The 72089-nt window shown below is 42.5% G+C and overlaps 3 protein-coding genes and 1 pseudogene across 3 annotated transcripts; 2 read left to right on the top strand and 2 right to left on the bottom strand.

Annotated features, from left to right (window-relative positions):
- Window positions 1-5262: 5262 nt before the first annotated feature.
- Window positions 5263-6076, bottom strand: LOC136484805 (dirigent protein 21-like). Its single transcript, XM_066481760.1, has one exon. It carries the CDS (start codon window positions 6008-6010, stop codon window positions 5453-5455), a length of 558 nt encoding a protein of 185 aa, XP_066337857.1. The 5' UTR covers window positions 6011-6076; the 3' UTR covers window positions 5263-5452.
- Window positions 6077-39562: 33486 nt separating this feature from the next.
- LOC136485546 (dirigent protein 22-like) lies at window positions 39563-40093 on the top strand. The gene has a single exon (XM_066482402.1). It carries the CDS (start codon window positions 39563-39565, stop codon window positions 40091-40093), a length of 531 nt encoding a protein of 176 aa, XP_066338499.1.
- A 5888-nt stretch (window positions 40094-45981) lies between these two features.
- LOC136488776 (dirigent protein 1-like) lies at window positions 45982-47147 on the bottom strand (annotated as a pseudogene).
- A 9078-nt stretch (window positions 47148-56225) lies between these two features.
- LOC136488775 (uncharacterized) lies at window positions 56226-66744 on the top strand (the record flags this gene model as incomplete). The annotated part of the gene is made up of 3 exons (XM_066485596.1): window positions 56226-57220; window positions 59697-61141; window positions 66719-66744. Coding segments are annotated over exons 1-3 (2466 nt in total), but the record flags the coding sequence as incomplete, so codon positions are not given.
- Window positions 66745-72089: the final 5345 nt, after the last annotated feature.

The raw sequence follows: 72089 nt of genomic DNA, 5'->3' as shown, positions 1-72089 counted from the left end.
CGTACATCTGCTCCCCATGCCTCCATAGCCTCTCCATTTCTTGCATCAAAGGCTCGAGGAACACGTCTATATCAATGCCTAGTTGTTTAGGGCCAGAAATAAGAATAGTGAGGAGAAAGTATTTTCTTCTGACGCAACCATGTTGGGATGTTGTACATGGTCAAGATCACTGGCCATGTGCTGTGGTCGCTCATCCTCTCATTGAAGGGATTCATTCTATTGGTGCTCAAGCCAAACCGTACATTCCTTGGGTCATCGCTGAATTCTTTGTGCTTCTCATCAAACCTTTGCCACTGACTACAATCAGTCGGGTGTGCAATCTTATCATCATCCACCTTGCGCTCATCATCCCACCATGTCATGAGTGCGGCTTCTTTAGGGTTTAGGAAGATACGTTTCAAGCGGTCGGTCACTGGCAGGTACCACATTATCAAGGTAGGAATTCTTCTCTGCTTTGCATCGTTGCCTAATGGAGTGTCCTCTGGGGGCTGAGATTCTTGTACCACTTTTTTTGTACCCTTCTTATTCCTCTTTTTCCCCGTGGAGGGTTCGTCCCCACCGTAAAGGTCATTGTTCTTGTACCGGCTGGCCCCACACCGGGGACATTTATCCAGTGACTTGAATGTTTTGCCACAAAAAAGTATACAATGGTTGGGGCATGTATGGATTTTTTCAACCCCCATTGTCAATGGACTTATGACCTTCTTCGCTTGGTATGTGTTTGCGGGAACTGAGTTTGGTTGTGGCAGCCCCCATGACAGGAGATGCAATAGATCATTGAAACTACAGTCTGACCAGCCGTACTTAGCCTTTAGGATGAGCAGCTCAAGCACAAAACATAGCAATGTCCAATATGTCAGACAACCCTTTTCAACACCATACACAGTCTCCTTCGATGCTTTTGTCACCATTTCCAAATTTTCTAGACCTTTCGGGCTATTTAGTAAAATCTCTGGTCCAAGGGCTCGAATCATGTCCTCCAAATCATCTTCATCCCCGACACGTGCTCCACCATCATTATTGGCACCACCTTTGTCGTTACCATCCCAACCACCAGCATCACCACCTTGTTCATTACCAAACTTGAAATCCATTCGTGCATCAAGCTCTGCTGAATATTGGGACAGGGATTCTATGGTTTCGTCGTCGTATTCCTCCTCATCCTCATCGTATTCCTCCTCATCCTCGTCGTTAACAATAACCGTTTCACCATGATGAATCCACACTGTGTAGTCCTCAACAAATCCTCGCATAATCAAATGTGATCTGATGATAGTCACATCTGTCCATGTCATACGGTTCTTGTAATCTTTACATGGGTAAATAATTGTATCCTTATTCTCTTTCAATGTCGTTGCATGCTTCTTTGCGGCTACAATAAATTTATCCACCTCTTCATGAAAACCTGCCTTGAACCTTAACGAACCATACATCCAAGAGTTCCTGTACTCCATCTTTTACAACAACAACAAAACAAACATTATAGAACTACTTATTCAGATATATATAAAAATGAATCAAAGTAATAATTACTTGAGAATAATTGTATATACTTTAGATATATATGAATATAAATCTAATATAATTACATGAAGCATACAAACACACCATGGTAGAGTAAAATTAATTAATGGCCCATTTATCCATAAATAATTAAAATACATATTTATTGATTACAATAAACAATTTCAAAAACAACAATTAGCAATAATTATACTTTACCGAATATCTTTCATACAAACCCTAGCCCAATTTCATCAAACATAAATTTACAAAAACAAAATTAATAAAAAAACCAAACCCTAGATCTAGATCCACATGCACATGAAACATCCATAAAACTAACTAATTGTTCACTAAAATCAAGAAACATGGAACAAATAAGGGTATGATCTTGTTCCCCTCCCTAATTTACAATAGTATATTTAAAACTTGGGTCTAATTTGCTTCATAAGTAGCTCAAGCACCATAGAAGAGAGAGAAAAACAAAACTCTAATTACTCACTAACCAACCATTAAAACTTCAAAAAAAAGTATGGAATAGCATTTTCTTACCTTCTACAACCTCTCCACCAAAGGATTTGAGACCAAAACCTTCCCCCTTAGTAGAGCAATTTTTGGGAGGTGCCCAAGGCCTACCTACTTTTCTTTCACGGGTTGGAGTGAGTGACCCGAGGAGGAAGAAGGTGCTGCAGTTTGGTTTATATGTGGGTCATTTGTAGGGGCGGCTGGTGATTGAGCCGCCCCTACAAATAGGAGCTATATATACGGGGGCATTTGTAGGGGCGGCTCAATCACCAGCCGCCCCTACAAATAGCAACTCCAGGGGCGGATGGTGATTGAGCCGCCCCTACAAATCAAACCCTATTTGTAGGGGCGACTCGTATCACCAGCCGCCCTTGTTGTTACATTTGTAGAGACGGCTGGTGACTGGGCACCTGAGTACGCCACTGTAGGGGCGGCTCCATCACCAGCCGCCCCTAAAAAAAATCGAACCGTTGCTAAAAATCATTTTTCATGTGTTACTTGTATTAGGCAACAAACTGTTATAACTTGAGAGTGAATTTTTTTTGTTTTAAAAAAATAATAATTAGATATAGATTTGGGATTAATCTAGACTATGCATGTGATCATAATTTACATCTTTCTCTTTTATTTATTTGTATAAATTTATATGGAATTTCGCATAGCTAAATCTGGTGCCTGATATTTGGACATGTAGAATATGTTTACGTCATATATTTGCAAACTATAAAAACTTATTTGACTACTAAAGGACTTTACTTTATCTCGCACTCCATTTAAAAATCAAGAATTTAATTACGATACTAATTGTAACCTTAAAACAAAACAACTTTCGTCTAGTACAATTGAAGATAGAATTTATCCATTATCTAAGACTCAAAGGAATGAATAGTTGCGGACCAAGTTACCATTGAAGAAGATGAATTGATACTTTGATAACAGATCGCTTCTTTTAGATCTCCTCTGTTCTTCTCGTCCTCTCGACCACCACGTCTAGCAGATGCGTTCCACCTCATTCTCTTGTTTGTGAAGGGTCACCAATGATGCACTGCAGCCACGTGCGATTAGACGCAAACACACTTTTTGGCAAGTCAACGTGGATGGCAATGCATGGAGTGTCCTGTGCAACATGATTCCTGCAGTCTCCCGGAGGATGAGGCATTGGCAGGGGCCAATGGCGATGTTCCTCGAGGCTAGGTAGAGTCATAGCCTGTCGACCAGTTATTAGCCGGTGATTATGAGCATATGGCTGCAGGTGGAATCTTGATGTCGTGGTAGCTTGCCGCCGCTAGCTTCCTCCTATAAACATCCTGGCTCCAGTGCTCTAGTCAACGAATTCTCAAAAGGGACTGTTCATTGGCTTCTCGTCGTCGTCAATTTTTTTCCGCCGGAATCGAGTTCTCCTACCCGACGATGATTTAGTTTATGAACTCCATTCTTTGCATATATTGGAGTATATGTGGATCATGTTTCTTCTGCATATATTGGCGAATATGTGGATCACGTTTCTTTGTTTAGATTTATTTGGCAGACGGAAGGAAATCTATTTGATTTCTGATTGGGGATATACGAAGCTTAAAAGCTCGGGGTCACGTAGTATATGTTAATATATTTTAGTCCAATACTGTTTTTATGTAACATCTGTAGGATGGATCGGACTTTAGCGCCTAGACCATGTACGTATCTTTATATTTTATTCACATATTCAGGGACGACACCCACCTAGTTTGGATTAATGAGATACCTAGGACGCGATCCAATACGTATTGGAATTAGACTCTTTATCGATCATCGCCCGACGCGATATATTCAAACTCCTATAAGCACAGGTCATATAAGTCCAGGCAAATAAACTCTCCATTTTCTGTTAGTTAGGGGACGATGGACAAAAAAAATGGCTAGAAATTTTATCTCTTTATTATTATATACTAGCAGACATGTCCGTGCGTTGCAACGGGAGGTGCAACTTATTACGTAGTTTATCTATATGATTTGTATATAGCTCGAAAATTTATCCAACAAACATGTGGTGCTCTAACTTGTAAATATGAGCATCGGACGCGTTGACAATTATCCATTGATCAGCTATGCGCATTTCAATTTATTTTGAGATCAAATTGTGAATAGTGTTTGAGACTGCGTCATATATTTAAAATTTGTCTTTGCACCCAACTCTATTGCTACAGGTTAATAATACATTTTTTAATTCTTAACTCTATCATTTTTTTCTAACCGAGAAGATGAATTTTACTCTTCATTGGATTTTTTATTAAATATGTTGCGACTTGATCGTTTAATATGAATTCGTTCAACAATAAATACATGATACAATTTGTCAGAAGTTATTTCCCTTCATTATACTCTTTGGACTATATATGATCGATTATGAATTATGACACAGTTCTCATTGCCTCTTGCATCATTTGTGTAACATTTACAATATCTTTCTCCAAGTACATTTATTTAACTTCCTTGTATGCTTACCTTGATATCTATATATTTCCATGACGTTTCGTAAAGAATTATGCTTGTATCAAGCGAGCTCTAGAGGGCCGGGTGACAGTGTGTTTTTCTTTTTTAAAAACCTATTGCTATATTATATAAGATATATAAGATGATCTTAATTTGATCGGTGTCGAGTATTCGCAAATGAATCAGTGTCTTATTAGGACACCTTTCCTAGTATGAAGGTGTTGTTTAATTTTTTTTTAATATTTAAATATCTTTGTTTAATAGAATACGTATCCGAGTTGTATTCGATTTATACCAGGGAGTTAATTAAAAATGTAAATATCCTTTATATTCAATAGAACGCGTATCAAAGAAAAGAAAGGTAGAGTCCGAGAATACCTGGAATGTGTGGCTGTGTGCTGACCGGTATACATGCATGCGGTGATTAAGAAGAGAGTCCTGAAGGAATTAATAAACGTTAAAACTGTAGCGGTATAGTTGTTTAATTATTTGGCAATATGCATGTACACGTGATTGCCTAAGTAGAAAAGGGCATCTTCTTGTTTAGGAGAAAATAAGACGTATTATGTTCGGACAACCGTTAGACGTGTAGGGGTCGTGGAGTCCGTTTAGGATTGTATGTATGCATATCCGTTTTTCTGTCGTGTTGACGCGAGATTGAGTCTTACGTGAGATTGAGTCACGGACGGTTACATCTTACACGTAAGATCATGTAAGATCCCGTATGACGGAGGGCTCATGGTGGAAAAAAAATCAAGGCGAAAATTTTACCTCTTTATTTTATATATATATATTAGAAAGAAAGAAGAAAAAAGAAGAGATAGATTATTAACGTATTATGGATGTACGTAGTACGGGTCTGTTGGGTTCAGTGCCCCAGGCAAAGTTGTTTGGTCAGGCCAGGTAGAAATCTAGACCATCAATCGCTGCAAACGTCGCGACCCAAACAGGCCTGCTACACGCTCAGGCTCAGGTACATGTCAATCTTGAGCACGGCGTTGCCGTCGGTGGCGTTCAAGGTGTGGGTCCTGAACTCGCCATACCCGGTGACGCCGCGCAACGTGCTGGTGCCGCCGACGACGGGCAGCTCCCTGACGTCGACCTTGTCAAGGATGAGGTCCCTGCCCAGCACCGCGACCGTGCTGCCATTGTGAGGCCCCGCCGTGAGCACCATGTTGACGCAGAGCAGCGGCGCCAGCTCCGTCTGCGACGCGAACACGTAGGACCCCTGCGCGCGTCCCAGGGCGCGGGACGCCGCGTCGGGCCCTTCCGTCAACAGGTCGTCGATGACGAACATGTCCCCGAACCGGAGGTTCGGGGCCGTCGGCAGCGGCGTCACGCCCCTGGCCACGCGTACCGCCGTCGCCGGAGACCCCGGATATGGCGTCACGAGGTCGTGCATGTAGAACCGGAGGTGCGTGCTCGTCGGAGCGCTTCCGCCGACGACGACGCCGGCGAGCAACAGAGAGATGAGTAGTGCTAGCTGGAGCAGCATGCCGTTGCCGTGCTTCATGTTGGCCGCGCGCCTTGGCACGAGGGAGGGAGGAGCTGATCGATGAGCACAGCACAGCAGGGATGTGAGAACTCAGTCCTGAACTAAGTATTATTCTCTTTGGTTGAGCAGAATTTATAGACCAACCTGCAGTACAAGCACAAAACGGAGGTTGACCATGACTGTCCCTTGTATTGTTGTGGAGCTGCTCTAGAAGCGCGCTAGTCTAGAAAGTAAATAGTAGGGGCACATGCTAGTATTAGCTTCTGCCCTTCCTTTCCTCGGTCTCCTTTCAGTCATCTTGAACCTAGAGCTCTCTCTAGAAGCTCTCTCTCGTGCCATTGTTCATACTTCTCTCATGAGTCATGAGTATAAGGCCCCGTTTAGTTCCAACCCAAAAACCAAAAATTTTCAAGATTTCCTGTCACATCGAATCTTGCGGCACATGCATGGAGTATTAAATGTAGACGAAAAAAAAAACTAATTACACAGTTCATCAAGAAATCGCGAGACGAATCTTTTAAGCCTAAATAGTCCATAATTAGATAATTTTTGCCAAATAACAACGAAAGTGCTACAGTAGCCAAAAGCTAAAAAAATTCGGAACTAAACGCGCCCTAAGTGTTCGGGCATGTATGTCAGTACCTACGTTATATTATGATTTAGAAGAAAAAAATACCCTCTGCTATGAATAAGGTCGAGATTCGTGGATTTTGTGCGATTTGGGCTTTTGAAAGGTACCATAATGACAAATTTTGGAAAAAGATGGTCTTAGAGCTCACAAGTCAGTCAACCACTACAGGTCTCCTCTTTGGCTCTTTAGCTTTTGACTAGCAAAATTACCCGTGCGTTGCAACGAGAGTATTTTTAAAAATATTATAGTATTTATGGGCCCACACTAAAAAAATAACATCAGAAAATACATCATCAAAATGCAATATAATATAAAACATCAAATTATTATGTCGTATGCTACAGAAAAATAAATTTTCATCCGATGAATTAAAATAGTATCAGTACCGATCTGAGCAAGCTTACTCCGGCGTTAGTTCGACGGCCGATGACACCGCAGTTCCTCCATCACAGCCCTGCCTCCCTCTTCTTTCGGCCAGCCTCCGACCACTGCCCCTCCCCTCCCCTCCCCTCCCGCCACGCCGCAACCTTCAGCGGCCTAGAAGCCAGTCCGCACTACTAGAGAACAGACTTTAGAACGATGTCCCAATTTAACATTAGCCTCGGCATTTTTTTTTTGCCCCTGGGACTAAAGGACCCTTTAGTCCCGGTTGGTAATACCAACCGGGACTAAAGGTCCCTGCCCAACGGTCGTCCGCGGGGCAGGGATCTTTAGTCCCGGCTGGTATTACCAACCGGGACTAAAGCTTTTAGTCCCGGTTTGGGTGATGCCCCGGGAATAAAGATTAATCTTTAGTCCCGGTTTGGACCCCTAACCGGGACTAATTATCCCGGCCTATAATTCAGCTCGTTTCTTCCTCCCCGAGCCCGAGCCATTCCATTCAAACTCACTGTCTCTGTTCTTCAGCTTGCTATTGTTGTTGCTCTCTCCCCCTCCATTGGTGTTGCTCTTCGATTTTGGAGGTAACAAACTTAATCTTCTTATGTTTTATCAATAGCTTATCTTATTTTGCGATGTAGATGCATGTGTAACTTTATATGTTAGACTTTATTATGATTTTATATGTCATTTTTAGCTCAAAATGACATGATGATTTACATATATGTTTGGATAAACAAAAATTAAATTAGTTCATCAAAATCACGCCTCGCTCGTCCTCGCTGGAGCACGCGCCATCCTCGTCCCCGGTGGCTTACGTGATCTTAGAATTAATTTTTCCATGAAATGAAAAACTTAGAAAATTGTTAGAAAATTGTAGAAAATCCGTACTAGTTGAACTTACGGACCGTGTTCAGCTCGGCAAGCATGTTCTCTGCCGAGCGGTAACGGACGTCAAGGAGGAGCTTTGATTCTACGAGGGAGAGCGGCAACGGTCGTGGAAGACCGTGTTCCCTTTCTCGTAGAATCGGAGCTCTTCCTTGGCTAAGTACGGTGCCGTCCGGTGGAGAAATGCTCGCCGAGATGATCACGTAAGCAAGGTCAACTAGTACGGATGGTTATTTATTGAAACATGTTTTTGAGCTATAATTTGATGGATATTTGATAACTTCAGACCTACAAATGTCATATACAAATGTTACTATCCTCGGCAACCTAAACGCCCACGAGCTCGCCGATATCGAGCAGGTCACTTAGAATTATTTTTTCCATGAAATGAAATACTTAGAAATCATGCATTTTATTTTTTAGAATTAAATTTTCCATGAAATGAAAACTTAGAAAATAGTTAGAAAATTATAGAAAATCCGTACTAGTTGAACTTGCGGACCGTGTTCAGGTCGGCAAGCATGTTCTCTGCCGAGCGGTAACGGACGTCAAGGAGGAGCTTTGATTCTACGAGGGAGAGCGGCAACAGTCGTGGAAGACCGTGTTCCCTTTCTCGTAGAATCGGAGCTCTTCCTTGGCCAAGTACGGTGCCGTCCGGTGGAGAAATGCTCGCCGAGTTGATCACGTAAGCAAGGTCAACTAGTACGGATGGTTATTTATTGAAACATGTTTTTGAGCTATAATTTAATGGATATTTGATAACTTCAGACCTATAAATGTCATCAACAAATGTTACTATCCTCGGCAACCTAAACGTCCGTGAGCTCGCCGATATCGAGCAGGTCACATAGAATTATTTTTTCCATGAAATGAACTACTTAGAAATCATGTCTTTTTTTTAGAATTAAATTTTCCATGAAATAAAAAACTTAGTAAATAGTTAAAAAATTATAGAAAATCCGTACTAGTTGAACTTGCGGACCGTGTTCAGCTCGGCCAACATGTTCTCTACCGAGCGGTAACGGACGTCAAGGAGAAGCGGGGTCATGATGGAAGAAGGTGAAGGAGAAGATTTAGACATTGATGACATTATTGCTCAGTATGGTGCCTTTGATGATACTACAATGGGGGGAGATAAAGAAGTGGTAGCGGTAGAAGATGATCTCGGTGATGCTCTTGGCGATGCCATTCGTGATGCACAACAAGAATGGGAAAGTAAAAAAGAGAAAGTTAAGTTCGAGCGCATGCTTGAGGATCATAGGAAGTTGCTATACCCGACGGCCGAAGATGGGCAAAAAAAGCTGGGTACAACACTGGAATTGCTACAGTGGAAGGCAAAGAATGGTGTATCCGACAAGGCATTTGAAAATTTATTGAACCTCATAAAGAAGATGCTTCCGAAGCCAAATGAATTGCCCACCACTATGTACGAAGCAAAAAAGGTTGTCTGCCCTTTGGGATTAAAAATCCAGAAGATACATGCATGTCCTAATGACTGCATCCTCTACCATGGCAATGAATACGAGAATTTGGATGAATGCCCGGTATGTAAAGCATCGCGGTATAAGATCAGGCACGATGATCCTGGTGACGTCGAGGGTGAACAACATCCTAGAAAGAAAATCCCTGCCAAGGTTATGTGGTATGCTCCTATAATACCACGCTTAAAACGTTTGTTCAGAAATAAAGACCATGCAAAGTTGTTGCGGTGGTATAAAGAAGACCGTAAGGTAGACAATATGCTGAGACACCCAGCTGATGGGTCCCAGTGGAGAGTGATAGACAGGGAATTTCCAGAGTTTGCAAATGAGGCTAGAAACTTAAGGTTTGCCTTAAGTACAGATGGTATGAATCCTTTTGGAGAGCAGAGCACTAGTCATAGCACTTGGCCAGTTACTCTATGTATCTACAACCTTCCTCTATGGTTATGCATGAAGCGGAAGTTCATTATGATGCCGATCCTCATCCAAGGTCCAAGGCAACCTGGCAACGATATTGATGTCTATCTGAAGCCATTAGTTGAAGAACTTCTAGTTTTATGGAATAAACCAGGTGTACGTGTCTAGGATGAGTACAAACAAGAACACTTTGACCTACGAGCAATGTTGTTCGTAACAATCAATGATTGGCCTGCTTTAAGTAATCTTTCAGGTCAGACAAACAAAGGATATAATGCATGCACACATTGTTTTGATGACCTTGACAGTATATATTTGAAAAGATGTCGAAAGGTCATGTACCTTGGCCATCGTTGATTCCTTCCTTTGAATCACCAAGTAAGAAAGAAAGGGAAGCATTTTAAAGGTAAGCCAGACCACCGGAAGAAGCCTCATAACCGAACCGGGGAAGATGTACTCGCAATGGTCAAGGATGTGAAAGTAGTATTTGAAAAAGGGACAAGGCAGTGAATCTGTTCCCAAAGATGCTAAGGGACACGCACCCATGTGGAAGAAGAAGTCCATCTTTTGGGAGCTACCCTATTGGCAAGTCTTAGAGGTCCGCAACGCAATCGACATGATGCACCTGACAAAGAATCTTTGTGTGAACCTGTTAGGATTCATGGGTGTGTACGGGAAGCCAAAGGATTCACTTGAAGCACGCCAAGACTTGCAGGGCATGAAAGAACGAGACAACCTTCATCCAGAGAAGACAGATGATGAACGTCATTACTTAAGTCCTGCTAGCTACACGCTTAGCAAAGAAGAGAGGGACAGCATGTTCGAATGTCTAAGCAGCATCAAGGTCCCATCAGGATTCTCCTCCAATATAAAGGGTATAATAAATATGCTAGATAAGAAATTCCTAAACTTAAAGTCCCATGACTGCCACGTGCTTATGACGCAATTGCTTCCAGTTGCTTTAAGAGGAATTCTACCTCCACATGTACGTCTAGCCACCGTGAAGCTATGTGCATTCCTCAATGCAATTTCTCAGAAGGCAATCAATCCAATGGAACTAGCTACTCTACAGAATGATATGGTTCAATGTCTTGTCAGCTTTGAGTTGGTGTTCTCTCCATCCTTCTTTAATATCATGACACACATCCTAGTTCATTTGGTGAAGGAGATTAGTATTCTTGGACCTGTGTTCTTACATAACATGTTCCCCTTTGAGAGGTTTATGGGAGTCTTGAAGAAATATGTGAAAGTCCGTTCTAAGCCTAAAGGAAGCATCGCCCAGGGCTATGGAACAGAGGAGGTCATTGAGTTCTGTGTTGACTTTATTCCTGGCCTTGCCCCGATTGGCGTTCCCGAATCACGACACGAGGGGAGACTCAGTGGTAAAGGAACTTTAGGGAGGAAAACATATATCGGCATGGAAGACGATTATTTTAATAAAGCACACTACACAGTTCTTCAGAACTCGTCATTGGTGCATCCGTACATCGAGATACATAAGGAGTTCTTACGATCCAAGTTTCCAGGGAAGACTGAAGCTTGGATTAGGCGTCAGCACATGGAAAGTTTTAGTGGTTGGTTGCGAAAAGAATGTCAAGGCGATGACAATATTGATGAGCAACTGTATTTGTTGGCTAGGCAGCCATCGTGGCATATCCTCACGTACCAAGGGTACGAGATAAATGGGAATACATTTTACATAGTTGCCCAAGATAAAAGGAGCACCAATCAAAATAGTGGTGTTCACATAGATGGCACAGATCCAAATGGGAATATACAAACATATTATGGCCGCATAGAAGAGATATGAGAACTAGACTACGCACCTAATTTTAAAGTCCCTTTGTTCCGGTGCCAATGGGTGAAGCTAATCGAAGGAGGGGTAACAGTCGACAAAAAGTATGGAATGACAATAGTGGACCTCAACAATATTGGGTACAAAGAGAAACCATTCGTTCTTGCTGCCGATGTGAGTTAGGTGTTCTATGTGAAAGACATGTCTACAAAATCAAAGAGAGGAAAAAACGAAGACATCAACTCAATGAGGGATGAGCCAAAGCGCCACATAATTCTTTCTGGGAAAATAAATATAGTGGAAATTAAAGACAAGTCTGACATGTCAGAAGATTACGAAAGAAATGTTCGAATTCCACCCTTCATAGTGAAGAAAGATCCAAGCATCATGTTAAATGATGAAGACACTCCATGGTTACGACAAGATCATAACCAAGGGTAATACGTCAAGAAGAAATTCACTATTGTGCCCGCATGATACAACGATGCATGTTTAATATATTATGTTTTAGAGACGGATATTATGTAATATGTTATGACTTCACAATTGTAGATCTTGCTGAGATGATCAAACTTGGTATTCAGAGTTTTTTTATCTGTGGTCATTTAGTGTCTCATTTGAGCAAGTTTGATCAAGTCAAATTTGGTCAAATAAAAAAACAACACTTTGACTCTAGTATTATGAACTCTAAATGACTTCAAATTGAAAAGTTTTGAATACCAAGTTTATTAAACTCAAAAATATCTACAATTGTTGTTTTGGTCAACTTTCCATTTGAGAAAGTTTGGACGGTTCAAATTTGTGATTTTTAAATTTCGACGCCTATAAACTAGTTTTCGGGACCCTAGATTGTCTCAAATTGAAAAGTTTTGAATACCAAGTTTGTTAAGCTCATCAATATCTACAATTCTTATATAGGAATTTTTTTCATTTGAGAAAGCTTAAACAAAATGTAGTTTAAATTTCACAAGTGTGTGACATAGTTTTAGAAAGTCTATATGAGATTCAAGAAGTTGTGACTACTGTTTGATAAAAATTTCTCAAATGGGAAAATGAGCTATGTAACAATTGTAGATCTTGCTGAGATGATCAAACTTGGTATTCAGAGTTTTTTCATCTGAGGTCATTTAGTGTCTCATTTGAGCAAGTTTGACCAAGTCAAATTTGGTCAAATGAAAAAACAACACTTTGACTCTAGTATTATGAACTCTAAATTACTTCTAATTGAAAAGTTTTGAATACCAAGTTTGTTAAACTCAAAAAGATCTACAATTATTGTTTTGGTCAACTTTCCATTTGAGAAAGTTTGGATGGTTCAAATTTATGATTTTTAAATTTTGACGCCTACAAACTAGTTTTCGGGACCCTAGATTGTCTCAAATTAAAAAGTTTTGAATACCAAGTTTGTTAAGCTCATCAATATCTACAATCCTTATTTAGGCCATTTTTTCATTTGAGAAAGCTTGAACAAAATATAGTTCAAATTTCACAAGTGTGTGACATAGTTTTAGAAAGTCTATATGAGATTCAAGAAGTTGTGACTAGTGTTTGATAAAAATTTCTTAAATGGGAAAATAAGCTATGTAACAATTGTAGATCTTGCTGAGATGATCAAACTTGGTATTCAGAGTTTTTTCATCTGAGGTCATTTAGTGTCTCATTTGAGCAAGTTTGACCAAGTCAAATTTGGTCAAATGAAAAAACAACACTTTGACTCTAGTATTATGAACTCTAAATTACTTCTAATTGAAAAGTTTTGAATACTAAGTTTGTTAAACTCAAAAAGATCTACAATTGTTGTTTTGGTCAACTTTCCATTTGAGAAAGTTTGGACGGTTCAAATTTGTGATTTTTAAATTTCGACGCCTACAAACTAGTTTTCGGAACCCTAGATTGTCTCAAATTGAAAATTTTTAAATACCAAGTTTGTTAAGCTCATCAATATATACAATCCTTATATATGCCATTTTTTCATTTGAAAAAGTTGTAGAACAAAAAATACTACATTTTCTTTATTTTTATAGGTTCAACAAAAATTTCCTGTCAATTTTGGTCAAAAACAGAGAAAAAATTGAAACATTGACGTTACAATAATGTGATAATAAATTTTCTATCGAATAATATTAGTTTTATTAATTTTAAGTTACAAATATATTTTTGCATTAACAAAATACTTAGTATTAGTAACATTTATATTCTATATTCATAAAAGAAATTAAAAACTTAGGTTACAAAATTTTCCTATTTACAATAAATAATTAGTTAATCAATAGTATTTTTTAAAATAAATATTGCAAAGTATTGAAGTTGCTATGGAATTAATTGATTAACCTAGTATTAAACAAAATCAAAATCCCAGGCCTTTCCAATTACGCTGGCGGGTTGCCAAAATTTGAGGCCTTCAGTCCCGGCCCAGGCCAAGAACCGAGACTAAAGGGTGGGCGGCAATTTCGGTGCCCGCCCAAAAATACCTTTCGTCCCGGCTGGTAACACCAGCCAGGACTAAAGGACATTTAGTCCCGGCTGGTAAGACTAACCGGGACTAAAGGGTTGGACCTTTAGTCCCGGTTGGTCTTGCTAGCCGGGACTAAATGTCCTTTAGTCCTGGCTGGTGTTACCAGCCGGGACTAAAGGGTCCCGGCCTATATATATCGAACGTCTGTTCTGTTTATCTTCGATCTCGCCTCCGTCGCTCAGCGCCGCCCGGCCACGTCATCCACCGTCGTCAAGCTCGTCTCTGCCGCGCCGCCGTCGTCGTCTACCCCTGCTCGGCCGCGCCATTCTCCCGGCCCGCATCGCGCACCGCATCCCGTCTCCGCCGCTGCACCCGACCCCACCCTCCGTCGCCGACGCTTCCCGCGCGCCCACCATACCCTCCGTCGAACTCTTGATCTGTGCTCTCGATCGGCCATGTTTTTTAGATTTTTTTACAAAGTCTCGGTTGTATGTTAGATTAAAATATATTAAATTTTAATTAGTAGTTTATTATTAGTTTTTTAGTTATTTTTTAGATAGTTTTTTATATATGTTAGATTTAAATGTATTAAAATTTAATTAGTATTTTATTTAGATAGTTTTTTTAGATAGTTTTTTATTATAGTTTTTTATATATGTTAGATTAAAATGTATTATCTATTACTAGTTTATCTGATTTCATGTTAGATTTATTTAATTGGATTTAGTAATTATATATTCTATCTCTCTATATATATCTAGAGAGAGATTCTATATGTATACATATGTACTTAATTATTTCTATATGTATATATACATGTACTTATTTTCATGTGTTGAAAGAGAGAGAAAATTGTATCTAGAGAGACATTCTATGTGTTATCACATGCATATCTAGAGATATAGACATATGCACTTATTTCTATGTGTTGAGAGAGAGAGAAAATATATTGTATCATTCTATGTGTATATATATACATGTACCTATTTCCATGTTTTTTGATCGAAAGTGTTTTTGATTCGATTCCAAAGCCTATACCTTATTATTGTTTATCCTTATGAAATATTATGTGTTATTATAGTTAATTGGATTTAGTAATTCTATATGTGTTATCACATGTACTTATGTACCATAGTAATTCTATCTGTGTGTTATCTTGAAGATACAAATGGCTGCTCCGGATGATAACTTAAGTGATGACATAATGGCGGATATTATCAACGCCGGCACCAATGTGGATGTAGATGATACGAGTCAGTACTTTGCTAATTATGAGGATATCCTGAATATGCCGGTGGTTGAAGATCAACAAATTGTCGCGCAAGAAAATACTGGCGAGGTATATTCGATTATCTATCATCTCTTATAGATGCATGCGTACGTATATTTGTTGTTAATCGTTGTGTTTCTACTCATGTAGCCGGTCTCTGGATCTACATCAACCACCGACAAAAGTAGGAAAGTCCGAGGGGCAAAAAAGCCATTAGAGGGCCGTTTCATAATATCAGAATTCGACACCGACATCGGCAAACCATTGGGACCACATGCTCAGACATATGTCAATCAATGTGGGTTCATTGTAAGGGATAGGATCCCAGTTAGTGCTCGTGAATGGAAGCAGAAGATATCCGCTCCTAATGTTAGTTTTGTATCTGATCGTGACAAGAACTTAGCTTGGAGAGATATCACTCAGCATTTCACATTACAAGCAGATGATGCTTTGAAGGAGCTAGTGAGGGATTGGACAATGAAGAAGATGGCAACATTGTTCCAGAGTTAGAAGAAGACATTGTATAAAAAGTTTATCTTGAAGAATGCTACGCCGAATTTCAATGCTAAGGCGTTTATCAAGTTGGAGTCCCATTGGGATGCCTTCGTAGAATACAAGACATCTCAAGATAGTGAGGAACGTGTGATGAGGAATCGGCAGAATGCCCGACAGAAGCAATACCATCATCGCATGGGATCAGGTGGTTATAGGAGTGCTATTCCCAAGTGGCAGAATCTAGAAGCAGAGATTACTGCCAAGGGAATCATACCTGAAACAATAGAGAAGAACTGGCCTCAACGCGCGAAGAATTGGTTTTACACTCATGGGGGAAGCCTAGACCCAGACACTAGCAAGCTAATTTTTGGCCAAAAAATTGAGAGAGCAACACAGAGACTAGCTCGTGCTAGGGAAGAAGCTGATAGTGGTGTTTTCAAACCCAACAGAGAGAAGGATGAATTGACATATGCCCTAGAGAATCCCAAACACGGTGGTCGAACAAGAGGCTATGGGGCGGTTCCGTGGCTACACGCATTCCCAGCAGACAAGGATACCTACAGAAGCCGCCAGAGAAAGAAGGATGAGGAGGCAGAACGAATCCATGCATTGGAGCAATTTGTTGATGAGTCACGACAAGCATTGCTTGAATCACGTGAACGAGAAAAATCTCTTGAGGCAAGAATGCAAGAGGAGATCAAGAGGCAAGTGCAGCTAGCAATGAGTCAAATGCAATCGCAATCAACGCCGGGAGTCACCATTAGCCCCGTTGGTCAGATGAAAAGCCGTTGTGCTTCTACGGAGCTGCTAGTTATTCAAAACGACGCTGGGTTGCGCTTCCCTGTTGATGACATTACCGAGCCTCTAACAACATGTGAGCTGCACATTCCAGATGGTAATAATGCATCAATCATGGTGGCTGTCGGGGTTGTATCTCCAATAGACCGAACGAAGACACCAAGAATCTATGGGTCAGTTATTCAACCTGGATATGCTAGCATCTCGGTCGATAGAGTGCTCAAAGGTTACAGCAATGTTCCTCTTGACATTGAAGGCGGTGATGGGGAGAAAACACTAGGAGAAGCAGAGAAGACATTTATTCAATGGCGCAAACGCTTCATCATCATTCCTGGGGCGCCACCGCTTCCCCTACCTCACCCTAGGTACGAATGAAAGTGAATGAAATATTATTTTCCATTAATTTTCTATTGGCTTCAAAAATAATTGACACACAACTTGTTTTTGTAGCAGGGTCTCCCCCCAGCCTAGCCTAATCATTCATTCCCCATCTCATCACAGCGTTGCGGGGGGCGAGACGACTTCATCCCCACGGCGATCACCAACTCCTACACCGGCCCCATCGCCTCCACAACGATCTCCAACTCCTACACCAGCCCCACCGCCTCCACAACGATCTCCAACGCCTCCACGCCGGTCTCCACCAACACCGGCCTCATCGCCTCCACGCCGGTCTCCAACACCGCCCCCACCCCCTCCACAGCGACGCACTACAAAGACGTCTAAGGTCCCGGCGGCAAAGAAGACCTCGAGAAAAAGCGTTATTTCTCAAGAAATACTTCCTGAAAAGACTGATGAGCAAATAGCAGCTGAAGAAGACAAAAAAGTGAAAGATTTTTTTTATAGATATCAAAAACAAGAGTCAAGCGAAGCTTAAGGAGAAGCCATACTTTTACATACCACGAGATGTGCTGAGGCAGAAGGTCGATGCACATAAGAAAAAGATGATTGAACTTCGTAAGCCTTCGCCACTATCAGACTATGACCGCTCCCTCGTGAAGTCACATGATGCAGATAAGAAAAGGAAAAGAGCATCAGGGAAGGATGTCCCACAGCTCGGACAACAGAAGCAACCAATGCAAAATCTTGTTGTTGCTAATGAATATGGTTCCAACATAGAAGACTATCGACCAGACAACTCTGGAGAAGTGTCGGTTCAAGCCCTTAATGCTTTTTTTCAAGATACTGGTTTAACCTTGGATCAAAGCTCCAATCCAGAACCTGGAAGTTGATACCTGGAAGACTTATAAATATGGCAAAAGTCTGTACAACCATGCGGCTCTGAATGAATTAGGTACGCAAATGTACTTGCTCAACAAGTGGTACATGCAGGCGTGTGGCAGGGGTGAGCAGTGGATCTTTGTCAGATTTAGAGACCATCATTACTTCCGTGGCGATGACATCTTACATATTAGTTTCGAAGAATTGCATCAACTATACCACATGGACGCTCTGGACAAATCAATCATTAGCTCCTTTTGTTTGTAAGTGATTCTTACTTTTATTTAATAAACTCACTTCCATGCGTACGTGTATATAATTATCCTCACATGTAACTTATATTTATATACAGATTCCAGATGTCAGAGCTCCAAAGAATACAAGACACCAGTGTTGGCTTCATTGATCCTTATATCGTATTCAAAATCGGTATTATTGTCAAGGAGCAGTGGGTATCTGAAGCACAGGAGAATATCATGATGTTCGTCGTCCGGTCCAACGGAGGAGTGTTCTCTTTTTCCGGTTTGAATTTGAAATCCCCTCGTCAAGGCATCTTGGTCCACTCAGTTTAGTTGGAACCGATTTGATTTCGGCGTTGATATACATATCGATTTAGAGTTAGAGTTAGAATTTGATTTGATTTCAGCATTGATATCCATATCAATTTAGAGTCGGAGGAGAGGGTGACAGGCGTATTTTTTTTTGGTATTTTTACACAGTTTCGGAAGCAGTTTTTTCCCAGATTTCCATCATCTCCTAGGTAGTTAGGAAGGCCAGACCAAATAAATGGAACAAAAAACACAGGCTGAAATTTTGCCTCTTTAGTATTAGGTATAGAAGAGGGGCGCAGGAACGACAAAGGTGAGTGAACCCATTCTATCGCTTTCTGCTTTCTGGAGCTTGGATGATGATTGCCTGAACCGTACAGGGTCAATTTTCTGTGATGCTTTGGAATTAAATTACAATGTCTAGAACTTCCAATTAGTATACTATGTACCCGTACGTTGCAATTGTTGTGTAGTTATACCTGGACGACTAGCGATCATGTCATGTGTTTCAATTCATTTATGAAATGAACTCTTGCCTGGACACTCTTGCTGCTTTAACTCGTATAAGCATGGAAGGTTTAGAGATTTATCAATAATCGTGCCATGTGTTTCATTAGGATCAGACTCTACACATGCTTGAACACATACTTAACGCATACGGACATGAGAGTGGTCAACTATAGAAACACTTTGTATTCCAACTCATTTTTGAATTGGACTCTACACCATGTTTGGACACACTACTCCAATTTGTACAGACATGAGTGGGATTGAGTCTGTTAGATCCCTATTAGACGGTTGATGAAAGACAGAAACATTTTGCTCTATAATATTTGGTTAGAGATAGACTAGTCCATCAACCAGAGCAGACTATGATCTTAGAAAATAGCCTTAAAGTATAGTAAAAAGTTGTAAGTTGTTCTATGTTGATTGAGGAGAAGGAGGAGAAATGGATCGTAAGTTTATAGCTAATTAATGTACGAGCTTAAAAAAACTTTGTGAGAAAAAAAAAGTTAACCATGCATTAATAATGAAATATATCCTAATAGCCAACTTCTATATAGATATGCTCATAGACAGATTGTAAATATAATATACATACAGCCACTAGCAGGCTGAATTATTAGCCATCCTCTTGGTATATGGTTGACCAGCCCGTGCAGCATCAGCACCATTTCCTTCTCGATGTCCGTATCCTTCATTAGTTTTTGAGGTGATCATATCGAACCTCTGTCCACTGCTTGGCTAGTGTTATATATACTCGCCACAACAAAGAAAAAGTAAACTCAATGCAAGTTAGGCAACTAATTACAACCAAATCTAGCCAGGATAGACTTAGACGACAAATGAAATAATAACATAGCTGGTCGGGGCCGGTCTAAGTTGGATCATGGCTAAGGGCTCGTTCGATTGCTATGGATTGAGCCCCTAGAATGATTCTAGTTGGAATTGGTTCACTAATTTGTATAGTTTTGAAAAGTTGGAATAGTTCCTGGTTCAAATCTAGGGTAACCAAACGTAATCTTAGCATGGATAGGAATTACGAGGCAACCAATCATTACATACATATCCAGCTAAAGCGCACATGGCTTTTGTGCGTGTTGGTGTTGAGATAATTGTCGTAATTCAAATAAACGATATATTATATTAACATAGAAATCATCACAAATACTCCCAACATATGACAGCGATTGTCCCAAATCTAACATAGAGTAACACTACATTATTAATGTATTATGGATGTAGTACACTAACACTTAATATAATAATCATTAATGTATTATGGAGTAACGTCCACGGGTCTTGTGCATTGACCCAAACAGGACCTACATACGACGCGAGGGCCTGGTACACGCTCAGGTCAAACTTGAGCCGGGCACGGCGTTGTCGTTGGTGGTAGGAGTGGGTCCTGAGCAGGCCATACCCGGTGACGCCGCGCAACGTGCCGGTGCCGCCGACGACGGGGAGTGCTGCCGTTGGACTTGTGAGGCCCCGCCATGGGCACCATGTTGAGCGGTCCTGATGTTGACGCAGAGCAGCAGCGCCAGCTCCGTCTGCGACGCGAACAGGTAGAAGTACTAGAACCCCACGGCGCCGCACGCCTTCCGTCAGCGGGTCGTCGTCGATGGCGTACATGCATGTCCCCTAACCGGGCGGTCGGCGTCGCGCCCCTGGCCACGCGTACCGCCGTCGCGGGAGTCTCCGGCGATGGCGTCACGATGTCGTGCATGTAGAACCGGAGGGACAGAGATACGAGTGCTAGCTGGAGCAGCGTGGCGGGCTTGATTTAGGCCGCCTTGGCACGACGGAGGAGCTAGCAGATCGATGAGCACAGCACGGATGTGAGAAACTGAATCCTGAACAACCTGCAGTACACAACAGAGGTTGGTGTTCGCTGTGCAGTGCACATCCAAAGGAATTTTGAGAAGCCATTTCTGTCATGTCACAGGGCCGTAGCTTTGAACTGGTGTAAGTGGGCTTCGGCCTCGGCCTGTGAGGCACGATACCGGCAGTATGTAAGCCGTGTCCCGACTCCCGAGCCGGATGACGGTATCGGACAGATGAACAAACTCATCTCTGAAATATTGGTTTCAAAAAAAAAAAGTCTTCTCTGAAATCTGAACAGACACCGTCTTCTTTCCCGCGGACTCTTCGGCGTCTTATCCTCTGTCCACAAAAACTTGCTATCTTCCTCAACTTCCGTCTTCAGCAAGGCGGATCGTAACAAATTCTTGAGTCCAAACGATTCTGTTGGGGGTTTTCGTAGGGTTCGTGTCTTTAAAATGTTTATCTAAAGCTAACATACAAAATTATATTTTCTGAATGTAACTCCAAAATAATGCCAGGAGTCACTATTTTATGCACGAAATGGTTTCGGTGGGATCTTTGGCCGTTTCTATATTTGAAACCAGAAGCATACTTCACGCGTTGTTGCAGGAACCATTAGTGAATTATTTAGTTTATGATGTGGAATGATGGTGTGAATTGCTTACATAAATAGACAAGTGTCGTGATTGTTTATGCTAGTGGACTACTAACGTGGAATGTCTTACATATCGAGATAGAATTGTAGGAATCACTATTTTATACATGAAACTGGTTTCACTAGCATCTTTGGCCATTTCTTTATTCGCTAGAATCATACCCATGCGTTGCTACGGAAACCGTGAATGAATTGTTTAGTATATGGTTGGTAGGCATGAATAGATAAGTCATAATTGTTTGTGCTAGTGGACTAGCAATGTGGGATTTCTTGCATGTCAAGATAGAATTATAGTGGGGTTTAGGATTATAAAAGACATAAATATAAATATATACAGATATAGATACATAATATAGAATAAAATATAAATATAGATATAAATATAGATACAGATGACTAAGTACGATTAAATATGTGTTTTACTCGTTCTAAATTAAATCAAACTTCACCCCCTTCTATTCAATATAATATAAAGTATATTTTTTATTTTATTCTAAGTCAAACGTCTCTAATTTTGACAATCAAACAAATATACCATCAAGACATATTCTATGATATATTTAATTAAACTTATTGATCTTGTAGATGTTAATACATTTTTTTACAAATTTAGTAAAAGTTATACAACTTTGAATTAGCACAAGACTAAAACACTTTACATTTTAGAACATTTTGGTAGTTTTCCAGAATTTTTTGCATATTTTTTCCAATTTTCCTAGAGCTAAATCAAATTTTAAAAGATTCTAGAGATATTTTCACAAGATATAAATATATTATTTGGGTTTCTCATGTCCTAATCCATCTTTAGTATTTTTCTCAGAATTCTTAGAAGCTTAGAGATATTTTTCGTGGTTTTAAAACTTCATTAGGTATTTACTGGATTTATTTTTAAACTAAAAAGACAAAACCGCATTTAAACACCACCTATAACTGGGCCAGGGTGATAAATTGAATGGTTTTAAATATTGAGGGAGGTTGTTTGCCTAGTTTTGGAGTTCAGGAGGAAACTAGACTTCGAGGATAGGTCAGTGAGCTAAAATGAACTTTTTCCATTTTGAGAAGCCATTTCTGTCATGTAATAGTGGGCTTCGGCCTACTGGTGTTGGACATCGGCCTCGGCCTGTGAGGCACGATAGCGGCACTTTATAAGCCGTGTCCCAACCTGGATGACGGTATCGGACAGATAAACAAACTCTTCTCTGAATAGACGCCGTCTTCTTTCCAGTGGACTCTGCCGCGTCCTATCCTGTATCCTCTGTCCATAAAATCTCGCTATCTTCCTCATCTTCCGTCTTCAGCAAGGCGGATCGTGACAATTTCTTGATTCCAAACAATTCTGTTGGGGCTTTTTCCATCTTTATTATATTAAAATGTTTATTTGAAGTCAATGCAATTATTTTCTAAATATAACTTCAAAATAATGCTCCGAATCACTATTTTATATACAGAATGGTTTCATTGGGATCTTTGATCATTTTTTTATTCGAAACTAGAAGCATACCTCTCACATTGCTACGGAACCGTGAGTGAGTTATTTAGTGTATGATGTGGCATAATGACGTGAATTGTTTGCATGAATAGATAAGTGTCATAACTGTATACGCTAGTGGATTGTTGATGTGAATATCTTACATGTCGAGATAGAATTGTAGACTAGATTGGAGTTTAGGACTATAAGAGATATAGATATAGATACCGATATAGATACAGAAATATATATAAATACAAATATTGAGATATAAAAATATAGAATATACATATACATATAGATGGCTAAGTATGTTTTTTACTCAAATGTGGTAGCTCCGTTCTAAACTAAATCAAACTTCTCTCACTTTTATTTAGTATATAATATAAGGTACACTTTTCGTTTTATTCTAAGTCAAACGTCTCTAATTTTGACAACTAAACAAATGCACTATCAATACATAATTTTAGAAATTTAGTAAAAGTTATATAATTTTGAATTAGAACAAGATTAAAACACTTTACATTTTGGAAAGAAGTGTATAACGGTATAAAACCAAAATTCATGATGTGAATTCTAGAAATTTTAGGACAATTTAGATCGGATAGAAAAATACTCAACTATCCCTAGTTAAAGTTAGGGGCCAACTTTTGCTTTGGTGCAATTAAAAGGAGGCTAGCTCCTCATTAACACATTTAAAAGACGGATATCTCCTTATTAGTTCAATTAAAGAGTTATAAACCTAATGGATATCCAAAAATATGTATATTTAGAAACATGGTAAGATTTTGTGTGTCAAAATTACTTGAGTTGAAGTCCTCCACTTGTCACAAATGCGAGTTCTTTGGAGTTATTGTAGAATTTATTTAGTGGAGCTATTTTTTAAGTGATAAGTGAAGTAGCTAGTTTTGCTTGTGGTGACTTCACTAATCTCAAGATTTATAGGCTCGGTCTCTTGAAGGTGCTCACATGAGTACGATGTGCATACATATATTCATAGAGATAAATTTAGACTTATGTGTGGTCTGCATCTACGTCTCTTGCATGAGTGCGTGCGCAACATGTCTCTTGGCTATGTTGGTGTGCAAGTGTGGAGCTCAGAGACGGTCCAGGGCATGGAGAAGGTCGAGTAGAGATCGGTCGTGCCGATGGACTGGGAGCGATGAAGGATGGACGTGAGCTTGGGCCGAGAGACCAAGATGGCTGAAAGACTAACCATGGTGGCTAACATTTGGGGGACATCGACATGAAAGAGCGCATGAGGAAGAGTAGACCGTGTTGACCAAATCAAGAGGAGGCGAAAGAGGACTTGGTGATCGGGCGGTCGAGGACGACTGAAAGGTCCTAATATGGCTACAGGGGGTGAATAGCCTATTTAAAAATTAACAACATCACTAGAGCAATTTGATTAGTATGACAAATAGCAAAATGCAAACTTGCTCTAGCTCTACAAGATATGCAAGCCACCTATCCAACAATTCTAGTTGCTATGATCACTAAGCACACAATTAGCTATGTCACTACTCACTAAGAGCTCTCAAACTTGCTACAGTAAAGATCTCCACTAGATGAACTTAAACTACAAAGTAAGCTCTCAAAACTAGCTATACTAAAGAGCTTGCTACAACTAGTTTGCAGGAAAGTAAAGGAGTGAGCAAGATAGTTATACCGCTGCGTAGAGGAGTGAACCAATCACAATATGAATGCTAATTCAATCACCAGGAGAATACCAAATGGCAAGAGACAACCAATTTTTCTCCCGAGGTTCACGTGCTTGCCGGTATGCTAGTCCCCGTTGTGTCGACCAACACCTGGTGGTTCGGTGGCTAATAGGTATCACACACCAAGCCCACCACAAGAGGTGCCGCAAGAACCTACCCACAAGTGAGGTAACTCAATGACACGAGCAATTTACTAAAGCTACCTTGCGGCTCTTCGCCAGGAAAGGTGCAACACCCGTAACAATCACCGGAGCCGGCCACGAACAATCACCAACACGTGCCGAAGCTCCTCCACTGCTCCAAGCTAGCTAGGTGGCGGTAACCACCAAGAGTAACAAGAAATCCGCAGCCACAACGATCCCCAAGTGCCACTAGATGCAATCACTCAAGCAAATGCACTTGGAATCACTCACAGTCTCACTATGACGATGAATCAATGATGGAGATGAGTGGGAGGTGTTTGCTTAGGCTCAAAAGGATGTCAAGTATGTCAAAGTGCTAAAAGAGTGAGCCCCAAGCCGACTACCAACTATTTATAGATGGCCAAAACCAATAGAGCCATTGGCTCTACGTAGGCGTGACTAGACGCTACCCTTACGTCCGGTCGACCAATGCCTACCACGCGTCCCTACTCGAATCCCATGCGTTCATCTTCAATGGTAACTTAACGGTTAGTGCCACAGTCAACCAACGACCGAACGCGCTGCACCAACTCACCTAACGCAGCGACATACGGTGTCCAATCGTTTCTAGAAAGGGTCTAGAGATGTTTTTCTTCGACCGGACGCATCAGGTCACAAGTGACCAGACGTGCCCGGGAGTCCAATCAACTCTCTGTGTCTCTGTCTACACATACCCGACCGACATCAGCGTATGTCAGTCACGACCTAACGCAGCCCCTGCACGTCGGGTCGTGCGGTACCTCTAGCGTCCGCTCGTCTGAAGAGGTGACCGGACGTGGCGTGTCTGGCCCTTCAACCATGCACTCGGCCAACAGCGTTGTTCTACTTAAAATTTACCAGACGCACGGGGTGAGTCCGGTCACTACGACGCCAGCATCTGGTCAGGGACTGTCTGCTCCTTTTCTTTTTCTAAGCCCCAACCTCTTCACCCTTGCTTCCAACTTGCTAACCACAAAGTCTAGAACTTGTGTGCACGTGTGTTAGCATTTTTCAAAGCATTTTACAAGGGTCAAAGTTAGCACACTACGTTCCTAAATGCAAATGCAAGAATCAAGTCAGCTAGTGGCACTCGATAAACCGTTTAGCCAAATATTTCCCCAAGTGCCACTAGATGCAATCACTCAAGCAAATACACTTGGAATCACTCCCAATCTCACTATGATGATGAATCAATGGTGGAGATGAGTGAGAGGTGTTTGCTTAGGCTCAAAAGGATGTCAAGTATGTCAAAGTGTCAAGAGAGTGGGCCCCAGCCGGCCACCAACTATTTATAGACGACCAAAACAAATAGAGTCGTTGGCTCTGCGCAGGCGTGACCGGACGCTACCCCTACGTCTGGTCGCCTGAGTTCGGTCGACCGATGCCTGCCACGCATCCCCGTTTGAATCCCATGCGTTGATCTTCAACGGTAACTTAATGGTCAGTGCCACAGTCAACCAACGACCGGACACGCTGCACCAACTCACCTGACGCAGCGACACAAGGCGTCCGATCGTTTCCAGAAAGAGTCTAGAGACATTTTTCTTTGACTGGACGCGTTAGGTCACAATTGAACGGACATGCCCGGGAGTCTGATCATCTCTCTGCGTCTCTGTCTGCGCATACCTAGCCGACGTCAGCGTATGTCAGCTGTGACCTGATGCAGCCCCTACGCATCCGATCGTGCGCTGCCTCCTATGTCCACTTGCCTGAAGAGGTGACCGGATGCAACAATCGCAGCGTCCGGTCCTTCAACCACGCACTCGGCCAACAGCGCTGCTCTATTTAAAATTGATCGGACACACAGGGTGAGTCCGGTCACCGCGGCACCAGCGTCCAGTTAGGGACTGTCTGCTCCTTTTCTTTTTCTATGTCCCCAACCTCTTCACCCTTGCTTCTAACTTGCTAACCACAAAGTGTAGAACTTGTGTGCACGCATGTTAACATTTTTTAAAGCATTTTACAAGGGTCAAAGTTATCACACTAGGTTCCTAAATGCATATGCAAGAATCATGTCACCTAGTGGCACTCGATAAACCATTTAGCCAAAGATTTCCCATCTTTATAGTATGGCTATCGATTCTAAGTCACTCACATCCTCTATGGTGTCTTGAGCGCAAAACAAAAACCTATCTTATACCTTTGCCTTGATCTTCTCGGTTTTTGTTTTTCTCTTTCTTCTTTTCCATGTTGAGCTTGATCATCATCAACACATGTCCATCTCCATCTCCATGGACCTCATCTTGCTCAATCACTTGGATTGCACCAACCTAGCTCATATCACCACTCATGACAAAGGTTAGTGCTAGGTTTCATCAATTATCCAAAACTAAACTAGAGCTTTCAATCTCCCCCTTTTTGGTAATTGATGACAACCTATTTACAAAGATATTCAATGAAATCTTTTTGGATTTATGTTGCTTGCCCAAGCATATTACCATGTGTAAAGATTATGAACAAGTTTCATCAATCCAAATTGGTAGTATTAGCTCCCCTTACATATGTGCTAAGAGTTTGGATTTGAAAGCTTACACATATGCATGGATTAAAAGTTTGGGAGAGTAATAGCTACCAAATGATGCTAAGGTGTAAAGAATGGACCTTTGAAGCGTGATACCAATCGAAGTTGCCATTTGAACACCATCCTTAGCACCATGGTTAGTTAGATAGCTCTTGTAAAACATACACACTAGATACTTCATGAGATCAACATTATAAGCAAGGCACTAGTATCACTTGTAAAACATGCAAGGCACATCTAACTATTATCCTATGCATGCTAGTTTTCATTTCATCAATCATTTTCTATAATCTAGCATACACCACACAAGCATGGATAAGGAATTTTAAAGCTTGTGCCACACAAGCAAACATATGTAATGCACATATAAATACAACATACAAGTTTATGAGCTTGCTCGCCCTACTTGTGTGCTTTAAATTTTAATTGATCCCCTTATAATGTTATTTCATTTGTTTGCTCCCCTATCTTTACTATCTTTGTGAATTTCTCTCTCCCTTTGTCATCGATGACCACAAAAGGTGAGCTTAAATTTTAGATAGGTTGGGGTGAAACCATGTGAAGTGTGGATCATTTTCCTAATTTGGTTCAATCTAGATCACTTGCAAAAGATATTTAACTCAGTTTGATCCAAGGGCAAGCTTCTTCACACCTCCAAATGAGTGTTATCATGCAGCATGTTGAGTTAAACACTTATAACTTATTTGCTAGATCAAACACTAGGTTCACAAGACCACAAACATGTCATATGCTACCACTAGATCATATCAAGCATACAAGCAATAGTGGTACCATACAAGCATCAAATTCATTTGATTTTCATGAATGAGCCTATGACAGGTGAGGAATGACTAGATGCACTAAACAAGTCCTTAGTAATGAATGAATGACATGTCAATCAACTTTACCTTGCTTTGCTCGAAGAAGAGGCATGTCATATAATGGGGGTACATCAACACATATTTGAGAAGTCAAGTATGTTCAATTCATTCCTTAGCTTGCAAAACCTCTTCTCATCAAGTGGCTTGGTGAAGATATCGGCAAGTTGATCATCGGTGCCCACACTCTCAATACAAATGTCCCCTTTTTGTTGGTGATCCTTTATGAAATAATGGCAGACATCAATGTGTTTTGTTCTTGCATGTTGAACCGGATTGTTGGTGAGCTTCACAGCACTTTCATTGTCACATAGCAATGGCAATTGTTTGAACTTGATTCCAAAATCATTCAAGGTGGCCTTCATCCCAAGAAATTGTGCACAACAACTACCGGCGGCTATGTATTCGGCTTCGGCGGTTGAAAGTGCAACACTATTTTGCTTCTTTGATGACCTAGAAATAAGTGATCTTCTCAATAGTTGACATGTGCTCGATGTGCTTCTTTTCTCAACTTTGCATCCCGCATAATCCGAGTCAGAATAACCAACTAGCTCAAACTTTGCACCTTTGGGATACCATAGTCTAACATTTTATGTATGTTTCAAGTACCTCAATATTCTATTGGTTGCCTTCAAATGACTATCTCTTGGTGAGGCTTGAAATCTAGCACACATGCATAAACTAAACATCACATCCGGCCTTGATGCGGTCACATAGAGTAGGCTTCCAATCATAAACCGATACATCTTTTGATCCACCATGTTGCCACTTGCATCACTATCCAAGTTTCCATTTGTCCCCATTGGTGTGCTAATAGTTTTAGCATCATCCATTTCAAACTTCTTGAGCATGTCTTTGATGTACCTGCCTTGACTCACAAATGTGCCATTCTTCATTTGCTTGATTTGAAGACCAAGGAAGTAGCTAAGCTCTCCAATCATGGACATCTAAAACTCATTAGCCATCATCTTTTCAAACTCCTCACAAAAATCTTGATTGGTTGATCCAAAGATAATGTCATTAACATAGATTTGTAACACAAACAAGTCCTTGCCAATCTTCTAGGTGAAGAGAGTGGTGTCAATCTTGCCCATAATGAACCATTTAGAGAATAGGAAATCTCTCAACCTCTCATACCATCCTCTTGGTGCTTGCTTCAAGCCATACAAAGCCTTTCTCAACCTGTAGACATGGTTGGGTTTCTTCTCATCTTCAAAACCGAGAGGTTGCTCAACATACACAAGCTCATTGATGTACCCATCGAGAAATGCACTCTTCACATCCATTTGGTACAACTTGATATTGTGGGCACAACCATAGGCTAACAAGATCCTAATTGCCTCCAACCTTCCAACCAGGGCATATGTTCATCCAAAGTCAAGACCTTCAATTTAAGTGTAACCTTGAGCTACTAATCTTGCTTTGTTCCTTACAACTATCCCATCTTGATCTTGCTTGTTCCAAAAGACCCATTTAGTACCAATTACATTATGATCCTTAGGTCTCTTAACTAACTCCCATACATGATTTCTCTTGAAGTTGTTTAGCTCTTCATGCATGGCATTAACCCAATCAACATCCTTCAAAGCTTCATCTATCTTCTTAGGTTCAATGGATGAGACAAATGAGAAGTGTTCACAAAATGATGCCAATCTAGATCTTGTTTGTACACCTCTAGAGATATCACCAATAATAGAGTCCAAAGGATGATCTCTTACAACATTTGTAGGTTGGAGCACATGCACTTGATTACTTGCATTTGATTGATCACTTGGTTGAGATGATGAACTAGCCACTTGTTGTTGATCTTGCACCTTGTCATTACTTGCACTTGCTTAACCTTGATCTTGAGAACCACTAGCTTGCACATTTGAGTTAGAGAGCACTTGATTCTTGTCATATTCAACATCAATCGCCCCTCTAGGTCTTATGTCACCAATGTCCATATTCTTCATTGCATTGACCAATTGAGTGCCTCTCACATCATCTAGATTCTCATCTTCCTCTTGGGAACCATTGGTTTCATCAAATTCTACATCATGAACCTCCTCAAGAGTACCACTAGCCAAATTCCAAACTCTATAAGCCTTGCTAGTAGTGGAGTAACCAAGCAAGAAACCTTCATCATGTTTCTTCTCAAACTTGCTCAATCTTGTGTATTTCTTCAATATGTAGCATTTGCAACCAAAAACCTGAAAGTATGCAATATTGGGCTTTCTTCCATTCAAGAGCTCATATGGTGTCTTCTCCATCAGGGGATAACAATAGAGTCGGTTGCTATAGTAGCAAGCCATGTAGAATTGCTTCAGCCTACTCATATTGTACTCACTCAATATTGATCTTCCCATATCAATCAAAGTTCTATTCTTCCTCTCAACTAGGCCATTTGATTGAGGAGTGTACTTGGCCGAAAATTGATGCCTAATCCCAAACTCATCACATAAATCATCAACTCTTGTGTTTTTTAATTCACTTCCATTGTCACTTCTTACTTTCTTGATGGTGGTCTCAAACTCATTGTGAATTCTCTTTATGAATGTCTTGAAGGTTGCAAATACATCACTCTTGTCGACAAGAAAGAACACCCAAGTGTATCTAGTGAAATTATCCACAATCACAAATGCATATTTGTTTCCACCAATGCTAGTGTATGTGGTTGGTCCAAACAAGTCCATATGCAACAACTCAAATGCCTTAGTTGTGCTCATCATGCTCTTCTTAGGATGTGTGTTTCCAACTTGCTTTCCGGCTTGACATGCACTACATAGCTTATCATTCTCAAATGTGACATCTTTCAAGCCTCTAACTAGATCATGCTTAATCAATTTGTTCATTTATTTCATGCCAATATGACCAAGCCTTCTATACCATAACCAACCCATGCTAGACTTAGTGAGTAAACATGTTGACAATTGAGCTTCTCTAGTATTGAAATCGACCAAGTATAGATTCTCATATCTAAATCCTTTGAATACCAAGTTAGAGCCATCTACACTTATGATCTCTACATCATCCACACCAAATATGCACTTAAAACCAATATCACACAATTGAGCTACTGACAATAGGTTGAAGTTCAAGCTCTCTACTAGTAGCACATTGGAAATGCTCAAGTCATTGGATATTGCAATCTTACCAAGCCCCTTGACCTTGCCTTCGCCATTGTCACCAAATGTAATACTATCAACCCCATTGCTATCATTTTCATTGATTGAATTGAACATTTTTGAATCACCGGTCATGTGTTGTGTGCACCCACTATCAAGCACCCAATGCCTTCCTCTGGCTTTATAATTGATCAACAAAAGAAGATCATTTCTTTTTAGGTACCTAAACTTGCTTGGGTCATTGAAGTTAGTTACCAAGGTCTTTGGTACCCAAATGGCCTTCTTCTTTGGGCCCACAATTGGTGTACCAATGAACTTAGCCTTCACACCATTGGCACCCTTAACAAGCATGTAACAAGAATCAAATCTAATTGAGAATACATTAGGTTGCTTGTTCTTGTTAGTCTTACAATATTGCTCTATATGCCCAACTTGCTTGCATCTATTGCAAAACTGCCCTTCACAAAGCTATGTTTGGGAGTGACAAAGGCCGCCTTGCCTTTCTTGGGGGGTTGTTGACATTTCTTAGCATCACTCTTAACTAAGTTGTCATCCCTAGCATGATGCCCGAAATGCGTTGTTGGTAATTAAGAGAGCACTTGTAAACTATATATATAAGGTATCCCCAAGCGCACAGATAATTTACCATTGTAGCATTTCACCTAGGAGTATACCGAGTATTGTTATTTATATTTTAACCACAGGGAGGAGCTATGAGGTTGTGTTGGTATAGTGATACTGACAAATATGTATACTTATGATAAAACCACTCTCATGCTATGGCAGGGGTAAGTCAAGTGATAAATAAATGATAAGTGTAAGGTAATAATGGTATTCCAGAGATAGAAATAGATACTCATAAAATATAGTAAGGCTAAGCAGGAGATTCGTTAAGAGCAAAAGATTTCTAAGTCATTACTTATCTACTAAGTCTTTTGTACATCCAAGTATATACACTCTCATCTATAGTATAACTAACTTTAGATCTATGCATAAGGAACATTACTAAGGAAGATTAAGAACAGAGCTTGTCTTCCTTCGCAATCACATTCTATGTTCTCTACAAACGGGGAGTGGACTATAAAGGACTCAACAGGAGTGTCACATCTGCGATCTACCACATGACCCAGAGTGCAGAAGGCATCCACAGGCAAACAATATCTAAGCATCATGCTTACATAATGTCGACCACTTAACTGGCTCGAGTACTGAGCTAAGAGCTTTGCGAACATATGCATATATTCATCATCAATCATAACTATATCAAGCATATTACTAGAGCAAACTAGGAACATACTCATGGTAATATGCTTGATATAGTTATGATTGATGATGAATATATGCTTGATATACAAAGTCATAAATAAAGAGATACAATGGCTATACCAGTCTCTAGATGGTAGATCCAAAATCCTAAGCGATAGCCCAAACTCCACTTGAACATTGCTAGCTAGCCTATACTAGAAACTTGAAGAATTAGAGCTCTATTCTCTTCTCTCTAGAAACCCTAATTTCTGGTCTGATCTTGACTTATGGCAGCGTGTTCTAGAGGGGGGCAGGGGCTGGTTATATAGGCCAGAGCGTCCAACTTGAGCCCTTGGATCAAACTGACTTAAAGGACAGCGTAGATGTATCCTAGAAGGCGGTGGGGAACCAACATATGAAGGAGTCTGATAGGTGGGTCCCCCAGGGGCCGAGCGACCTCTAGGTGGCATCTCGAGTCTTCTGGAACCTTCTGGTGTCCGTTTCGCCGAGAATAAGCGTGATTTTATTTGACGATTTGATCCTCCTTTTTGGTTTTCTGAAATAACCCTGCTAAAACATAGATTCACCAAAACTCATAAAAATTGTCAGTTAAAACCCCTAAGTCTATGTTGGTGATCCTGTTTATACATTTATTCATGTTATGTTGACAGTTTATGATGGATGGTAACTACCATCAATAGGGGTATAGCCAAATTCCTCTTTGTTGAGAGAAAACCTTTGGCTATCCAAGTACTTTAGCAAGCGGGCATCTCCAGCATAGGCATTGCCTAAGGCACAAGTGAGCTCATTCACCTCCTTCTTGAGGGTCTCATTTTCTACCATTAGTGAGGCATCACAAGTGAAACCATCACTCAAAGGTGAAGTAGAAGTGGTAGTGCAACAAGAAGGGTTAGTGGGAGCAACAATAATGGGCTTATAAAATGAGTCATCAAGAATATCACATGTTAGTCCCACATCATATGACACAATCACTTGCTCCTTCTTGACTTGCTCGAGGAGAGAGGAGTGAGCTCTTTCAAGCTTAGTGTGAGCATTGCCAAGATCCTCATGGTCTTCCCTTAGACTCTCATGAGAAGCATTGAGCTCATCAAAGGATCGCTTGAGAGCTTTGAGCTCTTTCCACAATTCTTTACACTCCTTTCTCTTCATCTCAAGACATGTGTGGGCATTCTCCAACATGTCCATGAGAGCCTCCTTAGAGTCCTCATCATCATCATTATCGTCATCACTCCTACAATCATCACCTTCACAAGCATCATCATCACTTTCATCATATTTTACCTTGGTGGGTTTTGCCATGAGGCAAGTTGATGAAGTGTCAAAGATGGAAGGCTTGTTGTTGATGGTTATGCTTGCAAGTGCTTTCTTCTTGGATTTCTTGTCATCATCACTTGAGTCATCATCCTCCAAAGAAGCATCACTATCCCACGTTCCCACATAGCCACCACCCTTCTTCTTTTGGAAGGTTATCTTTTTCTCCTTCTCTTTCTTCTCCTTCTTTTCCTTCTTTTGCTTCTTCTTCTCATCTTCATCATTGTCACTATTGTAGGGACAATCCGCCGCAATATGATTCAGGCTCTTGCAATTGTAGCATCTTCTCACATATTCTTTGCTCTTGTTGTCCCTTCTCTTTCTTGCACCATAGCCCTTCTTCTTCATGAATTTACCAAATTTGCGCACAAAGAGAGCCATGGCCTCATCATCAATGTCACTAGCATCTTCATCATCACTTGATTCTTGCTTCTTTGACCTGCCCTTGTTCATAGATGATGAGCTAGCCTTGAATGCTACACTCTTCTTCTTCTTGTCTTCATCTTCCTTCTTCTCATCCTTGTCAATCCCCTCCCTTTCCACACATTATGTCTCTTGTGTCATGACATCACCTAGCATTTGGTTAGGGGTGAGTTGCTTTAATCCACCTCTAATGATGATCAATCTCAATGTCTCAAATCTAGGAGGTAAGCACATTAAGAACCGATGAGAGACATCATCATCATCATTAATCTTCTCTCCCAAAGCCTTCAAGTCATTGATAATTACTTGCAATCTGTGGAACATCTCTAGAATGCTCTCATCATCCTTCATCTTGAAGCTTGTTAACTTGTCCTTGAGAATGTACAACTTGGCACTCTTCACCGTCAGTGTGCCCTCATAGGTCTCCTCCAATCTCTTCCACACCTCATAAGCTCTATCACAATCCTTGATTTGCTCAAACACCTTGGAGTCAATGGCATTATATATGGTGTTGAGAGCCATTGTATTGCATTGCCTATTGGCCTTGTCTTGGTTAGTGAGGTTGTCGGGATCAATGATAGCATAGTCACTCTCAGTCACATCCCACACTTGATCATTGATTGAATCAAGATACATCTTTATATTTCTCTTTCAATAATCATAGCATGTGTCATCAAAGAACGGTGGTTTGCCCCCCACATGGTTGAACACAACTTGAGCCATAATTTGACACTGAGGTTGTTAAGCCTTCAATCAAACGGTGACCATGGCTCCGATACCACTTGAAAGGTCCTAATATGCATAGAGGGGGGTGAATACCCTATTTAAAAATCAACAAGATCACTAGAGCAATTTGATTAGTATGACAAATAGTGAAATGCAAACATGCTCTTGCTCTACAAGGGATGCAAGCCACCTATCCAACAATTCTAGTTGCTATGATCACTAAGCACACAATTGGCTATGTCACTACTCACTAAGAGCTCTCAAACTTGCTACACTAAAGAGCTCCACTAGATGAACTTAAGCTACAAAGCAAGCTCTCAAAACTAGCTACACTAAAGAGCTTGCTACAACTAGTTTGCGAGAAAGTAAAGGAGTGAGCAAGATAGTTAATCGCCACATAGAGGAGTGAACCAATCACAATATGAATGCCAATTCAATCACTGGGAGAATACCAAAGGGCAAGAGATGACCAATTTTTCTCCTGAGATTCACGTGCTTGCCGGCACGCTAGCCCCTGTTGTGTTGTCCAACACTTGGTGGTTCAGTGGCTAAAAGGTATCACACACCTAGCCCACCACAAGAGGCACCGCAAGAACCTACCCACAAGTGAGGTAAATGACACAAGCAATTTACTAGAGCTACCTTACGGATATTCAAGGGGGAAGGTGCAACACCCCTCCCAATCACCGGAGCTGGCCACGAACAATCACCAACACGTGCCGAAGCTCCTCCACTGCTCCAAGCCATCTAGGTGGCGGTAACCACCAAGAGTAACAAGAAATCCGTAGCCACAACGATCCCCAAGTGCCACTAGATGCAATCACTCAAGCAAATGCACATGGAATCACTCCTAGTCTCACTATGATGATGAATCAATGATGGAGATGAGTGGGAGGTGTTTGCTTAGGCTCAAAAGGATGTCAAGTATGTCAAAGTGCTAAAAGAGTGAGCCCTAAGCCAGCTACCAACTATTTATAGATGGCCAAAACCAATAGAGTCGTTGGCTCTGCGCAGGCGTGACTGGACGCTACCCCTACGTCCGGTCGACCGATGCCTGCCACGCGTCCATGCTCAAATCCTGTGCGTTGATCTTCAACGGTAACTTAACGGTCAGTGCCACAGTCAACCAACGACCGGACGCGCTGCACCAACTCACCTAGCACAGCGACATACGGTGTCCAATCGTTTCCAGAAAGGGTCTAGAGATGTTTTTCTTCGACCGGACGCGTCAGGTCACAAGTGACTGGACGTGCCTGGGAGTCCGATCAGCTCTCTGTGTCTCTGTCTACACATACCCGACCGACGTCCGCGTATGTCAGTCACGACCTGACGCAGCCCCTGCACGTCCGGTCGTGCGCTGCCTCTTGCGTCCGCTCACCTGAAGAGGTGACCGGACGTGGCGCGTCCAGTCCTTCAACCACGCACTCGGCCAATAGCGTTGTTCTACTTAAAATTTATCGGACGCACGGGGTGAGTCCGGTCACCACAGCGCCAGCATCCGGTCAGGGACTGTCTGCTCCTTTTCTTTTTCTAAGTCCCCAACCTCTTCACCCTTGCTTCCAGCTTGCTAACCACAAAGTCTAGAACTTGTGTGCACGTGTGTTAGCATTTTTCAAAGAATTTTACAAGGGTCAAAGTTAGCACACTAGGTTCCTAAATGCAAATGCAAGAATCATGTCACCTAGTGGCACTCGATAAACCGTTTAGCTAAATATTTCCCCTCTTTATATTACGCCTATCGATCCTAGGTCACTCACACCCTCTGTGGTGTCTTGAGCGCAAAACAAAAACCTATCTTATACCTTTGCCTTGATCTTCTCGATTTTTGTTTTCCTCTTTCTTCTTTTCCATGTTGAGCTTGATCATCATCAACACATGTCCATCTCCATGGACCTCATCTTGCTCAATCACTTGGATTGCACCAACCTAGCTCATATCACCACTCATGACAAAGGTTAGTGCTAGGTTTCATCAATTATCCAAAACCAAACTAGGGCTTTCAATGATGGTGACATGTGTCGAGGTCGTGGAGGACGCATAGCAGATACGCCTCTCTAGGTGATTTCGTCGTTTGGACTTCTGACCCACAAGCGGATAGTTTCTTAGGTTTGGGCCACAAAACATGGATGGAGTTCTGGCAGGAACAGTAGGAGGCACGTGACGCCATCACGAAGCTTGCGTCGAGGCGAAGCAAAGTCATGAAGAGCTTGTGGTCATCGGATGCTTGGATCTCAAGTTGGACTATTTTGCCCCTAGGTTTAGTGGTTCAGCTAAAATATCTAAGAGCATGTTGGGAATGTGTAATAGCTCTTTGAATAAGATAGGGAGCTACCCTAACCGTCCATTTCTCTAGTAGTTTAAGTTTCTAGTCTCTAGTTTATCTGTCTATTGAGATCCATAGAAAGAGAATTAGACCTCTGTTGTCTCTAGCTAATCATTCTGTAAGACCAAATCTTGTTGGCTCTTGAAATAAAGCAATTTGACCTTTGAAATTCATGGCAAAGATCTGAGTTCTTGTGGAGTTCGTGTTTTGAATCGGTTTTTCCTCTCCTGAACCCCCTTCTCTTGGCTTTGGGGTGATTTTATTTTTTGGGGGACTCGGGATCGATTGGGGTGCTTTAATACATGCTATGACACATGATGGATAGATCTGCAAGTCGATTGATCAGATTCCTCACGAGCACAAGATTGGGTTTGAGAAAAGTTTGGAAAACCCTAACTCGGTCTAGAGTTTTCTCGATCTATGGAGTTCCTTTTAGTTTTTGGTCTTGATCTTCTAGGGATATCTTCCTAACATCTCCATCTACCTCACTACCAATTTACATCTCATTTGGACTTTATTTGAGGTGAATTTGCCTTTTGGGGAGAAAGTTTTCGAGGTGTTGATTTTGCAAAAGTAGGCCAGGCCGGGTTTGCATCTAAGCTAGGCCGAGTTGGCATCCAGGCTGGGCCAGGGTTGGTGGTAGGCTTGGCTGGGTTTGGATGTAGGCTAGGCCGGGTTTGGTTGTGCAGTTTGCCTCTCTGAGCTGATTTTGAGTTCCGGGTGTCCGTTTTTCGATCCGTTTCTTCTTTGGGTTTCCAGTAGTGCCCAAGAAGTTTTCTAAGTCCTCAAGTCACCTGTTGGCTTAGTGGATTTTGGTTTGGACTCTTGCTTCACTTCAATTGAAGTTGAGAGCTCCACTTTCTGTTCTCGGAGAGTTTCGGTGTTGTGCTTGGTTTTTCGCTAAGGTGGGTGTTCTGCTTTGTTCTCTGGTCATCACCGAGAACATCCAGCCACCAGTTGGCTCGAGTGCACCACTTTGTGTGAGTTCTAGTGTTTTGGAGGACAGCAAACATTTCAGAAGAAATTTTAATTGACTTTCATTCACCCCCTTCTGGTCGTCTTACTCGGTCCTTCAAGTAATCTATTGGTCATCAAATTTCCATAGATGACTTTATTATATATTATAAGGATAATTTATGTGGTCCCAAATACCACTGGCTCGGTTGTACACTCCAATTGATGTCAACCACCAACGACAAACTCTCACATTTCAAAATATATGATGGCATTTGACTTGCTCCGGTTTCCACGCCTAGACTTTAACCTTTCATTTTCTTTATACTCTCTCTATTCTAAATTATAATTCACTTTAGTTTTATCCTAATAGAGCTTCTTCACTTTCATCATATTTTTTAAAGAATATATTAACATTTATAAGTATTAATAAATACAATATCATAACATATTTCATGAAAATGCGAACTGAGCCTTGCTCAGCTGGTTAGGTTGGAGGAACCTGTCCATCCTTGTTTAAGTCCTCGACTTGGCACGGGTGCTCATATTTTCCTGGATTTATTCTAAGATTTAACAGCATTGTACTTCCAGTGGTAGGCGACGTTCCCATCGACAGCGACTGTGGTGGCTTCGTCAATCTCGAGATATGCTGGCACAGTAGGTGTTCATAGGGGTAGGGTTTGCGTACGTGTATTTATAGGGGTGGGTATGCGTGCGTGTTGAGCGTCTGCGTCTGTACTTGTGTAATTCATAAAAAAAACATTTTATGAAAATTGAGTAGAATTAATATAATATTGTAGATGTGATATATATACACACACAAATTTGGTAAAAAAAAGAGAGGACAAATTTCACTTAAAACAAAACTAACGCAAACCATAGTTGGAACCGAGAGAATAGTATAAAGTTCTAGACTAAAAGTAAACATCATATGAAAATGTGTGAATCAAATAAAACAATTTTTGTTTCACCAAATGTATTGGAATATACGTTTGTGTACGCGTATCATATAATAAAGATAAATTAATCAACGGAGTAGCGTTTACACTTACCCCCAACTGGGATTATTTTTTTGGTTATATGAGAAATGAATTGTGGCGTGTTCTTATTGGAACTGAAAGTCAAACTTCTTTGGAATCAATGGAACAATGAGACTCAACGTTCACGGAGATATTTATCAAATTCTGGGTTATATCATCCAGAAATATGTTTTAATAATTCTGGGAGTCCTAAAAATATATTGCAACAGCCTATCTCACTCGTTGATCGACGAATTATACAAGCACATGGTGCGTTTCACGGTTCATGTACAGAGCCCCTTTCTCCTTGTCTCCCCTATCGCAATCGCACCATGGCCAATAGCAAGCTCAGTACCGTGCAGCTCCAACTGGTACTTATCTCCATCTCCATGGCGGTCGCCACCGCCACCACGCACCTCCGGTTCTACATGCACGACACGGTGACGGCATCAGCAGGGAATCCGGCAACGGTGGTGCCTGTGGCGAGGGGCACGACGCCGCTGCCGGGAGCCCCCACCACCCGCTTCGGCGACATGTACGTGATCGACGACCCACTGACAGAGGGTCCCGGCGCGGCGTCGCCGGCGGTGGGGCGCGCGCAGGGGTTCTACCTCTTCGCGGCGCAGCACGAGCTGGCGGTGATGCACTGCCTCAACATCGTGTTCACGGCGGGGAAGCACAACGGCAGCTACCTCGTCGTCCAGGCAAGGGACGCCATCCTTAACAAGGTCAGGGAGCTGCCGGTCATTGGCGGAGCCGGCAGGTTCCGTGGAGCCACCGGTTACGGCCTGCTCAGGACGCACTCCTTCAACTCCAGCACCAACAACGCCGTGCTCAAGATCGACATGTACCTGCGCCTGTAGCAGTATGTTAGGAGTTCCTATCCTTTCAAGCGTCATGCATTTTGGTGTGTGTGTGTGAGACCATCACTGTCCCCTGTATTGTTTTCTATTCTCGTAATAATGTTTCATCGGTAATACTACCATTAAGACGTCTAGAAGGCCGGACGTCTCGCTCCACTGACTGCTGCATGCGCCACTCACCTAAAAAGAAAAAATCAAATCCCCACGGAAGCTCGTCTCCCCACTCCGCGCTTGTGCGTCGCGGCTTCACGGCGCCGTGCGGCTGTCCAACCGTCCCATTCCGCCGCGCCACTGGCCCCATTCTCCGCGGCGCCCCCATGCATCCCTGCGGCACATCCATCTCCTGCGGAGAGGAGGAATCCTCCGCGTGAGGTATACTACCAGCCGCCCCACCAACTGTGCTACAGCTGAATCCTGTCGCCGGCGCCTCGCCCTCCGCCTCCAAGCTCCATGCGCGTGCTCGGCGAGGGCAGCAGCGCCTCCGTCCCCCACTGCACTGCCGTGCTCCGCCCTTTGCCGCACCCAGGCCAGGCGGCTAGGTGAGGAGGGCATCGCTGGCCAGGCCAGCTAGGTGCAGGCGCAACTAGCCGCTGCTAGGCCGCGCCACCATCCTTGATTGTCGGCTGGACGACACCAGCCGTCCCCCACTCTGCGTTGCGTCGTATGGAAGAAGGGTGAAAACGCATATTGCAAGCGTTTGTTTCAAGTGTTTCAAATATTTCAGAGGTATGTTGCAAGTGTTTTATACGTATGTTGCAAAAGTAGATCGGAATGTTGCACATGTTGCAATGGTTGTACACGTATGTTGCAAACTCCTGTTTTCAATGTTTGATTTGTTTTTTCTGACTTATGTTGTAAGTGTGTTTTATCTGAATGTTGCATATGTTTTCACACATATGATGCAAGTGTGTTATCTGGATGTTGTGCATGTTTACAATGGTTTCAAGTGTTTTTCAGGTGTTTTTGCAAGTGTTTCAGACGCATGTGTTTCAAATGTTTCATTTGTTTTAAGACGTATATTGCAATTGTTGCATCTGGATATCTCAAAACTAGATCGAGTGTTGCAGCTCCCTCCTCGCCTTTCTGTTGTCTCACCTTGGCGTCAGGCGCGGGAAGGCGGTCCCACTGTGAAAGGACCTAATATGGCTAGAGGGGGTGAATAGCCTATTTAAAACTCTATAAATTCACTAGAGCAATTTGTTAGTAAACTAAATGGCGAAATGCAAACTTGCTCTAGCTTTACAATGGTTGCAAGCTACCTACCCAACAATTCTAGTTGATATGATCTCTAGGCACACAAAAGGCTAAGTCACTATTCACTAAGAGCTCTCAACAAGACTACACTAAAGAGCTCCACTAGATGAGACTAAACTACAAAGCAAGCTCTCAAAACTAGTTACACTAAAGAGCTTACTACAACTAGTTTGCAAGAAAGTAATGGAGTGAGTAAGATGATTATACCGCCGAGTAGAGGAATGAACCAATCACAATAAGATGACAACCAATCACCGGGAGAAATCCAATTACACAAGACACACAAGATTTCTCTCCCGAGGTTCACGTGCTTGTCGGCACACTAGTCCTCGTTGTGTCGACCAACACTTGGTGGTTTAGCGGCTAAGAGGTGTTGCACGAACCTCGTCCACACAATTGGACACCTCAAGAACTTATCCACAAGTGAGGTAACTCAATGACATGAGCAATTTCCTAGAGCTACCTTGCGGCTCTTCGCCGGGGAAGATGCAAGACCCATCACAATCACCGGAGCCAGCCACGAACAATCACCAACATATGCCAAAGCTCCTCCGCTGCTCCAAACTATCTAGACGGTGGCAACCAACAAGAGAAACAAGAAATCCACAGCCACAACGATCACCAAGTGCCACTAGATGCAATCACTCGAGCAAATACACTTAGAATCACTCACAATCTCACTATGATGATGAATCAATGATGAAGATGAGTGGGAGGTGTTTGCTTAGACTCACAAGGATGTCAAGTATGTCAAAGTGTCAAGAGAGTGAGCCCCAAACCGACCAAACACTTTAAATAGGGAGCCCCAATGAATAGAGCCATTGGCCCCCTGCCAGCACTGAAATTGTGCTGACCGGACGCGCAGGTCAAGTATGACCGGACGCAGCAGCCCAGCCTCTTGTCCACCATCATCGTCCACATGTCACCTCCTCCGAACCGCAGCCACCAAATCCCAACGGTCAAAGCTCAACTGCTCGTGTCTTTAGTCGTGACTGGACGCGCCTCTGCGCATGACCAGACCCAGAGCACCCTCGTGTTAGGTCAGTTCTAGTAAGGGTCCAGAGCGTGTTTTTCTCTCGATCGGACGCGTCAGGTCTAGGCTGGCCGGATGCGCCGGTGAGTCCGGTCTTCACTACGCCACTCCACGCGCACCAGCTAAGCTAACGTCAGCGTACGTCATCATCGACCTGACGCGCCCCCTGCGCATCCGATCGCATGAATCCTCCTGCGTCCGATCGCTGCCAACCACTGCGCCGCCTCCTCTCAGCACTGACCGGACGCGGCCGCGAGTCAGGTTCTAGTGTCCGGTCCCAGCTTAGCATCCTCGGCCAGCACTTCATGCTATCGGGTATAAATGATCGGATGCATAGGTCCAGCCCAACTGCAGCGTTCGGTCATGGACTTTCTTCTCCTTTACTTTTTCTAAGTCCACAACCACTTCACCCTTGTTTCCAACTTGCTAACCACAAAGTGTAGAACTTGTGTGCACATATGTTAGTATTTTTTCAAAGCATTTTACAAGGGTCAAAGTTAGCACATTAGGTTCCTAAATGCATATGCAAGAAACATGTCACCTATTGGCACTCAATAACCGCTTAGCCAAAGATTTCCCCTCTTTATAGTACGGCTATCGATCATAAACGCACTTACACCCTCTATGGTGTCTTAAGTGCCAAAACAAAAAACTATCTTATACATTTGCCTTAACTCCTTGGTTTTTGTTTTTCTCTTTCTTCTTTTCCAAGTTGGAGCACTTGATCTTCAATTTTGGTCGCCACCATCACCATGACCATCATCTAGCTCCACCACTTGGCATGGGACCATCCTTTTATGTCTACACACTTAGCATAAGGATTAGTCCCAAGGTTTCATCAATTATACAAAACCAAACTAGGGCTTTCACACTGGCGTGGGCGGGCCCCATGTGCTTGTGGGCGTGCGCAGCAGACGAGACGTGGGGGACAGCGGTGTGGGTGTCCGGATGGGCGGGCTATTATCCGGACGTCTGGGCGCTAGCCACACCCATGTTTCATTAGGGCCTTGAAAATGAAGTCAGAATTATAATGTTGGAAACAGTGTCTATTTTCTGTGACGCTTTGGAATTAAATTACAGTGTTCAGAAGTTCCAATTAGTATACTATATACCCATACGTTGCAATTGTTGTGTAGTTATACCTGGACAACCAGCGATCTTATCAATTCATCTGTGAATCGAACTCTTGCAGGGAGCCAGGGACATGTGCTGCTCTGACTCATATAGACATGGAAGGTTTAGAGATTTATCAATGATTATACCATGTGTTTTAATTTTTTTTGGATTTGAAAGGTCCTAATATGGCTAGAGGGGGTGAATAGCCTATTTAAAAATCTACAAACCAACTAGAGCAATTTTATTAGTATGACAAATAGCGAAAAACAAACTTGCTCTAGCTCTACAAGGGTTGCAAGCCACCTATCCAATAATTCTAGTTACTATGATCACTAGACACACAATTTACTAAGTCACTACTCACTAAGAGCTCGCACACTTGCTACACTAAAGAGCTCCACTAGATGAACTTAAGCTATAAAGCAAGCTCTTAATTCTAGCTACACTAAAGAGCTTACTATAACTAGTTTGCTGGTATGTAAATGAGTAAGTAAGATGATTATACCATCGCGTAGAGGAGTGAACCAATCACAAGATGAATACTAACCCAATCACCGGGAGAATACCAAAGGGCAAGAGACAACCAATTTTCTCCCGAGGTTCACGTGCTTGCCAACACGCTACGTCCCCATTGTGTCAACCAACACTTGGTGGTTCGGTGGCTAAGAGGTGTTGCACGAACCTCGTCCACACAATTGGACACCGCAAGAACCTACCCACAAGTGAGGTAACTCAATGACACGAGCAATCCACTAGGCTTACCTTTTGGCGCTCCGTCGGGGAAGGCACAAGTCCCCTCACAATCACCGGGAGATGGCCACGAACAATCACCAACTCGTGCCAATCCTCCTCCACTGCACCAAGTCATCTAGGTGGTGGCAACCACCAAGAGCAACAAGCGAATCCAGCAGTGAAACACGAATACCAAGTGCCTCTAGATGCAATCACTCAAGCAAACACTTGGATTCTCTCCCAATCTCACAAAGATGTTGAATCAATGATGGAGATGAGTGGAAGGGCTTTGGCTAAGCTCACAAGGTTGCTATGTCAATGCAAATGGCCAAGAGAGTGAGCTTGAGCTAACCATGAGGCTTAAATAGAGAGCCCCCACGAATAGAGCCGTTTGCTCTCTGTTCTCTGAAAAGTCAGGGCCACCGAACGCGCCGGTCGAATTGACCGGACGTAGGACCCCAGCGTCTGATCGCACGATACACGCCACGTGGCCCCTGCTTCAAATACTGATCGTCCGATCTCAATAGTCATCAGTGCACTTAAGTTGTGACCAGACGCTCTACAGTGTAGGACTGGACACAGAACCCTAGCGTCCGGTCACTTCCAGTAAGGTTCTAATCGCGACCGGACGCATCCGGTCACGCTCGACTAGACTCGCCCAGTGTCCGGTCACTCATCGTCTACTCTGTGCACCGCCACATCAGTAAGACCGGACGCTGAACAATGTTTAGCTAGAGTCCGGTCGCCTGCGTTCGGTCAAGAGACCGAGGGCGGCCTTCACTGCGTGCCACTGACTGGACGCAGGACCCCAGCATCCTGTCATGGTGTGACCAGCGTTCGGTGCACTCTGTGAAACCCTGTCTTATCTGAACAGGGCGTCGATGGCACCGTCGGACTGTCCGCACTCTACGGACGGACACTCCGCCGGTGAAGTTTCGAACCCTTGCTCCCAAGTGCTAAACACAATGTGTATCACCTTTGTGTATGCGTGTTAGCATATTTTCACAAATATGTTCAAGGGTGTTAGCACTCCACTAGATCATAAATGCATATGCAATGAGTTAGAGCATCTAATGGCACTTTGATAACCGCATTTCGATACGAGTTTTACCCTTCTTAATAGTGTGGCTATCAATCCTAAATGTGATCACACTCTCTAAGTGTCTCGATCACTAAACCGAAAAGCTCCTATCAGTTTCACCTTTGCCTTGAGCTTTTTTTTTCTTTCTTCTTTTTCAAGTCCAAGCATTTGATCATCACCATGTCATCAACATCATCACGTTATGATCTTCATTTGCTTTATCACTTAGAGTAGTGCTACCTATCTCATAATCACTTTGATAAACTAGATTAGCACTTAGAATTTTATCAATTCACCAAAACCAAACTAGAGATTTTAATTTTGCACATGCCTGAGCATTTAACTTGTATGGACATGAGAGAGAGTGGTGGATCATGATACACTTTGTATTACAACTCATTCATAGGAGAGATCGAGTCCTTCAGATCCGTATTAGACGGCCGGCTATGAGCGATGAAAGGTAAAGAAACATTTTGCTTTATAATATTATATTAGAGATAGACTAGTCCATCAACCAGAGCAGAACTATGATCTTTGAAAATAATCCGCCAGATCAACATGCGCTAATAGGGATAAGCTCATCCGCCAGATTCTAATTGTCACACAACATGCGCCAATCAACATGTAGATAAGCTCATCCGCCAAATTTATGAGGGCCACGATATCCAGCATTTACCCAGAATATTCTCTATCGTGAATATATATTAGATTTAGCTTGCCCATACCCGGTCGGTGGCGTTCAAGGTGGCCATACCCGGTGGCGCCGCGCAAACGTGCCAGTGCCGCCGACGACGGGCAGCTCCCTGACCTTGTCAAGGATGAGGTCCCTGGCCAGCACAGCGACCGTGCTGCCATTGTGAGGCCCTGTCGTGAACACCATGCCGAAGCAGAGCAGCAGCGCCAGCTCCGTCTGCGACGCGAATAGATAGAACTCCTGCACACGCCCCACGGCGCGGACCGCCGCGTCGGGCCCTTCCGTCAGCGGGTCGTCGATGACCAACATGTCCCGAACCTCTTCGGGGCCTTCGGCAGCGGCGTCTTGCCCCTGGCCACGCGTACCGCCATCGCCGGAGCCCCCGGATATGGCGTCACGAGGTCGGGCATGTAGAACCGGAGGTGCGTGCTCGTCGGGGCGCTTCCGCTGCCGAAGATGTCGCCGGCGAGCGACAGAGAGACGAGTACACTACTACAAAAACGATCAGTAGCGACGCCTCATTCTTTTAGAGGCGGCTCTATATTGAGCCGCCTCTACAAATGTCTCTCAAATGAGTTGTTCCTACAAATTCATTTGTAGAGGCTATTGGTGTTATTAGCCGATTCTATAAATGGTCCGATTTGTAGGGCGACTCAAATAGACGCCGAATACTAAAAATTAAGCACTGAAATTCGAATTTTTTCAAACGACATTGGATAGAGAAATGACCAAAATAAAAGTTGTACATCTTGAAAAGTTATCAAACTTTGTTGTTTACAACTTTTTTATTTAAAATCATTTACTACTTCAAAATATTGTTTGAAATTAAATTTTGAAATTATTGAAAAACTCTTATTTCTCTTTTTAATCTCTGGCTAAACCTTTTAACTAGTCTTCATTCCTCGTACTAACTTCAAATTTAATGATTTTTTCCTAAAAGTTTCTAAAATCATGGTCTATCAAATTATTGTGTTCTTACATCTATTATTTTATCCATCTTTTTATGTAAATGTGTTTTATCTATTTGAATTTAAAAAATAGCAACTTCAAACGTCATTTTAAAACATTAAATGATTTCAGCTGAAAAGTCATGAACATACAAGTTATAGAACTCATCAAGATCTACAACTTTTATTTTGGTCATTTCTTCATATGACAAAATGGTACTAATGTTGTTCACAAAATTTACATATCTCTCATATGAAACTATAAAAAGGATATCTAAAATTTGTGAACAATATTACTACCACAATATTGGATGAACAAATGATCAAAATAAAAGTTGTAGATCTTGGAAAGTTATAAAACTTTGTAGTTGACAACTTTTCGATTTGAATTAATTTTGTCAACGTTAACTACGTTTGAATTTCTCAAATTTAAAATTTTAATTTTTCAAACGACTTTGGATGGAGAAACAGTCAAAATTAAAGTTATAGATCTCAAAAAGTTATGAAACTTTGTAGTTGACAACTTTTTGATTTGAAATCATCTTGTTAACGGAAATTACGTTTGAATTTTCAAAATTTTGAAATTTGATTTTTTTAAACGACGTTGGATGGACAAATAGCAAAAACAAAAGTTGTAGATCTCTAAAAGTTATGAAACTTTGTAGTTGACAACATTTTGATTTGAATTCATCTTGTCATGAAAAACTACGTTTGAATTTCTCAAATTTGAAATTCAAATTTTGTAAACGACATCGGATGGAGAAACTACCAAAATAAAAGTTGTAGATCTCAAAAAGTTATAAAACTTTGTAGTTGATAACTTTTTCATTTAAATTCGTTTAGGGCCTCAAACAATCAAGTTATGCTCAATTTAGTATAATATGTGGGGAACCAAAATGCAATATGAATACAAGTGTGTGTGTGTGAGGTGCAGTGGTGGGGAGGTTGCGGGTTCGAATCCCACCGGCCACGAAGCGCACGATTTTCGCGTGAAAAATGCCGCGGGTGGCTAACCGGTGGGGGCCTCCTCAAGATAAAAAAAATTGCTATTTTTTTTGCCCGATTTCGTGAATTTTAGGAAATTGATTTGTAGGGACGGCTCTATATCCAGCTAGCCGCCCGTACAAATCATAGTCGCCCCTAAAAAATCGATTTATAAAGGCGGTTGATCAGCTATCCTTATAAATCGACGATTTATAGCCACTCCTTCGTAGGAGCGGCTGGCAAAACTGCCTCTTCAAAAGGTTAAGAGCCTCCCTTAAAAAACGTTCCTTTAGAGCATGCCGTGCTTCATGTTGGCCGCGCCTTGGCATGAGGGAGGCAGATCGACGAGGACAGCACGGATGCTAGAACTATTGAACCTCCTGAACTAATATTGAGCAGAATTTATTGACCAACCTGCAGTACAAGTACAAAACGGAGGTTGGTGTTCACTGTGCAGTGTACATCAAGACGAATTTCCAAGGAATTTTCAGAAGCCATTTCTTGATTTCCAAACGATTCTGTTGGGGTTTTTCTATAGGGTTCGTGTCTTTAAGAAAGCTTGTGCTAAAGTCAACGTAATTATTTTTTTTAATATTATTAAGTTCAAAATAATTCTACGAATCAATTTCATGATTGAAGATGATATCGTTATTTGGCAAAGGATAGGGCTCGTCCGTCACGTCAGAAGGCGCTGTCCCATCCAACGAACCTCTGTAGGGCTTCTTTAAAACAGTTCTCAGTGGCCAGTGGCCACTAGTTTGCACATGAAATGGTTCCACTGTAATTTTTGGCTATTTCTTTATCGAAATGGCCAAGTATGAATTATTTGGACTCAAATGTACTGGTTCCGTTGTAAATTATTGATCTTCTTAAATCAAGCTTCGCTAACTTTTGTTCTACATAATACTAGGTTTTTTTTTTCTAAGTCAAACGTCTCTAATTTTGACAAAGTAAAAAAACAATTTCAATCAAAAGTTGTGTTGTGTGTGTGTGAGACCATCACTGTCCCTTGTATTGTTTTCTATTCTGGTAATAATGTTTCATTGAGGCATTGAAAATGAAGTCAGAATTATATTTTAGAATTAGGGTCTATATTTTCTGTGACGCTTTGGAATTAAATTTCAGCGTTAAGAAGTTCCAATTAGTATACTACTAGGTAGCGTGCCCGTGCGTTGCTACGGGATAGCTAACATTTCGTACTAAAAACACACGGATCGCACGATAAGATAACAATGCTGTAAAAATTAAATACCAACGTTAAAGTGACAGTTAATCCAAAAAGCATAGTTTGTGAAATTAACAGTCACGGAGTGCGTGGCGTCACAGGCTTCCAAACTCTACTTTATAGAATTTTCCGTGATACGCCTAAGATAATGTTTTATATCGGCAGGAAGAAATCTCCTATATCCATTTTTTCGTACGCCAATAAATCCACGAATAAGTTCCACCATATCTCCATACCATTCTGTACACAGGCTCGAGTATATATGTCAATATTAGTGCCTGTCGATATGTCGACAAACATTGCTCAATCCATAATATTAGTGCATGTCGATATGTGGAAGGGGCGCGCCCTCGCACGCCGCATCAGGCGCTTGTAAGCGGTATATGGATTGTCTGGTTTAAGCAAGTTTTTGTCCCCTTTGTATCTAAGTAAATTAAATAGGTGGGGTGGGGGGAGTATGGCGCGTATAAATTTTTAAGAAGAGTTTTGTTAATGTTATGGTCTAATGTCATGAACAAATGAGAAAACCAACATTCAGAGATAACAAAAAAAACACCCGGTCCTCATGGTCTCTAATAGCCATGTACAACACCACGTGCACTACTTTGACGCACTTTACTCTGATCCCGTTGAATCTTTACATTTCTAAGCGGCGAAGAGCTTTACTGTCAGGTAGAGAGCTTCTTGAATCAGTGGTTGTTGCAGTGATTTGTCATGGCACAAGGCTTTGAGCTTGTCTGCCATCACGGCACAGCTTGTCTCTAGGATAAAACGACAGTGAGGCCAACAAGCTGCTAGAATGATTCCTTGAAGCCTTGAAGGCAAACCGCCGCCTTTTGAGGTTCCGGCAATGGATAAGAAACTGCCATGAAGTTAGCTTCTGTTGGCCCGTTGTAAGGGCGAGATGACGGACTAGAGGGGATGAATAGTCTTTTCTAAAATTAATCGTGTCGGCTAACCGAAACAAGTGCGGAATTAAGACGATCGGTCTAGCCAAGACTACACCCCTCTATCTATGTTCTCTAGCACCTTCTAAAGATACTAATTAAGCAACAAAGGTGCCGGGCTAGCTAGAGCACACCTAACCAATTCTAGGAGCAATGTCACACAAACCTATGCCTCTAGTACTTTAAGCAACAAGGGAGCTCCTACACATGCTAGTAAGCAAAAGCACAAAGCCAACGAAGCTCACTAGCAATGCTCAATAACAAGGCAACCAATGCCAAATTAGAGAGCACAAATACTTAGCTACACAAACTAAGTAATGTGACTAACAAGGTTACACAAACCAAATTAGCCATGCAAGGGAGCTACTTCTATGCTACACAAGCAAGAAGGTAACTAGCAAGCTACACAAGCTAACTAATTACAAAAGCAACAACACAAGCTCAATGTATATGAAAGTAATCGCAAGCTTGTGTAACGGGGATGCAAACTAACGGGAAGAACAAGGTTGACACGATGATTTTTCTCCCGAGGTTCACGTGTTTGCCAACACGCTAGTCCTCGTTGTGTCGACCGCTCACTTGGTGGTTCGGCGGCTAATTGGCATCACCCGCCAAGCCCGCACGTCGGGCGCCGCAAGAACCTACCCTGAAAGTGAGGGTAGCTCAATGACACGCTTTACTAAAGTTGCTCTTCACGGCTCCTATGGGACGAGCACAATGCCCCTCACAAGCTCTTCTCCGGAGCACCGCACAAGCTTCTTGCGGGCTTCGATGGAGACCACCACCAAGCCGTCTAGGAGGTGGCAACCTCCAAGAGTAACAAGCACCACCAGCTTGTAGCTCGATCACCTAGTGCCACTCGATGCAACCTCACGATGCAATCGCACTAGAATCGCTCACTCACACAATCGAATGATCACTATCAAGTAAGTGTGAGATGGAGGGCTCCTAAGCACTCTCAAGCATGGACACAAAGTCCCCCAAGGTGCTCAGCACCAGCCATGGCCGAAGGCCACTTCTATTTATAGCCCCAAGGGCTAAACTAGCCGTTACCCCTTCACTGGCCATTTTTCGGGTCGACCGGACGCAGCACCCGACGCTGCACCGGACGTACCGATCGTGAATACCGGACGTGTCCGGTAGCTGTTTGACCGCCACGTTTCCTACCGTTGCCTCCAACGGCTCTCTGACAAGATGACCGGACGCTCAGCATGAAACGACCGAACACTCAGCCGCTGTGTCCGGTCGAGTCTAGTAAGCCTCCAGGGCCGACCGGACGTGTCTGTTAGAAACTGACCGGACGCTGAGCGTCAGCGTCTGGTCGAGTACAGTAAGCACCCACCAACGACCGGACGCGTCCGGTCACACCGGACCGAACACTGCCAGCGTCCGATCAACTGCTCTGCCGAACACTTCTTTTTCTGATTCACACCGGACGCGTCCGGTCGCTGAGTACGTCGCCAAATACTGGACGTGTCTAGTCACCATACCAGACGCGTCCGGTCACTCTGTAACCAGCGTGACTAACTCGTTTTCAACTCTATCTTCTTCACCCTTGCTCAAATGTGCCAACCACCAAGTGTATCACCTTGTGCACATGTGTTAGAATATTTTCACAAACATTTTCAAGGGTGTTAGCCACTCAACTTACCACGCCACTTGATCCTAGCGACGATGCAAAGTTAGATCACTCGAGTGGCACTAGATGACCGATATGCAAACAAGTTTGCCCCTCTTGATAGTACGGCCATCTATCCTAAACCCGATCATAACCTTCTCTACACACCTATGACCGGTGAAATGAAATGCCCTAGGTTATACCTTTGCCTTGCGCATTACATTCCATCTCCTCCAATGTCGATGCAACACATGCACCAACACAATCAACAATGATATGATCCACTCCATATCATCACGTGATCATATTGGTTCATCGATCTTGACTTTACTTGCTCTTCACCATTGCCATCGTCCATCGGCGCCAAGTCTTGCTCAAGCTTCACCGCCACGCAGTCCATCACTCCAAAGCCTCCGACTTGCCCTTCACACTTGCAACCAGTCCATCAAGCCAAGTCTTGTCTTGATCTTCTCCACCTTGATCACATGACTCAATGTCATGTCTCATGTGCAATGAGCTCCTTCATCTTCACATGTGTGAGCTTTGCAACATCTCCAAGCCATTTTTACCTTCATGGCATATGTTGCTCACACACATGTACCTGTGGACTAATTACCTGTGTATCTCATATAAACACAATTAGTCCACCTAGGTTGTCACTCAATTATCAAAACCACACAAGGACCTTTCAATCTCCCCATTTTTTGTAATTGATGAGAACTCTACAAAGATATGGAAATTAAGCTCTTTTGGATTCATGTTGCTTGCCCAAGCAATTTTACCATGTGAAAATGATTTTGGACAAGTACCATAAACCCGAGATGGTAGTATTAGCTCCCCCTACATATGTGCTAGAATGTTTGATTTGAAGCTCGCACACATGCATAGATTAAAATTGTGGGAGAGTAATTACTACAAAATGATGCTAAGGTGTATAGAATAAACCTTTGAAGCGTGTACCAATCAGAGTTGCACCTTTAAGTTCATCCTTAGCACCATGGTTAGCTAGATATCACTTGGACATAAAAGCACTAGATACCTCATGATATCAACATTAAAAGCAAGGTACTAGCATTACTTTGTAAAGCATACCAAGTGTCTAGCTATCATCCTATACATGCTAGTTATCAAATCATCATTCAAGTTCTACAACTAGCATACACCACACAAGCATGTATATTGAATTTGAAAAATTATGCAATGCAAGCAAGCACATGAATATGCACATATCAAATGCAATCAATCAAAGTTCATGAGCTTGCTCCCCCTACTTGGGTGCTTCTCTTGTCTAAGAATTTTGATCCATCTCCATCTCTTTTCTTCAATGTTACTCCCTCTTGTCTATGTCCATGTCCAACCTCTACTTCTTTGAGCTTTTATATCTTATCTCTCCCCCATGTACAATCTCAATCTTAAAGCTTTCATGTCTTTGTACAATCTCTCCCCCTTTGTCATCAATTTCCATAAAAGGTGAGCTTCTCATTGATGCAAAGGTATGCATTTGGGGTAGATGGTTGAGGCTTGAATCTTGCATTTTTTATGGACATCACTTGATTGTTGGAATGACACCACTTATAGATACCACTTGTAACTCATACCACTTGTATCTTGTGTAGGACTTCTTGAGATACCACACATAGAATCTTTGATCTTGATATCAATTTGTGGTACATCTCCCCCTATGTGATAGCATGGGTCATCCATTTGATACACTTGAGCTCTTATAGGTGAGGGATGCATTCTTCATTTGATGATCACTTAAAGTTGAGGATCACTTGTGGAACCATCGTCTTGCATGATTGATACTATGTGTAGATACGATACCACTTGTATGAAGTGAATACCATTTGAAAGAATCTTCTAGTATGGAACTACTTGTTTGATTTATCAATAAAGACCATTTCTTAAACATTTGCTATCTTCATGAGTACCACTTATAGGATATCACTTGTGAGTTGATCTAGACATTATTTGTAGATTCTTGATAAAATACTTGAGTCTAGATACCATTTGAAACATACAAACTAGATATCCATTTGCATTGTTGTCTTGTGCTTGTACTCTTATCACTATCATGAGCTTCTATGATTGACTTGAACTAAAATGATTTGTCTAAGCTTCCAAGTTCGGTTTGAACCAATGACAAGCTTCTTCACACCTCTTGCAAGGGTTATCTTGCCAACGTTGTACTTGTCACTTGTTAGCAATCCAAATTAGATCAAGTACTTGGGATCACTAGCTCATGAACAAATTCATATACTAACCACTAGATCAAGTAATCATTCAAACAATAGTGGTAGGCTATAAATTTAAACATTTCATTTGTTATGCATGATCCTATGAAGCATGTACTATATGCATTAACCGCATACTAGCAAAGATTTATTTTTTTAAAAAAAAAATTCTTTGCCAAGTGTCCCAGATCTGGCACTCGGCAAAGATTTATTTTATTTTTTTTAATTTCTTTGCCGAGTGTCCCAGATTTGGCACTCGGCAAATTTTTTTTAATACTTTGCCGAGTGCCCCTAGCACGGCACTCCGCAAAGATTTTTTTTTAAAAATGTCTTTTTTTTGGAAAAAAATACTTTGCCGAGTGCCCCTGGCCCGGCATTCGGCAAAGATTTAATTTTTTTTAAATGTCTTTGCCGAGTGCCCTGTGAAGACACTCGGTAAAGAGGAAATTTTTAAAAAAAATCCAAACACTCTTTGCCGAGTGCCTTATCCGTGGCACTCAGCAAAGACCCCCTTTGCCGAGTGCCATGCCCCGGCACTTGGCAAAGTTTTTATTTTATTTTTTTGTTTTTGGCCTCCAAATTTTTTGTGCAGCCCTTTAAAAGCACTTGGAACTCCTAGTTAGAATTTGTCCTGGTTTGTAAGCATCGTACGTGACAACGTGAACGAAATCTTCTGAAATTTTTATCATAGCCTCCACATATGATATCACGACATCTCAACAAGTTTTATGATTTTCGGACTTCGTTTGCTTTTTATAGAATTTAAAAACACTTTGCACGCAAGTTCGCGGTCATGTTTCGTGAACAAGATGTCCGAAATTTTAGGTACGTTCCTGGATACGGCCTCACACTACACTCAGTAACATGACTATTATTTTTTGAATCATTAAATTCCATTATTCGTACCACGTGCAGTTCAAAATTATATTTTTTCAAAAAAAATCAAGTAAATGAAATAAAGTAACTAAATATATCAAAAAGCCATAAAAAATCTCCAAATTCTAACTAAGAGTTTCTGGTGCTTTTAAAGGGCTGCACAAAAAATTTGGAGGCCAAAAACATAAAAAAAACTTTGCCGAGTGCCGGGGCATGGCACTCGGCAAAGGGGGTCTTTGCCGAGTGCCACGGATAAGGCACTCGGCAAAGAGGGTTTGGATTTTTTTTAAAAAAAAATTCCTCTTTGCCGAGTGCCTTCACAGGGCACTCGGCAAAGACATTTAAAAAAAATTAAATCTTTGCCGAGTGCCATGCCAGGGGCACTCGGCAAAGTATTAAAAAAAATTGCCGAGTGCCAGATCTGGGACACTCGGCAAAGAAATTTAAAAAAAAAGTTAAATCTTTGCCGAGTGCCAGATTTGGGACAGTCGGCAAAGAATTTTTTTAAAAAAAATAAATCTTTGCCGAGTGCCTAACATCAGGCACTCGGCAAAGAAGGACGTGGCCGAATACCGTTACGCGGGTCAGCCTATGCCGAGTGCCGCTCTTTTGCCGAGAGTCTGGCACTCGGCGAAGAAGTCCTTTGCCGAGTGCATTTTTTTGCCGAGTGCCCGGCACTCGGTAAAGAAATCTTTGCCGAATGCAATTCTTTGCCGAGTGCTCAATTTTTTACACTCGGCAAAGAATTTTGCACTCGGCAAAGTCTCTGTTTCCAGTAGTGGGAACAAGCTTTTTCTTTCTGAGTGGGATGGGGGTGGGGACTCGGGAGCTTTAGAAAATGACCACTCAGTCATCCAAGTTATGCCTATGAATAAGTTGGCAAGTGAAGTTATGCCTGTGAATGACCATACCTTTAGTAATTGACGCTATATATAGACCCATGCTGCCAACACAGGCATATTTGTTACTATATATAGTTGAACCATTATTATTAATCATTTATCTGGATGCAGCACAGGATAATACTATACAATATATTCGAAATGGCACTACTCTTTTTATTTGTTCACTCTTTGCTCGACTACTCAACACAAAGTGTGCACGAGACATGAGGGATCGAAACCTGTCGTGCTGACAATCGTCCCTTGCATCAGACTAGCGCATGAAAAGCTAATGGGGGCATAAAACATAAAGTCGATCAAGGAATAATGACAAGGGAATAAAGTCTAATATAAGATGACTTGATCAAGTAATGCCATTATTGGGACACACGCAGACATCAGCGCATGCACGCACAATGATGCTAGCTTCCTAGCTGTGTTCTCGTGTGTAACCGTGTGCACACGGTCGCGATCAGCTCTCTGAATAAATAAATGCATCGAGCTCAGCCCATGGGTGTTCGTTATTCAGAGTTTCACTTCGCCCCAATGCAAGCACCCAACACCAGCAGTAGCAGAATGCCGGCGTCCGGTGGCGATTCGTCAATGGAGTACCAGCTAAAGAAGTACCTGCTGCTGCTGGCCACCCTGGTGGCGACGGTCACCTACGCGGCGGGGCTCAACCCGCCGGGGGGTTCCTGGCTGGAGGACGACGCGGCGGCAGGAGAGCTGGCTGGCGACTCCATCCTCCGAGAGACCAACTACATGCGCTACATCGTCTTCTACTACTTCAACGCCATCTCCTTCGCGACGTCGCTCGTGGTCAGCCTCCTCCTCCTCCTGCTGCACAAGGACGAGAAGGGGAGGCTGCTCAAGCTCACGCGGGCTGTCATGGTCGTCGACCTGCTCGCCCTCATGGGTGCCTACGCCGCCGGCACCAGCCACGACAAGTTCACCACCGTCTGCGCCTCCGTCCTTGTCGTCGCCACCGCCGCCTACGTGATCTTCGCCGTCCCCATGCTCGGCGACCCTAGAACTGAAAAGACATACGATCAGGAGAAGCACGAGATCCTGATGGTGCTCGCCATCTTCGTGGCGACCGTCGCCTACGTCGCCGGGCTAAACCAGCCCGGTGGCTTCTGGCGCAGCACCCTGCTGGAGGCCGGCCGCCACCACCACACCGCCGGCGACCCGGTGCTGCAGGCCCTCCATCCCGTCCGCTACAAGTTCTTCTTCTTCAGCAACACCACCGCCTTCATCGCGTCCCTGCTGGCCATCACCTTCACCGTGCACTACGAGAAGCTCAGCCTCAACTCTATCAGGGTTCCGCTGTATGGCCTCGTCGTCCTAGCCATCTTGGGACTTGGGGGTGCCTACGCCGCCGGCAGCTGCAGGGACAGCAAGCACACCACCTACGTTCTCGCCCTAGTCGGCCCAGTCCTTCTCTGCATCTTCCTCCAGAGGATTCTTGTAGGCTCTGATCTCAAGCTTCCTTGCTATGGTACCGGGTACGCACTACGCAGTATGCATCGATCTTCAACATTGCCTTGCTGTGTTGTTTATATTTTACGTTGAAATTTCCATTGCCACACGCCCATGCATTCCCAGATGCAAACCTTCTCATTCTTTGATTGATACAGTTGGCTTCATAATTTTTAGATTATAGTATGGTTAAAATCATATTTCAAAATATATATTTTCAAGTGAACAATATAATATAAAGTACAATAATGCATGGTCAAACAGTGTAGCATAGAAAACCACACTAGGTCAAATTAACCACACCCGGCCTAGATTTTTCTTTACTTGTAGTTTTTTGTTGTATTTAATTTAAAGAATTATAGAAAATGATCAAATATTGTTATTATTGTGTATTCTAAGCAACTATTTTACTTACTAGAAACATTTGGAAACTGTACAAGTAATTAATACACGAGCACATGCTCACCGAGAGCCGTCAATATGGATTATCTTCCCACAAATATGTCTATTTATATACACAATAAAATTAGCAAGGTGACCCATGCAGCGCGGACTTAATCATATTATTGGTACACATTGTACACTTACAACATCAGTATACATTTCTTTGGTTGAAAGTGCAACTATATATATTCGCTGTAGTGTTTAATTTAATTGGATTATAGATGTATGCATGGTCACCTTATGAAAAACTGGTATGGTAAAAATAGAAAGTCGACGTCCTCAATGGTGTCTTGTTCTAAAAGTTTGTAGTTATTGATGGGTCTTACAAAATGAATTACTTATCCCCATACACGCATTTTGGTTATTTCATCATGGAGAAGTAGAAGTGAATATATCACCTCTGTGACCATATATTGATCAAAACTAACAAGTATATAATTTTACAAGTTTTGCTATGTAAAAAATGTAAAAATCACGACTAACTGCAGCCACCAAGGTCAAACGACTGAAGTTTTCCCAGGCCCGGGCACTAGATGCTTTGTACTTCTCGGCCGTTTGTAGTTCCCGTTCCTTTGCCTCTTTGGCCTTAATTAGCTATCGCATCTTGCCTAGAATGGAGTCCTTCAACCCAACAGACACATAATATATTTATGTCACTGGCTCACTACATTAATTCCACTACTACCTTGCCTAATAAAATCTTTTGCCTCAATCCCCAGTGTCAGTTGTCCACGTACACCATTATGGATTCCTACATCTTGTCCAAGTTCTCATATTCCGACTACATTTGATGGGTAGAACATTAGGTACTCCAAGCCATTCAACCTACCGGTTGAGACATAAATATCGGACGGTACCCATAGAAATGAAAATCGATGTAAATCCGCTGAAATTTCTTCAAGTATGTATATTTACTGAATGTTGCTTGTAGGAATGAAAATCGCTGGTCTTTGGTGAAAACCGGCCGAAATTCTGAACCCTACACCCAACAATCCTGCTTGTAATTTGGAGCGCTCATCAACTCAAGGTTCCTTACGTGTTGATGTGTTCGGCATCATGCTCAATTGCAAATACTCCTCATTTTAAGTACCCCCTTACATCAGTCTCAGTAGAGGTGTTATTAGAGTTTCATAAGCATTTAATAATCTATCAACTTAGCAAACATGGTGACATGATATAATTTTAATGAAGAGAGAGAGGATTAAAGTTTAATGAGAGTAAACAATTCATAAGGATAGCACTACTAGTCCATACTGTTTCCAACACATTAGAGCCTTAGAATCCGGGACACGAAACCTTCACTCAGTCTGGCTTCAAGGACGACGCTCTTTACCCGTTTAGCCGCTGAGCTCTAGGTCTCCAGGGGGCTTGATCCTTCACTTGGTCGCTAAGTTTTTTCTTCTGTAAATCACAACTGTGTGATCTCTGTCAGTCTTTGGCTCGGTAATAAAAAATTACCGTTCCAGCTTTAATTTGTAAAACTCTACTTCTGCTTAATAAAAACCGTGCCTAAGGCACGTTCGAGAGAAAAAAAAGTCTGGCCTTGACTAACTAGCCATAAATGGTGGCCATTAATTTGCTTTCACATTATTAATTACCATTTCACTCATGATGAGGGAGGGGTGGGGCTGGATTTAGGCCAGACATGCTTACGTTACTTCTGTATAAACTTTATTAAGTAGACGGTAGAAGCTCTTAGGCTAGTCTGAGTGAGGAGTTTCATAGTGTTATTTCCAAGACTGCCATATCATATTGAACGAAATGAAACATGGATGAAACACGCACTCTCAATAAAAAGTTTCATTATATGGTTTCATAGACATTTAATTACATGACTTATAGAGAGTTGGTAATCGTGCCAAAAGATGAAACTCGCTTCTTCTTTCTTTTCTTAAAAAGTTGTCATGCCATAAAAAACACCTAAAATGCCTATGTGGCAGCCTATCAAATACAAATGAAACTCCCACCTGCCTTAATATGACGTCATTAATTTTGTGTACCAAGGCAAGAGAATTATTGTAGACTGCAATTGAACTATCTATATTTGTGCATTGTTAGGACGGGCGGCGGCAAAGCTACGGAGGATGACAGTGATCTGGGAAAGATTCGTGAATTTATTCAGTTGCTTGCCATTCTTGCGGCGACCGTTGCCTACCAAGCAGGTGTAGATCCTCCTGGAGGAGTCTGGGCAGAGAACGGGGAAGGCCACAGCGTTGGAGACCCAATACTCCAAACAACGCATCCTGGGCGGTTCAAGGTCTTCTTCTATTTTAACTCGGGAGCCTTCGTGGCATCCCTGGTCATCATGGTGATGCTGCAGAATGAGTTTCTCGTCAGACGCCACGCACTGGAGGCCGCCATGATACTGGATTTGTTCGGCCTCATAGGCGCATACGCCGCCGGAAGCTGCAGGGACACAAGCACTTCCATCTACACGCTTGCCCTGGCTGGTGGTGTCCTTATCTATGTGGTGATCCACATTGTCTTCTTCACGCTAGACCCCAGTAGTGAGAAAGATAAGAAGACTGCTGAAGGAAATGAGACGATGAGTGAGGAAGAAAAGAAGAAAAAGAAGAAGGATCGGCTAGAGAAGAGCCGTGAGGTGCTGCTGCTTCTAGCAATCTTGGCAGCAACACTCACCTACCAGGCCGGGCTGACCCCGCCCGGCGGCTTGTGGGAGAACGACAAGTTTGGGCACCGCGCCGGCTTCCCGGTGCTCCTAGACAAGTACCCTCGCCGTTACAAGGCCTTCTTCTACTGCAACACGGCGAGCTTCATGGCATCCGTGGCCCTCATCGTGCTCCTTCTGAACCAGAATCTGTATGGGCCAGGCATCAAGTGCTACGCACTATTTGTCTGCATGGTAGCGGGCATGTTCAGCCTCATCGGTGCCTACGCTGCTGGAAGCTCCCTGCATCTGCGAACCTCCATCGTCGTCTTAATATTGGTTCTTGCAGTTTTTGCAGCTGTAGTCTATGTGGCGATCATTCGCCGTCGTCAAGACGACGCGGAAGCCAAAAACACTGAAGATCAAAAACCCAATAATCATCCAGCTGCTGAAGATCAGGAAGCGTCCATGTACCTGATGCTGGTAGGAATACTGGCTGCGAGCGTTACCTACCTGACGGGCCTGAAGCCGCCTGGTGGCCTGTGGAGAGAGGACGACGACGGGCACTCCGCTGGCAACCCGGTCCTCTACGACATCAGCAAGCATCGGTACAATGCTTTCTTCTACAGCAACTCCACTTCCTTCATGGCCTCCGTCACCGTCATCGTGTTGCTGCTTCCAAGGATGCTGCGTGATAAGGAGAATGGTACAAACAAGATGCCTCTTTGGCCAATGCACACGGCCATGTTCCTTGACATGCTTGCCCTCCTTGGAGCCTATGCGGCAGGCAGCGCTCGGGACTGGTGCACGTCCAAGAATGTCATCCTGCTGCTCCTACCTGTACTGGGCTTCGTTGCACTTCTCTTCTTCTGGAAGAAAGGAAAAACAACTGACGGCACCCACCAGCATGGCCAAGAGGTGCACATATTACTTGAATAAGGGTTATATTGTATCGGATGTCTAGCTTATATGTCCATATTTTCTGAGGTGCACCTTGGATTCCAACATTAAATTGCTTCAAGCAAACAAAACAAACGTGTTACAACTTTTATTTGTGTAGCAATCAGTTTGCTCCAATATGGCAATAATATGTATTCCTTATTATTGATGTGTATCAGATAATGTTTAATACAAAACATTGCGGATGTCATTATATGCAACCAAACCGAGTCGTGGCGTGTGCATGTGTGTGCGTCTGATTCGTCGGTTTCACGGAGCAATCGTGCGAGAGTTTCTGTCCACTACTCATGAGTACAGCTCCGGCCCAACGTCCTACTGACAGCCTCCGCGCGCTCGCGTGTAAGTACGGAGCCCTGTCAGTAGCCTTGCGCGAGACACAGAAACCGCACCCTCTATTCTCTATCTAGCTCCAGCTACGAGTTCTTCCTGATCCGAGTCTTCTGCGCGGCGACCAGTAGCAGTGCACATCATCTTCCTAGTGGCCATTCGTGGGACTGCACTGTGAACATCAATTTGCATCGCCTGTTGTAACATCCTGGGTTTTTTATAACACCAAAATACGAGCTTTTTAAAATTTTTCCTACAATGTGTGAAGCATGTAGTCGCTAGGTCAAAACCGAGTCAACCTTTCCCCTTCTCAACCTAACTTCAAAATCATGTCTTCAAAATTGTTTTTACAACAAGCCACTTATCACGGTGTTGACCAAGTCAACAACATGACAAGAGGTAATTTTAAATAAAACAAAATGGTTTCCGAAGACGTACTCGAATTCAACGTGTAACCAAATCCTATGTGATTTATTAATTTTCTTAAAATAAAACCCTAACTCTTCTCTCAAAGGAAGTTTACAAATAAAACATGACATATAACCTAGTTGCATGAATGTGTGATTGGGTTTTATTGGAGTTTTGATTGATGCTAAAACCCTTGGCAAGAAATGGAGAAAAAGGAGATTAGAAATAGGGAAAAAAACCTTCCTTTACCCCCAAACCAGCCCAGCCGGCCTACCTCCCTTTTTCCTTCACGCGCAGGCCCAACCCAGCCTCCTAGCGCCTCCTCACCGCCGGCCCAACCAGACCCCGCCTCGGCCCAGCTCCCTCCTCCACTCCGTGAGCCCAGCAAGCAACCGCAGGACCACGCGCGTGAAGCCCATCCGTCCCACCTAGCCCTGCCGTGACCGCGCCCCTAGGAAAAACCTAGCGAGTAGGGTGCCTCCAGGCGCGGCCGCCGGCACAGTGCCCCGCATCCCGCGCCCCCCTCCCCGGGGTTCGTGCCATGCGATGCGCGTCACGTGTCCCTCCCCTTGCACGGATGATGAGGATGGACGAAGCCCCTAGGAACCCTAGCCGCGGCACCTATAAAACAGGCCGGTCGCCATGCTCTGCTTCTTCCCCAACACGTCGCCACTGCTCCTTCACCCTCCACTCCAACCGTCTACGTTACGCCGCTCGATGTTCTCTGACCACGCTGTGCTGCCAGCCAAGCTGCCCCGCCTCTCCTCCCTGCTCGTCGCCATTGATGGCCACGCCGAGCCACTCCACCGCCTCTGCCCTTGCTCTGCTAGCCAGGCGCTACCACCATGCTGACCAAGCGCAGCCGCCTTAGCCATCCACTACCACTAGCGGCCGCTTCAGCTAGCCCCGGCTGCTCGACGTCTCCCTCGGCCACCTCGACAGTGCATCCGTGATGGCGCCGACCCCGACGTGCCCTGCCCCATCCTTCCACCGGCCGCTGCACGCTGGCCAACTGCGCCTCACCTCCAAGCCCAAGACGGCGTCTTCACCACGCCCTCGCCGGAGCATTGCCATCTGAAAGCATCTAGGCCCCTAGTTGGGTTTCGGTGATTAATGACAATACAAGATTATTATGACTAACGTGTGTTTTGTAGAGGCAATTAAGTTAGGTCATGGTAATGGAGATCAATTGGGCAATCGAGGTGGTCATGCCCCTACGATGGAAATCGTTTCAGTTTTCAAAGGTTGGACGACAAGGTTAAGGATGACTAGTTCTAAGTGTTGATTGGAGTTGGAGAGACACTTAGAGTAGTTTAGGACTTTGTTTTTCCTTTGGCCATACTATTAAGGGGGGTATGGACGGGTAGCTTGACCTAGATGAGTCTAGTGAGTTAGGTGTGGTGCACACTTGTCAAAACTAGCGCTAGGTAGCTCCTACATATGCCTAAGATCCTTTGGAGCAAACTTCATTCACATATGATCGAGAGTTGGAAGTGAATGGAGGGTCAAATGTTGACCGGACGTTGGCTCCGGTCGGACCGGACGCTGGCTGCAGGGTCCGGTCCTCATTTGATCAAGGAGATTGCGTCTGGCGCGACCGAGCGCTGAGTGGTCAAGTGACCGGATGCTGAGGTTCAGCGTCCGGTCGACTCCGGTAAGGTTCTAGAAGAGAAAATCTGCGACCGGACGTGTCCGGTCAGTACTGACCGGACCCTAGGGGTTCAGCGTCCGGTCGAGTACAGTAAGGTTCTAGTGAGGGTTTAATGCGACCGGACTCGTCTGATCAGTGATGATCGGACGCTGCCAGCGTCCGGTCAACACTTAAACACTGGTGTGCGGGTTGAACTGACCGGAGCGTCCGGTCACCCCGCAGAGGCACATAACGGTTCGTTTTTCAGCCCTTGTTATAAATAGAAGCTCCACTCGTGTGTGGAGTCACTTTTGCTCATTCCAACAGCTGAGAAACATGTTTGTGAGTTCCAAGAAGAGCAAGGTCCTAGTGAGGTTATTGAGATTTGAGAATCTAAGAGAGTAGCCTCATTAGTGAATCAAGAGTAGCAAAGTGTGCATCCACCGTTCTCATTAGGCTTTGCGTGGTCAAGTGAGAGTTCGTGCTTGTTACTCTTGGTGATCGCCATCACCTAGACGGCTTGGTGGTGATTGGGAGCTTGGTGATCACCCGGCGGAGCTTATGGGTGACCCAACTCAAGTTGTGAGCGATTGTGGGTGATTCACCGTGATGGAGTGTCGAAGAATCAACCCGTAGAGAGCACTTGATCCTTGTGCGGATCAAGGGGGAGCTACACCCTTGCGTGGGTGCTCCAACGAGGACTAGTGGGGAGTGGCGACTCTCCGATACCTCGGCAAAACATTGCCGCGTTCCTCTCTCTCTATTTACTTTGAGCATTTACTTTGAGCAATTCAATACTTGTTTCTATATTCATAGAATTGCCATGCTAGAGTAAGTTTGGAACATAGGTTGCAAGTCCTTTGTGCGTTAGATTAATAGAAACAATTTTCTAGGCACAAGGGGTTAATTGGGCTAACCGTAGGATTTTATTATTGCAAGAAAATTTAGAATTAGCCCAATTCACCCCCCCCCCCTCTTAGGCATCTTGATCCTTTCAATTGGTATCAGAGTCTCGTGCTCATGTTTTAAAGCTTAATCGCTTAGAGCAAGATGTCTCACGGGGATGGACATCCTCTTATCTTTGAGGGAGATGACTTTCCATATTGGAAAATCCGTATGAAGACGTACTTAGAAGCTTTAGACGTTGGTATACTTAGATCCGCCTCACAAGGCTTCCCAAAACCTCGGGATGCTACTAACCTATAAGGCGATGAGGTTAATTATGAAAAGTGGAATGCAAAGGCTCGAAACACCATCTTTAGAGGCCTTTGCAAAGATGTGTTCAACCGCATAAGGAACCACAAAGACGCCCATGCACTATGGTCGGATGTTTGTGCGCTCCATGAGGGAACCAAGAGTGGGCGTGAGGAACGCTATCATCTTGTAATTAAAAAGCTAAATTCATTTGAGATGCTTCCCAAAGAATGTGCTAATGAGATGTATTCACGTTTGAATGTTCTTGTAGAGGAAGTCAATGGGCTCGGACTTACTCAAATGTCACCATCCGACGTTGTGAGAAAGATCTTGAGTGTCCTCCCCATTGACAAATATGGGCATATTGTGACCGTGCTACACCAAGGTGACATTTCCACCGCTACACCGACACAAATCTTGGGAAAGATCAATACTCATGAGATGTACATGCACATCACACCACAAGATGGCTCATCCTCTACCAAGAAGAAAGAGAAGGACTTAGCATTCAAAGCTAGCCAAGATAAGGGCAAAGCAAGACTTGAGTATGAGAGCTCAAGTGATGAAGAAGATGAAGATGAAGATCTTGCTCTCATGGTGAAGAAAGCCGCCAAAATGCTAAAGAAGCTAAACAAGAGTGGCATCAAGTTCGACGGCAAGAAGAAGAAGTTCTTCACAAGCTCTAGAAGAAAGCCAATCTCCGAAATGGATTGCTTCAATTGTGGTGAACTTGGTCATCTAGCACATCAATGCACCAAGCCCAAGAAAGACAAGTTCAAGAACAAGAACACGGGCAAGAAAGATGACTCAAGTAATGAAGATGAAGATGAGAAGAAGAAGAACAAGCCATACAAGAAGAGAGATGGCAAAAAGAGAGACTTCCACAAGAAGAAGAAGAGTGGAAAGGCCTATATTGTCGGTGATTGGCTCACGAACATTGATTCATCTAGTGGATTATCTGATGATGATAGTGAATATGAGAAGGTGGCCGCCATTGCTATTGATCTTTCATCTTCACCGCCACCATCGCCATCATCCTCTACACACCTATGCCTTATGGCCAAGGGTGAATGCAAGGTAACTAATAATGATGTTAGTAGTGATGATGAGCAAGCTAGTGATGATGATAGTGATAGCAATGATGATGATTCACCTTCATATGATGATCTTGTCAAAATACTAAGACAATACACTAAGATCATTAGAAAGAGTAGAGCTAAAAATGAAAAGCTTGATGCTAAAAATGATTCACTCTTAGCAAAATGCGATACATTGGAAAAGGCTAATGTTGAGCTTAAAGAGACAAATGATGCTATATCATCCAAACTCAAGGAGCTCAAATCTTCTAAGAAAGAGCTTAAAGATAAACATGATAAACTTGAGTGGGTGCACAATGAGCTCATCACTAGCCACAACAAGCTAAAAGATGAACATATAACTCTAAAGATCAATTATGATACTCTTGTTATTGCTCAAGAATTTTTACCAAATGAGCCACATGATGCTACTAACCATGTTGTTAAGATTGATATAGCTACATCATGTGATAATTTGATTGATGAGAGCATTGAGCAAGGATCTAGTGGCAAAGGCAAGAAAGTGGTTGAGTGCAATGACTATGATTAATATGTCAAGCTCAAGAATGCAAATGAAAAGCTCATGAAAGATCTTGAAGAGATGAAAAGCCACAACACCATTGTGCTAGAAACTCTTGATCATGATGAAGAGTTGATCCTTGAGAATGAGAAGCTCAAAGAATAGAATAAGAAGCTTAAGGAAGAGAAGAACAATGATATTCTTAAGAAAGAGAACAAGAAGCTCAAAATGGAGAAAGAGCATCTCAAGATGGGATTGAGCAAGTTTGCAAGAGGCAAGCATCTCCAAAGTGAGCTACTCATGAACACTGTCATGAAAATGGATAGAAGTGGCATTGGATATGTGGCAAGTGTAGAGAAGAAGAAGGCTCAAGTTCAACAACAAGAATCAAAGCCAAAGCCAAAGAGATGTTTTGAGTGTGGACAAGAAGGCCACTTTGCTCATGAGTGCCAAACTCCACCGCCACAACCCTTACCCAAGCATGCTAGATCCTTTGCCTTCAATGCTCACTACATGCTTAGAAAGGATTCTAGTAGAAAGATGAAAGTCATGTTCTTAGGACCCCCTAATAAAAATAGGCCTAAGAAGATTTGGGTGGCTAAGTCACTTGTTGAGAAGGTGAAGGGCCCTCAACAAGTTTGGGTTCCTAAAGCTTGAATCTCTTGTGTGTAGGTGAACTACAAGACCGGTGAAAGTCATTGGGTTATTGATAGTGGTTGCACTCAACATATGACCGGTGATCCTCGTATGTTCACCTCACTAGATGAAGAGGTAGATGGACAAGAGAGAGTAACATTTGGAGATAACTCAAAGGGCAAGGTTAAAGGATTGGGCAAAGTGGCAATATCAAATGATAATTCCATCTCCAATGTGCTATATGTTGCTTCATTGAGCTTCAACTTGCTATCTGTTGGACAATTGTGTGATCTTGGCTTCCAATGCTTGTTCACCGAGAAGGAGGTTGTTGTATCCAAGGTAGATGATAATTAAGTGATATTCAATGGATTTAGATACAACAACTTATATCTAGTGGACTTCACCTCCAAAGATGCAAATTTGAAGACTTGCCTATTCACTAAAACAACACTTGGGTGGCTATGGCATAGAAGACTTGCTCATGTTGGGATGAGCTCACTCAAGAAGCTTATGAAGAATGATTTGGTGAGAGGGTTGAAGGATGTGAAGTTTGAAAAGGACAAGCTTTATAGTGCATGTCAAGCCGGCAAGCAAGTTGCAAATACTCATCCAACCAAAGCTTTCATGTCAACCACAAGAGTGCTAGAACTCCTTCACATGGATTTATTTGGACCAACAACATACAAGAGTTTGGGAGGAAATCTTTATTGTCTTGTGATTGTTGGTGACTATTCAAGGTATACATGGGTATTCTTTCTTCAAGACAAATCCGAAGTTGCATCTTGCTTCAAAAAGTTTGCCAAGAGAGCTCAAAATGAGTTTGAAGTGAAGCTCAAAAAGATTAGAAGTGACAATGGGAAAGAATTTGACAACACAAACATAGAAGCCTATTGTGATGAAGTTGGAATCAAACATGAGGTCTCCGCAACATACACTCCCCAACAAAATGGTGTAGTTGAGAGGAAGAACCGGACATTGATCCAATAGCAATGTGAAGTCCAATTATAAGCTTGGTGAAGACCAATAGATACCATGTTGAATTTCATTCTTCACCCATATGAAATGAATACCACTTATGATCAAGTGCACTTTCTTGTTGTGGTTGACTTGCTTTATCTTTTGATCTTTGCTTGCATGAGAGTATCAATTTGAGAATACCACTTGAAATATCATGATTAGCTCTCTTTTGGGTGTTGCTTGCTTTTCTTGATCAACCCTTTTGATTGCTTCAACTAAGCATCTCAAATATTCCTCGGATCACCACTTCCATGTTAGCCTTCCAAGTACCACACTTGGTTTACCTACACATAGGCGGCAAGCCCCTACACTAGGGAGAAGTGACCTCTCTCCAAGAACCATTGTTGACACTCACTTGAAATAACTTGATTGATTGATCCAAGTGATGGACTTAACTTGATGAGTAACCTTGATTCCTTCTTTAAGTCCTTTTCTTTCTTCTTGTTTAAGTCCTTTTCTTTCTACCAAATGATTTCCATTCATATCTAGAACTTAAATTTCATCTTCAACTTGAGTTTGATCTTGATCTTCATCTTGAGTACTAAATGTGTGCAAAGTACACTCCACAATCAAATAGCCTTGTACTTATATCTTGTCATGCTTCTAGACCATCTCAAAACCAAACTTAGGTACCTCAAACACTTGTAAACATGTTTCCAACTTGAGGACCTTTCAATCAAAGTGACTCTAGATCAATCCAACATTTGTCACTTTTCTGACAGATTTTGTACCCTTCAAAGAAATAAGCATATCTCCCAAAGTACAAATCCAAATACCACAAAATTTGGTGGAGGTGTGCAATACTAAGTTACTTAGCAGCTGTAAAAATTTGAGCTTCATTTGACTTCTAGATTGCTGCCATATTTCAATTCTTCCACCACTGCTATATGCTGAGAACTGCTGCACTATAGCTGACAAGATCCACTCCAAAACTGAAGCATTTCTTATCCAATTCTCATGAAAATTTTACAGCATCTTATACCATAAGTCTAGAGCATGTACACCAATTTTCATGCCAATCCAATAAGTTTGGTTTCTCAAACATGGCTAAGTTCACAGCTAGCTCAGATTTTGCAATATAGGACAGATTTCAACAATTGAGCTATACTTCATCAAATATGAATCAAACTTGAACCTAACTTGTTTGAATACTTCAATAAGACATATCCATTCAAACCACTTATTAAATGTCATCTTATGAACTTATCCAACATAAATCAATCCAAACTTGACTACTAATCAATTATCCATTCAATCATCTCATAGCAAGCAATATTGCATATTTATCCAATTCAATCAACTCATATGCATCCAAATGAAATGATCAACAAGAGATATACCTTGGTTAGCTCATGATCATCCAACTAGCAAGCTTCAACTCAATTATTTGCAAGTTATCAAATATTCCAATAAATCACCACAACTTGAATATGACACTTGTATGTTGATAGCATTTGGACTTCACTCAATTTTCACTTGGCATTGGGTTTGGATGAGCACTAAGCTTTATAACTTGATTCAACATATGATGAACAATGAGAGATCAATTGAATCAAGTCTCCAATGCCGATGGTACCTACAATCAATCATCCACTTTTTGATGGTACCCAAACAAGTTTGGGTCCTCTCAAGTTAGGAGCAACATACTTAGGCATAGCCTTAGTATGAATAGCGGGATGTTTTGCAATTGCAACTAATGAGGTACCATTGCCATCCTTTCTAAGCACATTATTATCAACAATTGAAGTAGGCTTAGAAATATCACCTAGGGGACATGAATGTGCCATGTGTCCCCTTTTCCGGCATGAGTAGCACTTTCTCTTTGATTGAGCCTTCTCTTCCTTGCTCATGTGGTGCTTCTCATTGCATTGCCTCTCATGGATTGCTTGAGCCTTCTTCTCAAGCTTGGTAGGACACTTAGAGGCAAAGTGTCCCATACTTCTACACTTGAAGCACTTGATGTGAGCAAAATCTTTCTTCTCATCTTCATTCTTGCTCATCATCTTGGCATCTTGAGTTTGCATTGGATGCCTTGCCTTTCCACCCCTTCTTGTTTTCTTCTTCTTTATCATCAAATCACCACCATCTTCATGGTTGATCTTGATTTGAACTTGGGGTGTCTTCTCTTGCTCAACTTGTGGCTTTAGTTGAGGCTTCACTTATTGCTTCACCAATTGCTTGGTTGGGCACATTGAGGTAAGATGACCCCAAGTGCGGCACTTGAAGCACTTCACATGTCTTAGCCTCTCTTCTTCTTTCTTCAACTTGAGCTTTTCTTCATTGGGGCAACCATTTGCAAGATGTCCCACTTCATGGCACTTGAAGCACATGAAATGAGAGAGCTTCTCTTGTTCTTGCTTCTTCATTTCTCTTTCATATCTTCTCTTGCCCCATCTTTTGCCCTTGATTTTGCTCTTGTTGAAGCCAATGCCACTTATGTCATTGTGACTTTCTTGATGATTGACTTTGCTAGTCTTGAAGCCAACTCCACTCTTATCACCAAAGTTTCTTTGAGTCTTCAACATATGCTCAAAGGTGACTTGAGAGTTGTAGCACCTCTCTAACTTGTTGCTCAATTTCTTCACTTGTTCATTTAGCTCATTGTTCTCCTTCAAAAGGTTAGTCTCACAAGACATAGAAGTAGAACAAGCATCTAATTGTGAAGAGCATGGCATATCTAATAAATCATCACAAGAGGTGGATACATGCTTCTTGCCTACATCACAAGGATTAGCAACAATTTGTGATTTATCATTTGATCCATGTGATGAGCTCTCATTATTTTTAAGTTTCTTTGTAAACACTTTAATGAGAGAAGCATATTGTTCTAATAATTTATCATGAGATGCAAGTAGTGTCTCATGATTCAATTTAAGCTCATCATGTGAAGATTTATAAGCATCAAGTAATTTCTTATGTTCTTCACAAGAGTTCTTTAGAAATGAGTTTTCATTTTCTAATTTCAATGTTTTAGCTTTCTTATTTTCTAAAGACATGGTCATGCTAGCAAGTCTACTAACAAGCTCATCATATGAATCAACATGATCAACCACATTATCATTTGATACCTTGGTGTCACCTTGTGACATGAGGCAATGTGGTGATGTAGTCGGAGAGCTTGTAGTAGCATCTTCATCATGGCTTGAGCATGAACCATCATCACCATCAAGTGCGCATGGGGTAGCATCATCACTTGCAACACTTGTGGCATCATCATCAACCTTGTCAAGTGAACTTGTAGTGGATCGATCATCATCATCATCACTTGACCATGAGGTGGAGCAATCTTTCACAATCACCAAATTGTGATCATGCTCGACACACTCATGCACCTCCTTCTTAGGCTCATCCTCTTTCTTGAATTTGCCATCATCCCATGTGGAGGAATCACTGAAGGTTTCCTTGATGGACTCTCATATCTCACGAGCGGTTCCCTTGATGTTTACTTGTTTCATCAAATCAAAGCTTAAAGCATCCATTAGAAAACAACAAGCATGTGCATCAAATTCATAGAGAACTCTTTGAGCTTTGGTGAGATTTCTATGGTCCAAGACATGGGTGAGACCACTTGTGACAACCCACCAAAATTTAGGTCCCTTTGCACGAAAATGATCAAGCATGTGATTTTTCCAAAGTGCAAAGTTTGTGCCATCAAAAATGTGTGCCTCACAAACATCTAGCCCATTAGACGCCATCCTCTCGGGTCGGTGAAGACCACAAATGAGAGACCGGGCTCTGATACCACTTGTAAGGTCGAGATGGCGGACTAGAGGGGGGTGAATAGTCTTTTCTAAAATTAATCGCGTCGGCTAACCGAAATAAGTGCGGAATTAAGACGATCGGTCTAGCCAAGACTACACCCCTCTATCTATGTTCTCTAGCACCTTTCAAAGATACTAATTAAGCAACAAAGGTGTCGGGCTAGCTAGAGCTCACCTAACCAATTCTAGGAGCAAGGTCACACAAACCTATGCCTCTAGTACTTTAAGCAACAAGGGAGCTCCTACACATGCTAGTAAGCAAAAGCACAAAGCCAACTAAGCTCACTAGCAATGCTCAATAACAAGGCAACCAA

The sequence above is a fragment of the Miscanthus floridulus genome, chromosome 10 (genome assembly GCF_019320115.1).
Source record: "Miscanthus floridulus cultivar M001 chromosome 10, ASM1932011v1, whole genome shotgun sequence".
Lineage (NCBI taxonomy): Eukaryota > Viridiplantae > Streptophyta > Magnoliopsida > Poales > Poaceae > Miscanthus > Miscanthus floridulus.
This window is presented reverse-complemented; position numbering and strand designations above follow the sequence as displayed.

Coding starts and splice junctions, on each gene's coding strand:
- LOC136484805 (XM_066481760.1), bottom strand. CDS start 6,010: ATGAAGCACGGCAACGGCATGCTGCTCCAGCTAGCACTACTCATCTCT.
- LOC136485546 (XM_066482402.1), top strand. CDS start 39,563: ATGGCCAATAGCAAGCTCAGTACCGTGCAGCTCCAACTGGTACTTATC.